The sequence below is a fragment of the Nesoenas mayeri genome (genome assembly GCF_963082525.1).
Source record: "Nesoenas mayeri genome assembly, chromosome: 4".
NCBI classification, from domain to species: Eukaryota; Metazoa; Chordata; class Aves; order Columbiformes; family Columbidae; genus Nesoenas; species Nesoenas mayeri.
Window position 1 is genome coordinate 33061515 of NC_137540.1, and position 72089 is coordinate 33133603.

At 38.4% G+C, this 72089-nt stretch overlaps 3 protein-coding genes across 3 annotated transcripts in view; 1 reads left to right on the forward strand and 2 right to left on the reverse strand.

Moving 5' to 3' along the window:
- The window catches only part of ASIC5 (acid sensing ion channel subunit family member 5), a gene marked incomplete at both ends in the record, with an annotated part of 14279 nt that extends 5251 nt beyond the window's left edge, over window positions 1-9028 (reverse strand). Inside the window, 6 exons of the mRNA XM_080343362.1 lie at window positions 388-535; window positions 1094-1243; window positions 3288-3407; window positions 4151-4382; window positions 6231-6537; window positions 8989-9028. Of these exons, the coding sequence (XP_080199488.1) occupies window positions 388-535; window positions 1094-1243; window positions 3288-3407; window positions 4151-4382; window positions 6231-6537; window positions 8989-9028 (997 nt within the window). The remainder of the gene's footprint in view (window positions 1-387; window positions 536-1093; window positions 1244-3287; window positions 3408-4150; window positions 4383-6230; window positions 6538-8988) is intronic.
- Window positions 9029-20850: 11822 nt separating this feature from the next.
- Window positions 20851-32638, forward strand: TDO2 (tryptophan 2,3-dioxygenase; the record flags this gene model as incomplete). Its single annotated transcript, XM_080344035.1, has 12 exons — window positions 20851-20885; window positions 21250-21355; window positions 22428-22518; window positions 23372-23442; window positions 25410-25537; window positions 27255-27441; window positions 28689-28796; window positions 29712-29823; window positions 29940-29997; window positions 30524-30603; window positions 31215-31305; window positions 32485-32638. 12 exons carry the CDS (start codon window positions 20851-20853, stop codon window positions 32636-32638), a joined length of 1221 nt encoding a protein of 406 aa, XP_080200161.1.
- A 2009-nt stretch (window positions 32639-34647) lies between these two features.
- Window positions 34648-43989, reverse strand: CTSO (cathepsin O; the record flags this gene model as incomplete). Its single annotated transcript, XM_080344223.1, is given in 9 exon segments — window positions 34648-35229; window positions 36566-36658; window positions 37096-37259; window positions 38476-38597; window positions 40105-40272; window positions 41449-41582; window positions 42652-42757; window positions 43716-43913; window positions 43915-43989. Coding segments are annotated over 9 exon segments (1095 nt in total). The 3' UTR covers window positions 34648-35194.
- Window positions 43990-72089: the final 28100 nt, after the last annotated feature.

Consider the following 72089-nt stretch of genomic DNA (forward strand, 5'->3'; position numbering starts at 1 on the left):
CTGTTTTCAAGTAATCAGTCCTGTCATGGCTGCTAAACACCTGCAAAGTAGGTTTTCTGTGGTACATGTGAAAATCTCTGACTACTTGTGTATTTAGTTCCAGCTCTTTAGGAATTCAGGTTGAAGAGTACAGACTTGTCTCACAACCCTAAGGCATCATTTTTTCTTGCAAGTTTTTTGGTCTGTATCCTAAGAATAGTCAATGACCCAGATGCTAGATCTAGAGCTGACCTGATATTTTGCTTTTTTCTATGAACTGAAAAAAGAAAAAAAGACTAGTTTTAATGAATCCCAGCTGTAGATACCCCTCAAGCATATGCCCCATCTCCTTTGCTGTCTCCTATTAAGATCATCAGCATATGGTAGAATTATATTTCTGAGAAATACCTGGAAGAATGAATGGCAAACAGCCACACCAGTCCTGTATGTACCGAGCTTTGCATTCCCGCAAACATCCATTAGTACTGTAAGTCTTGTGGTACTGAAGCTTTATATCAGGGTTGCACTCTCCCCATGGGTATTCTTGAATAATTGACTGTAGGGTAACAGTAACAGAAGATATATTTTTTTTTTTGCCTCTGTTTAAATTTAGATATTATTTTCTCACATTTTAAAGTGCTGAAGGAAGGCTGTTGAAGACATGAGCAGTAACGTTGTGATTTAATTGGAGGCAATTGCTGTCCATGCTTTTAGCATTGTAAAATCATCTCCCCCTGTCACAGCAAAAGCAGGATCTGATCAGACAGACTAGTGTAGAAGGGTAGTCCGCTCCACTTGGATTACGCTAGGAATCTGAGATAACCGTAATGGTAACAGAATGTGTTGATGGGGAGATGCCATGGTGTACATGTGTCATTATATGTCAGAGAGACTGTAAGATGTTAGTAAAGAAAGGCTGAGTTTAATAGGTACAGATTGTGAGGACCAATGACATCCCCTCCAAAAATAGCCGAAATTTTGTTTGTGGCTGGAGGAAATGTTATTTTTAGGAGTCACTTTGGCATGATAAATACTTTAATTTCCAAAATGTGTAATTCACTGTCTCACTTCAGAATAGAATTAGAGACAATAAAGACCAATTATTTCCACTTACCTTCAGCTGTCGGATTGCAACCTGTGCATGCATGCCAACTGGTGTTAATAAACCTAAACCATCAAAGCGTGGACGCTCTTTGGGTGAATGGATAACAAAAATCATACCAGCATCAGTATAACCAAGATCAGGTTCATCAGTGAATTGTTCCTGATAGAAAAGCAATTATTTAAAATTATTTTGGCTTTGCTTACCATCTGAAGCTTTAGGTATATTTAAAATGGTACTATACTTTTTGTATTTGGTCTCGTATCTCTGCTCACAGTTTTGGCACTTTACAGAAAAGTATAGAAGCAGACTGACTTGAATTTATTTTGTTGATTGCCTCTGTGAGTTTTCCTTCCAGTTACTATAAACTTTCAGGTTTTTTATTCCCTCTGGCATCTCCCAATTTCAAACAAAAAAGACATAAATGAACATTTACTCATAACCTTGATACTTGTGCCTTTTATATGAAACTACTCATCACATTTTGGCAAACTTTCCATTACTTTTCCAGAACCTGTCACTCCTGCCTCATAATTCCTAGAGAACAAAAGTGAATGTCTAAGTTATTTATCAATCTAGATTTTAGTTTTGCCTGAATGGTCAGGTAGTGAGGTGGACAGTGAACTGGCTGAAGGAAAGAAACCAGAGAGTTGTGGTCAGTGGGGCAGAGTCTAGTTGGAGGCCTTTATCTAGTGGAGTGCCTCAAGGATTGGTACTGGGGCCAGTACTATTCAATATATTCATCAATGACTTGGATGAGGGAATAGAGTGCACTGTCAGCAAGTTTGCTGATGACACCAAGCTGGGAGGAGTGGCTGACACGCCAGAAGGCTGTGCTGCCATCCAGCGAGACCTGGACAGGCTGGAGAGCTGGGCGGGGAAAAATGTAATGAAATATAACAACAAGGGCAAGTGTAGAGTCCTGCATCTGGGCAAGAACAAGCTCAGGTACCAGTATAAGTTGGAGAATGACCTATTAGAGAGCAGTGTAGGGGAAAAGGACCTGGGGGTCCTGGTGGACAGCAGGATGACCATGAGCCAGCACTGTGCCCCCATGGCCAGAAGGCCAATGGCATCCTGGGGTGTATTAGAAGGGTGCGGTTAGTAGGTCAAAAGAGGTTCTCCTTCCCCTCTACTCTGCCCTGGTGAGACCACATCTGGAATATTGTGTCCAGTTCTGGGCCCCTCAGTTCAAGAAGGACAGGGAACTGCTGGAGAGAGTCCAGTGCAGAGCCACAAAGACGCTTAAGGGAGTGGAGCATCTCCCTTATGAGGAAAGGCTGAGGGAGCTGGGTCTCTTTAGCTTGGAGAAGAGGAGACTGAGGGGTGACCTCATTAATGTTTATAAATATGTAAAGAGTGAGTGTCATGACGATGGAGCCAGGCTCTTCTCGGTGACAAGCAATGATAAGACAAGGGGCAATGGGTACAGACTGGAACACAGGAGGTTCCACTTAAATGTGAGAATAAACTTCTTCTCAGTGAGGGTGACAGAGCACTGGAACAGGCTGCCCAGGGGGGCTGTGGAGTCTCCTTCTCTGGAGACATTCAAAACCTGCCTGGACACCTTCCAGTGTAGCCTCATCTAGGTGTTCCTGCTCTGGCAGGAGGATTGGACTAGATGATCTTCTGAAGTCCCTTCCAATCCCTAACATCCTGTGATTTTGTGATCTCACAAGGTGATATTCCCTGAGCTTTCTGGGTTTTGTTGGTCAAAGACAATTCTAATAAGGTCAGAGACTACAGTGCAAAGACCAGATCTTAACTGGCATTGAGAACTTAGGGCTGCTGCTGCTGCAACTGAAATTCAATATTGCTTAGAAATTGACACCATATGAACTTCTCTAATGGGCCTTTTATTAAAATGAAATTATGTTATCCCAAAGTGCTTGTATAAAATTAAATTACTACTTTGACATGTTTCAGTTTTAGGTGAACTGTACATATATTACATATGTATGCCCCTCACAACTTTCAAAATCATTTAGCTGGGAACAGAGTCAATAATAATTCTGACTTTTAAAATCTGTATTAGAACTTTCCTTTAAAATACCCTCTCATAAATAATCTTGATACAGAATTTTGTACATGAAATTCTGAAGGTCTGTCTAAAACCAACCAACAAACCAAGCCCAAACCAAAACAACTCTGCTCATTTATAAGTTATTACATGATTTGTTGTTTATAATCATTAGGATAGCTGTACCTGTTGGACATCAAAAAGCAAACGCAAACCTCTTCCAGACAAACTCACTCTTCGTGCCGAAATATCATTATGATTAAAAGTAAAGCAGTTTCCATATTCAGTGAAAACATGTTCAAAATCCTTCAATAAAGGAAAATAGGGAAGAGTAAAATGAAAGAAAGATCACTTGAAGTTTTCGTAGTGAATTACAGTGCAAGAGATGGACTACTGTAGTTGTGTAGGTTGTGTTTGTTTGTTTTTTTGGGGGGGTCTTGTGTGTGTGTGTTGGGTTTTTTCTTTTCCAAAGGTAGTGCTACGTATTACCATCAGAAAAGTGGTAATTGGTGAAAATATTCAAAAATATTTCATCCTTTTCTGTAGAAAATAAAGCTTAAAGGATACATTTCACATTGTTTATTAATATCTATGAGTGTCTCATTATTTAAAATTCCTGTGGACTCTGCATACAGTTACCCTGGCTCTCTATATTCTTGATCTCAAGAACAAAACTACGCAGGCGTGTCACGCAAAAACCTCTGTCCAAAATGGCCTATAACGAAGGTCAGTTATAGAAGAGGTTGTTGGATACATCCTGCAGGTGTGCCAGCGTTCAGAGGCGGCTGTCTGTGCAAAAGTGGCACTAAGCAGAAAGCAATTTAGCCTGAAATCCCCTTGTGCAACTCAGGGAGTCCAGCAGGCTGTCTCTGCAGTCAATGGGAGAACTGGGGCCCTCAGAGTGCTTTAAAGCAGAGCTGTTTTCTCCATTGGCTGACTCTAAAGGGAAAACAGGGGGATTGCTGCAAAGCTAGATGTCTCAAGTTGAGTGGTAAGACTACATCCCCTTTCCCTCTATGCTACTGTTTTAGTAAAATGAACATGTTTACCTGTGGGTTACATGGCTTTCCAAAGAAATCACATTCTAACAATGTGCTGCTGTTCAGATAAAACCCATTTTTTCTTGTAAACTCTTTGATGCTGAAGTTCTTGTTCCCAAGAAGAAAATCATGTAGCTCTTGAGAATATTTCTCTTCCACATGAGCTTTGTGTTGAGCTCCAGACACAATGTTCCAAATTAAAAAAATTACTTTGAGGTTGCTTACTGCATGAGCTTGAAATCTGTCAATGGGGAGGAGAAAGAATTGCTTAGAACTCTGCAGAGTTATAGGACTGGTCTCAAGGCTGGTCTCACCAAATCTGTGACGTGATTTGTTGTCTGATCACAAGCTGCAAGTGATTTTTGCTCACCACATTGCACTTTGATCTCTACAACACGAATAAACAATATAGTCTCAATTTCTAGGAAGGTGTTTCCCATATCTGAAAACAGAAAATAGACACCTTCCCATGGCTATTCTGGACAGTCATATTGGAAACATTTCCGTTTTGTGGTCGTTTATTAAAAAACAAAGAAAAACAACAACGAAAGAGAGTAGATTATCCATCTGCATAAACCACCAGATTTGTAGAACTGATGACAAGCTGAACAGGTTACATGTGGGAAGCTACCTGGGAGGAGCTGTTCCTTTCAAAAAAGCTGTCTTCCATCATTTAGAAAATCGATTTCTAGGTGCATCTGCAGTAATCTCTTATACCTGCTTTACTAATGCAGTATGCCCCAGTGCAGAGATAATCTAGCTTCCCATGAGCTCTGTGCGTGGTTACACAGTGGTATAAACCAAGGAGGATCCTTACTCCTAGAATCCACTTGAAAAATCTCAAAAACATGATGAGGCATTGGAGGTCCTTTCCTGAAGTACAGCAGGAAAGGACTTAAGTCCTTTATTGAAGTAAGAGTTTGCAGAACAGTTGTAAATATAAAAAGAGAATAAATACAAATGAACCTATGCTACCATGTTCTTTAGAATTGCCATTTTATGTGATCCTATTTTTAAAAACCTATCAATGCATTTGTATAATAGATCTTAATGCTCCAGCTTAGGGAAGATTAGTAGGAATAACTCTTCATGACTGAATTTGAGTCAAAAAATAAAGACAAAGGTAGATTTGTGCCTCTTTGTCCTGCCAACAGAAAAAGCCAGTTACTAAAAACAGGAGGGAAGGATAAGCAACAGATGGATGTGGCAGCAAACTATCACTTGGACAACCACCCTGCTTGGTAGCTGACTACTTACAATGTGCTGCTGCTATAGTTACAAGAAGTGAGGCATTTTTATAATAGACAGCCCACTGTAACTAGAAGGGACTTCCATCTGCAGTGCACGTTGTGCACTATAACCCAGGACAGATTTATGCAGGGTGATGGGAAGGACGCACAGCAAGGCAAAGCAGCTCCAGATATGTGAGACTTGGACTTCTGGCTGATTCTGCCAGCAAAAGGTACAAGATAAGAAAACAATTCTTGAGGAAACAATGTGGGTAAACTTTCTGTATTTCTAAACCTGTTCCTAAATCGTATATTTACCCTAGAAATCAGGCATAGGTTTGTTACATAATTTTCAAAGCGGCTGCATCTGAATTTTGGCCATTATATTCAAATGTAGAAATCTGTAATGAAGTTCCTGCTTAGATACGTTGACTTCCAAAGAAACCAAACGCTTCTCTCCTGTAAATCCCACTGTCATCAGCTGGAACCATAAAGGCTGAGCACCTCTGAAAAAGAAAGTATCTGCTTTGCCTAAGACTTCCACATTTGTATGAGGTTTCTATTGTAATATCTCTATTCACAAATCTTTTGTTTTTAACTTGGATGTGACTGATAACTGTACCTTAGTTAAGATGTAGAAGCAACACTCATACATGAAAGAACAAAAAACAACAACCTCCCTTCCTTGATTCTCATATTTTTGTCTTCCTTTAAATATCATGTGGTGGTGTGGAACACATGCTCCTCAAAGACATATTTTCCTTATTTCATGTGATTTGTTCAAGCAAGTTGTGGAACCTGACTGCTTTCAGATAAAGAGGTGTTGCCTCTCAAGAGCAAACAACAAACATAACTTTTACCTGTTCAAGTTGCAAAAAGTCACAGCAGGGAATTTGACATTTTCCACATACTGAACTACCACTGTAGTAGTGGTTGGCCAGCTGAAGTAGTACATGAAACGACTGCAGATTTGCCAAATGACAATGGTAAGGCAGCCTGTGACTACTAACAGCCATAGCACTTTGCGAGTCTTGCTCCGTGTTTGAACAATATTGTGCACTCCATGAAATGAAGTGGATGAGGCAAACTCCTGATGATACTTCCTTCTGTCTTCCAAATGTGGCAGCAGTTTCTCTGTCAAGCACAATCGCATCTTTTCCAACATTCCTTAATATGGAGCAAAGTGAAAACACGATTTTAAAACTAGCATTTAAATGGCATTTAAGTAAACCATGTAATTTTGATATTGGAAAGTAGTTGTAAAATTCCTCTTTGTTTGTAAATTCTCCCTTTAAGTAGTGAACTTGCTTCTGAGGATAAAAGATCTGTGTGCTAAGAGATGACCTCAGTGCTGCCTGACAACAGAGTATATCTTGTAATATTTTAAGCACACAAATTTTTAAGCACATTATTATAAAAAGTAGTTCCTCTTCTGTGGAAGAGATTAGATTTTTATATGCTTCAGTGATCTGAACCCATGGGTTTCTGTGAACCTCCTGTAAAAAGTGAAGCATCTGATTTTTACCATAACATCCCATTAAAGGCCAGGTCCTTCATACTTGCTCTGAGAAATAAAGTAAAAAGGGAATGATATGAAAGGGATTTTCACTCTTTCACTATTTAAAGTTTCCATGTACAACTTGAAAGGTTACAGGTTCAAAAGGAAATCTGCTCTTTTTTCTTTGTTTTTTTTTTTTTTTTTTTTAAAAAGGTTTGTACTTGTCTGGTTTTTGTGACTTTGAAACAATAATGTTTTTAGTTGTCGCCTACCCCATTTTTTTCTACAAACTGATGTAAAAAAAAAAAAAAACCAACAAATCAAACCATTTTAAATTCTATATTTAAGAGCTATAACAGCAATCAATACCTGGAAATGTAGTAATTTTCTTACGTTCTTTGCTGAATGATCTTTTGATCACATTTGAACAGAATGTTCTCTCTCAAAACATTCAAATGAGAGAAACTTACTAAGACCTTTCCTGAATCTAGTCCTAATTGGACCAGTTTCTTTGCAAAATGCTTCATTTACATATTATCTGCTACTTTATTCTGTAATTAAGAATGTCTGTAAGAACAGTAAATGAAATAAAGTTTGTGAGACAATAATAAATAGTATCTGAAAATATATTATTTAGATCAATGCTTAACAGCAATTAAATGCTTCCCTAATTCATTTTTTTTTTTAACAAAAAATAGATGTAATAGTTCGGCCTGCATAGTAGGAAGAGAATTTATCCTTTATAAGACTGATTTACTTGAGGCTATTACAGTTTGGCAAAGGAATGAAGGGAGGTAAGAGTGATCTGCCAAAGCAATCGTGACCACAACAGTGCTCTAGGACATTGCTTTGAACTCTACACAGTTTCTTGACTGTGATAATGAAATCCCAGGTGGCATTGCATTTCAAAATGTTTCTGAAGGGCAACAGTTTTCTTTATGTTGTTCTCTAAAGCTCTATGTAAGAACTTCGGTCAATACTGGTATAATTTACTGTGACCTCTTTTTATCATCAATACAATTAAAGTATTTTTGTCAAAGATGTGAATAAACTTGGTATTTATAGAAGATGCAGAGGATGGATAAGTAAAAAAGCAAAGAGGTAACTGAATGAGAGGAATCCAGGACCAGGAACAGTTTGGAGCCAAATATAGAACATGCATGAAAGAACTAGTAAGGCAGCTCATATATTCAGGATGGGCTGCAAATTGTTCAGCTTGGGAAACTGATTACTGGAGGAACCCTGAGAACCATCATGGTTAGTCAGATAAGTCTGATTTTCCAGTCAGTGTTGTTAAAGAAGAAATGACTTCCTTGAGTGTATAACCAAGGATATATGGCCAGGGACATACTATTAAAAGCTTATATCAAAAAACTCAGAAATTCACAGGATCTTTAACGTTAACACTGTAAATTGAATTTAAAGGGGTTTTTAAAATTTAGTCAGCAAATAATTGATCACAATCTATAACTACTTGTAAAGGGAACTGGTAGATAATAATAATAGGCTCTTTGATCTAGTGGAGAAAAAGATTTAACAGGATACACTGGAAAGAAGAGGAAGCCAAGTTTTTGCATAGCAAAAATAAGGTAGGTACAACGTATTTATTTTTATAGTCCCAGTGTTTAATTGTGATTGGATTTTCATTAATAGACATATTAAGAAAGAGTGGCTTTTTAAAAGTTAGCTCATCTTCAGCTGTAGCTCTTAACTGGAAGTTCTTTCAGGAAGGTTAAACGTGGTCTGTGTGCAAGGGTTAGTTAGTTTAGATAGAATTGTGATTTCCTCTTTGCCTTAAACTAAAAATCATTAAAGTATGGTATCATTCAGAGAGGTAATTGCCTGGTTAGAACTATGGTAGCTTTATTTTAAACACATAAAGAACCAACAGCTAGAAACTTTTACTCACTTCTTAACTAACTGTACAGGTGTTTTTCTAAAAGCTTTTTTCATATCTCCTTTCTTCTTTATATCTTGCAAATGTACACTACTGCTATTTTTGGACAAAGTTACAAGAAAAAGGAGACATTTTCTCATTTTGATTGTCAGTCCTGAAGAAAAAAACTATGAAAATGTAACAAAACTCTTAGTAAAGCACTCTAAGATGTCTAGTCACATACCTTTGGCATCTGATCGAATGAATCTCCCAAGCTGGTCCATGAGGCTGTGCTTATTTCTGTAAGGAAGGAAAGGATGACAAGCTGCCTTATCACTGTGATCACTACTAGGTAATGGCTTTTATAGAAAACTAAATGGGAGGTGATACTCAATCACACATAACACTGGGCAATTTACCTGCCAGGGTTGCTATGTTTTGCCTTTGAATAACATGGTCTGCAAAGTAAAAGAGAAGATTATTTTTATGACAGGATCAGATGTATTTATATACATTTCAAGTACATATTATACTAATAATGTTTTGGGTTTTGCATCACCTTGCAATAAGAAATTCTAGAAAATTCAGAGCTGGGATATGGTTGAATAATGCTTTAGGAAACAATACTTTAAAAAAACCCTTCACATTTCGTCTCTGATCTGCAGGGGATGGGGAATGGCTGCTGCTTCTTTCATTCATTCTCTCAGTAATGATCCAGCTGACTGCCCACATTGTTCTTGCATTATCAGGTGTCTTAGCTTGGCCCCTCAGTGCCTCACTGTTTAGATTTTTGCTAGCTGTTTTCTGGCCATATTATTCAAGCTGTGAGCCGCAAGGTAGAGCACGGAGCGCCATGTACTCATTCCCATGTGACAAGCAGAAGATTTCTGTACTCAGCTTCTTGGAAATCCCAGCTCCGTTTGCCACTTTTGCCTCACTGCTGAGGCTCTCTGCCAGGTCAAGCTTTGCGCAGCACTTGCATCCACTCAAGCAGCAAAGTGCTTAACAGTAAACTGGTTTTCAACATTTGTATGTAACTAATCCATATCTAATGCGCTGCCAAGCAGTTATTTGCAGATCCATTGAGTCTTATTATTGCAAACCACTCATGGAACCCAGACGACGCCTCTTGCTTGAGTTGCTTGAGTTCTTAAACCAAACTATGTTAGTCTTTTATATTGCTATGTGCATACAGTTAAAAAGTACAAGATTTTAAGTTGCTCTCTACAGAGCAAATATGATTCATCTTACTTGGGTTAAAAAAACAAAACAAACAAAAAAACCTGTGAGTTGGTGCCTCACAAAGAGCCTTTATGCTTATGCAATATTTTGGACAAACGTGACTTGTGTTCTCCAGTTGTGTTTTACAAAATAAAATAATTTTTAAAATATTATTTCTTTTATGGTTATTTTACACTAATTCTTAAGCAAACAGTAGGGGGCGAAGGCCAGCCATCTTGTATTCATCTTTCCCAAATGGCTTGCACAAATAGCTTTCAGATTATAAATTGGTTACCAGGAGATTGGTTTGTCTGCTTACTCCTTGCAGTCTGTATCTCATTATCTAAACAGCACATTTCCTAAAGCTTAATGCAGTAAAGGTAAGGAAAACCAACCAATGACAGAGGTGGTCATGGATTTTTGTATTCATACATATTGCAAATTTTGTACTCAAAATGTTATTTGAAGTCAGTCCTCAGTGCTATTCGGTTCTTATCTTATGGTGCTAAATTAAAAAAAAATGCTGCAGCCAGCATAACTACATGGCTATTTGCCGAAACAAATAGGTAATATGTTTCTGGTTAAGTTACTTCTTTATAGCCTCATGGCAGCAAAATGTCTTGTAGAAATTCTTATGGGCTACTGAGAGAAAATCACAGAATGATAGACTAGTTTGGGTTGGAAGGGACCTTCAAAGGTTGTCTAGTCCAACCCCCCTGCAATGAGCAGGGACATCTTCAACTATGGTAAAGTGTTTCTTTCCAACTTGTTTCATTGCATGAGGCTCTTTAAGTCCCTTATCAACATTAATACTTCTTATAATGTTTTGCTAGCTCTATTTTTTTGATAGAAGCATCTCAACTATTATCTCCTTTTAAGACAGAGCAAGTAATGCATTTGCTAATATAGCAGACTGAAAATACTTATATTTAATTCATACAAAAATATTAGCAAAAATGGAATAACTGAGCAGAAATAGAAGAAGTGACCACCATCTGTACTGTTATAATGCGTTGTCATTGCTGTTTCATGGCAAATGCTGGGATATGAGGAAAATTGGTAACTAATTGTATATACAACCATCTGTCTTGCTCTTTCCTTCAAAGTAGGTACATCAGTGGATTCGGTAAGGCAGGGGGGGTCACTGCAGAAGAAGGGGCTCAAGGAGTCTGAGGACTCATTTGGTCTCTGACTGCATTGAGGCAGAATCAGCTATGACTGGAAAAATTTTGAGCTCTCATCAATGTTTTCTAGTGCTCTACAGATACTAGAAATTTATTTATTTTTTGTTTTCTGATATCTGTATTATCTTGCCATTATTTAAATAAGGTTACTCCTTTTCCCATCCCATTGTATATAGAAAATTGTTTATTATTATTCCCTTTGAATCACAGAATCACAGAATGGTTGGAGTTGGAAGGGACCTCTGGAGATCATCTAGTCCAACCCACCTGCTAAAGCAGGTTCACTCAGAGCAGATCACACAGGAAGTTGTCCAGGCAGGTTTGGAATGTCTCCAGAGAAGGAGACTCCACAGCCTCTCTGGGCAGCCTGTTCCAGTGCTCTGTCACCCTCAAAGTAAAAAAGCTTTTCCTCATATTCAGCTGAAACTTCCCATGCTTTAGTCTGTGCCCTTTGCCCCTCATTCTGTTGGTGGGCACCACTGAGTGTGGTCCCATCCTCTTGACATCTGCCTTTGAGATATTTATAAACATTGATGACATCCCCTCTCAGCCTTCTCTTCTCCAGGCTGAACAGACCCAGCTCTCTCAGTCTCTCCTCATAAGAAAGGTGCTGCAGACCCCATTCATCTTTATAGCCCACTGCTGGACTCCCTCCAGTAATTCCTTTTCTTTCTTAAACTGTGGAGCCCAGAACTGGATGCAATATTCCAGATGCGGCCTCCACAGGGCAGAGTAGAGGGGGAGGATAATGTCCCTTGACCTGCTGGTCACTCTCTTCTAGGATGCATTAAGAATGAGTTTCCATTTAAAATTTCCAGCATAAAATTTTCTCTTTTCACAGTTTTTGCCTTTTGTTGCTTAACATGTTATTTTTTTTAATAACTGAAACATCCAGACAATTTCTAAAGAATTTCTTATTCATTAATTTGGTTATCACAACTGAAGTTCAAAAGAGCTATTCTTTGCATCACTGAAACTGCATATTACTTGTTTCGGTGCATTAAAATAATTTTGAATTTTGCCCTCATCTGACATCATGTGACTATACCTTCCAGTCTGTTTTTATTCATTGATTTAAGAGGTATGCAACGTATTCCGTTATCCAAACCATTAATGATAATATTGAATAGCATCAGATTAGCAGATTGTTATCAGTGTTTGTCCAGCCCTTTGCATTTGCTAGCCAGCTGTGCCATGGAGCAAACAGCAGCACGAGTACAGCCACGTGGAGGCATTGGAGTAGCTTATGGGTCCAGATGAACCTGACTGGTAACCAGAATTCAGGTCTTTAGGAGGGGAAAAAACAACAGCCTTCCTAAAGAATTGCACCTTGCCACGTGTGGCTGCAAGGCCTTAAAAGAGCATAGGTTTGCCTTGGGACAACTCTGTGGCATGCATTCAAGATATGTTGTTTTTCCCAAGTTTAGAGTTTGGTTTATACCGATACATTTCACTGATGAAAGGAAGAGGTTTTGGCAATAACGGTGAAAGAACATTTTCTCCATACTTGGGAAATAATTAGCAGACAGAACATGAGGAATGTAAATTGTTCCTCTGGGACAATTCAGAGAACAGGCTGCTTCACTGTCAGAGTACAACTTGTGGGCAACCCATGTAAGCACGATCAGCATGAGTGCTGTATATGTACAAAATACAGGTGTAGGAGGAACTGGTGATAATCTAAGAGTTCCCTTTCAAGCACAGTTTTGAGACAGGAGATTTGGTACCAGCATTAACAAAGTCAGATACTGTCTGATGTGAAAGAAATTCCGCTGCATTCCTCTGAGACACAAATGATAAGCAGTGGGGAAATTGTGCTGGGATATGTGAAACATAAATGGAAGTTAAAGGTATGCATGGAAGCAGGGGCTGGCCACTTGGGAAGAATATAAGGCTGCTGTTAGAGGATGTAGGAAGGCAGCTAGGATAGCCAAGGCCTCCTTAGAATTACAGCTGGCGAGAGGGGTCAAGGACAGCAAAAAGAACTTTTTCAAATACATAGCAGATAAAACTAATACCAGAGGCAATGGAAGCCCACTGGGGAATGGGGTGGGTGCCCTGGTGGCAGAAGATACAGAGAAGGCAGAATTACTGAATGCCTTCTTTGTCTCTGTCTACTCTGCCGGAGGCTGTTCTGGGGAGCCCTGTACCCCTGAGACCCCGGATGAAGCCAGGTCAATGGAGGAGTTTGCTTTAGTCGATGAGGACTGGGTTAGGGAGCAATTAAATAGTCTAGACATCCATAAATCCATGGGTCCAGATGGGATGCATCTGCGGGTGCTGAGGGAGCTGGCTGAAGTCATTGCTGGACTGCTCTCCATCATCTTTGCCAAGTCTTGGGAAACGGGAGAGGTGCCGGAGGATTGGAGGAAAGCAAATGTCACTCCAGTCTTCAAAAAGGGCAAGAAGGAGGACCCGGGTAATTGCAGACCAGTCAGCCTCACCTCTGTCCCTGGGAAAGTAATGGAACAGCTTATCCTTGGTGCCATCTCAAGGCATATCAAGGATAAGAGAGTTATTAGGGGCAGTCAGCATGGCTTTACCAAGGATAAGTCATGCTTGACCAACCTCATAGCCTTTTATGAGAATGTAACAAGGTGGATGGATGATGGCAGAGCGGTGGATGTGGTCTACCTTGACTTCAGTAAAGCCTTTGACACAGTCTCCCACAGCATCCTCACAGCTAAGTTGAGGAGGTGTGGTCTAGACAATAGAGTAGTGAGGTGGGTTGCAAACTGGCTTAAGGAGAGAAGCCAGAGAGTGGTAGTCAATGGTGTGGAGTCTAGTTGGAGGCCAGTATCTAGTGGAGTGCCTCAGGGGTCAGTACTGGGGCCAGTATTATTCGATATATTCATTAACGATTTGGACGAGGGAATAGAGTGCAGTATCAGCAAGTTTGCTGATGACACTAAGCTGGGAGGAGTGGCTGACACGCCAGAAGGCTGTGCTGCCATCCAGCAAGACCTGGACAGGCTGGAGAGTTGGGCGGGAAATAACCTAATGAAATTTAACAAGGGAAAGTGTAGAGTCCTGCATCTGGGCAAGAACAACCCCAGGTTCCAGTATCGGTTGGGAAATTACATATTAGAGAGAAGTGTAGGGGAAAGGGACCTGGGGGTCCTGGTGGACAACAGGATGACCATGAGCCAGCACTGTGCCCCCATGGCCAGGAAGGCCAATGGCATCCTGGGGTGTATTAGAAGGGGGGTGGTTAGTAGATCGAGAGAGGTTCTCCTTCCCCTCTACTCTACCCTGGTGAGACCCCATCTAGAATATTGTGTCCAGTTCTGGGCCCCTCAGTTCACGAAGGACAGGGAACTGCTGGAGAGAGTCCAGCGTAGGGCAACTAAGATGATTAAGGGAGTGGAGCACCTCCCTTATGAAGAAAGGCTGAGGGAGCTGGGTCTCTTTAATTTGGAGAAGAGGAGACTAAGGTGGGACCTTATCAATATTTATAAATATATAAAGGGTGAGTGCCATGAGGATGGAGCCAAGCTCTTCTCGTTGGCAAACAATGATAGGACAAGGGGCAATGGGATCAAGCTGGAACACAAGAGGTTCCACTTAAATTTGAGAAGAAACTTCTTCTCAGTGAGGGTGACAGAGCACTGGAACAGGCTGCCCAGGGAGGTTGTGCAGTCTCTTTCTCTGGAGACATTCAAAACCCGCCTGGACATGTTCCTGTGTGACCTCACCTAGGCGTTCCTGCTCCATCAGGTGGATTGGACTAGATGATCTTTTGAGGTCCCTTCCAATCCCAAACATACTGTGATACTGTGATCTGTGAAGTGACGACACAGTTCTTTGTGTTGAAGAGGTAGAACAAATACAATATTAAAAAAAAAAAAACACCAAAAAAAACACCAAAAAAAATTCCTTGCAGCACTATCACTTCTCTTTGTTTGTAGTTTACAAGACCTTGAGCTCTGTTCCTCCCCCACATACAAATGTCTGATTGGATTATTAATATTGCATCAACTTTAAGCTTACTTGGTTTAGCTTTGAGTCACTACATTTTATTTTTCTTAAAACCAACTGTTAATTTCAAATGCTACTCAAATAGCAAGTCCAGTTTTGAAAAATCACAAAACAGTAATTTGAAAATAGGGCATGTTTTGGTACCAAATTTATCTTGTCCTCTTCGCCTTTCTTTCATGTGTCTTTATTCCCCTCTCTGTCTCTTGTTATATTATTAAGTTGGCTGGGGAAGTGATTTTTGTTCAGTGCTTGTATAGCAGCCAGTGCAGTTAGGTTCTGGCTTATGCCCCAGGGTGCTTCACCTGTGCAATTTGAGTTGCACCTTGTCAACCTAGACCTACCAGTAGCTGCTGTGCTGCATTTCACTATTATGGTTGTGTTTGTTATCCAAGAGACAAATTCTTTCATCACTATAATTTTGTGGGACTAACAATGCTCACATCTATACATTAAAAATATATTTGCCTTTTGAATGCTTCATCTCAAAAAGGGCACAACACAATCTATACAAGTGCAGAGAAGGATGACTGGTACTATAAAGGTATAGTACAGCTATTTCTCATAAGCCTATAAGCCATGACTTAGTACCAAACGGAAATTAAAACCACTTGATTACTTGTCAGGAAGATTGAAACTAGCACAGGGAAATATTCTTTAATGTGATATACACTTCAGTTATGGATGTCATTGCTGCAGGCTGTGGCTTCACATAAGGAGGGTTATGAAGTGCAAGGACACAGGCATCTTAGGAAGTCCTGGACTATCAACATCGGAAAGTTAGATGGATATACTGGGGAAATTATCTCACTGTAAGCTTGCTTCTTAGTTTTGTTTGGTTTTGTTTTAATATTTGATTGTTTGTTTTCTTCTAATTTGCTCTTCCCAAGGCACTCGCTAATTTCTTGTAGAAACTATTCAGCATGGTATGACCTACTTGGATCTTTTGTCCAACTCACTGCAGCCACCATTACATAGGTAGAAGCTATCTCTGCTGGATAACTCCTGGTCTGTAATTCTGAGACAACAGCATTGGGAAGCTTAAAGTGCCACTTGTTTGTAGCCAGGTCTCCAAGCTCTTTGTTCAAGTTAATGAACACTGGAAAAACAAATTGTTCTGTGATGATTTTGTAATCAAAATGAGAGTTTGAGCAGAAAAAATGGGTGACGCTGTCCAAACTATTTGTGTGTGCATTTTTTTTTCTCCGTAAGTGGTTTCATGTAAGATAACTTGAGAGCTGGCTTGGGTGAATAGGTTACTTCTAATTTAGTAGGAGAGAAGACCCTTGTTGGATTCATGACAATACATAGGAGGTCATTCTTACCTGTCCTCATCAGATGGATGTTTTAGACATGGGGCCCCACACAATAAGAACATGCAGATTCTTGACTCCAGCTGTATCTACAAAATATACTGCAGGACATCTCTGCCTTACATCAAACCTCTCCTTGGCCAAGCTGGAGGGATGCTCCCTTTTTGCCTTTACAGCAAGTAAGTTCAGTTTGCCTGTGCTCTGCAACCTTGTTTCAGCCGAGATGAGTAAAGCTACCCCAGCCTCCCCATGTCAACAACTGGGGAAGGGAAGTGGGGAGGGAAACAAAGTAAGGGGCTGAGGGTGGACTGACACTTTCCCATGCTTGCTCATGAAGGCCATGATGGTTCACCTGAAGGCCACAAAGTGCAGTTATGGGAAGCTGTAGATTTTTTTTTTCTGCTGTGTTTAACTGTTTGTCTTGTATTCAGCCCAGTCACAAAACATACCATTCTCACTCTCTGCTAAAGGTTAGAGTCCTCTGATGTGTTTCTGGGGTGAACAGGGATCTCTCTGTCTTGACTTTCATGTGTTAAAAGTGAATAAATAAATAACTACATAAAAGGTCAAGGGCACGCACACACTTTTGGTTTTCATAGCCTTGCTCGGTCATCCACAGCATGAACAGCAAGTTGTGTGTATGGTTACATCTTCTTTGTGGTTATGAGTGTTCAGCACAAAAAAGGGAAATGAGGCGCATTTTGAGAGAAAAGCAGTACCATCAATTAAAATAAAGGTTACGTTTTGCTTCCAGATATATTCACATGGATGCGCTTTTTCATCAAACTCATTTATGATTCTGCTAGTATAAAGAGATGGCAAAGTAGCTGTAAAATCTCTGTCAGGGTATGAAGGCCACTCAAACCATTTAAAGAAAATTCAGATACCTACAGTAAACCCTAAATTTGAGCAGCATGGCAGAAGCACATGTATTTCTAAGGGTGTCTGCAACCAAGCTGGAGTCGAAGGCTCTGAGTTGAGCCAAACCTGAGTGCTCTTTTAATCTGTGCTGTTATCTACACTGCCAACAGACAATTTCATCATCAGGTAGTACAAATCACTTTTTAAAAAAAAAAATAAAAAATTTAGCACCAGGTTCATTACACATTTGTGAAGCCTTACTGGGATCACCTGAATGTAGCCAGTAAGATGAATGAATGACAGCTCTGCATTGTCTGTGGTTTTATTTACTTATTAAGACCTATTTCTCCACTGATCTTGGATAGTTTGAGATCTGTTGTAGTTGGAATGGCTAGAGACCAGAACTCAGCTAGCATGAGATTAAATTTCCTTAAATGAATGTTTGCAAGGATAATATTATCCATGATATTATCCAGCTTTTTGGTAAATGGTTGGTCTACAGACCTTGGCCTGGCTAGATATGCAATGCAGGTAGGAGTTACCAACTTTAAGTCCAATACTACTTTTTGCTTCTCTCTATAAAACATGAATACAGTGGTCTCTGTTTGCTTGTTTTTGAGACAGGGCAGGGAAGAGGTCAGGCTTTTACTCAAGAAGTTGACATGAAGCTACTTCCAACATTTCTAGATTTCAAAGTGAATTGTGGACTGTTAAATTACTGAAGCATCAGATCAGACTCATTGAATTTATGTACATTTTAGACAGAACATTTATTTAATTTGGGATTAGCTATAAGAGATAGAAAAGAGAGAGTAAATTATTTCTGGTTTGTGTGCAAAATCAGAGACTTCGTGTACTTTGCCTGGTAAACATGGGTTTGCATTTAATGTGAAGAATATAGTCTGTACTATTCTCTCTATAAAGCATATACAAAATATAGAGGATGTATTCTAGATGCTAATAACATTTGAAAACAAATTTACTAAGTAGTTTTTTTCTTAAAAACATTTTTTTTTTCTCATAAAAATATATAACTTTAGCTTACTATCTTCATTCTGCATTGTATATGAAAGTAACAGCTTACTTATTTTTAATTATCCCTGCCAGGAAAAGGAATTGTTAAATTGTTGAGGCTTTTCTAGGATTTGAGTGAATATTGTGATAGCAGTATTTCATGTATTGAGAGCACCACAAAAAATATTTTTGTTTCTTATTTTAAATCAAAGTACAACATACAAAAATGTTTAGAGGAATATATTTTTCACTCAAGTGTAGGCCTGAAACAAACTGCTTGTGTTTCTTTTTTCCAATGTCTTTGCAGTTTTCTGATGATTTGGAGAATTATATTTTTGAATCCTCTCATGGATATCATAGAGTTCTTTGTTGATAGTGAAATACAAAAGAAACTGACGCAAAGGCAGATATTGATGATAAAGAACATAGGGGTGCTTGGGAAAGTCCTCTCAGCAGGAGAGTCCTGGGGATAGCTAAGCTTTCTGAACACACTAGTACAAGAGGGTTTAAGAGGAGAAAATGAACATGGTCATCAAGCAAGAGCAAGGAGAAGTGGCCATGTTTAATTCAGATTGCCATGTTTCATAAGTGTTACTAGGCTGGTGTTTTTTTAGGACAAAGGTGCTTTGGGACCAGTCAGCTCTGAGGCCATTAGAGAGTTTTAACATGTTGGAAATACTGGAAATAATTTTCTAAATCATGGTAGTCTTGCTGATTTATTTGGTTGACTGAACCTTGTCAGTCACTGAATCAGGTGAGAAGTTTGTATAGTGCTTGGTTCAGATAGCATCCTCAGCTAGGTTTTGAGACAGTTTGGTAACCCTGAATTGATTAATGGTAGTATTACTTCCCAAACAGGGAGCTGATGTTTTGTTAAGCACAGAGTTGAAAAGGACTCTGAGACTTCAAAGTCCTTCACCTACTGAGTAGGTAATACAAAGCCTGCAAGCCAGAGACCATTGCTGTGGAATTTTATTACACTCTATGTCCCACAGAAGAAATTGAAACTGCACAAGGAAACAGACAGTTAACTTATTTAGTGGGGTTAAGAGTTCGATGTTTTTCAACTGTCCTTCTTTTTATTTGATTTTTCACTCTTTCTTCACTTGTACTGTGAAAAAAGGTAACAGAAAGTTTGTTTTCACTGTGGAGTCTCAGTCCAGATGCTTCAAGTGAAGGTGTAGAAATTACAAGATAAGCCTTCCTTATCCATGCCTTTGAGATCTGTGGATGCGAGAGGAGATTACTATGTTTGTAACCAAGCTGTTTGAGTGCAAATTGGATAGTGAAAAGCAATTTTCAACATTCAATTTCTGAGGTATATGCCAGTGCACTCTTTGCTTTCATCTCTTATTGCCAACATCCTGAGCAGATATGTATCTGTGTGTGGTGAGTGGATTATTTTACTCTGTCAGGCTTTACATCGTAAAGGAGGAACACCTTGACCTTGCTGATAGGTTCCCCTAGTGAAGTCCTACTTTTCTTGTGGCTCAGTTTAGTTTTAAGCTTATATTTGTACAGCCTGACATACAGCATGTGGCTTAGCAGAGTGTACATCCCATCCCCCATGAAGTACAATTGACATTTTTATGAGCCAAATACTCTTAAGTGGCTGGAACAGCCAAAACCACCACACAGACACCATTAAACAGTGGAAGCCTTGCAGACAGCAAATGGTTTGGGGTCACAGGGGCCCTGGATCTTTGTTTGCAGTAAAACTGAGCTTTAACTTCTTTTGTTTTTTCAGAAAATGCTGGCAGGCAGGAAAGAAGCGCTCACTGGTTAAATGTTACTTCATTGTGTGTTAGGCTGATGATTAAACAGAATTGGGTAACATTTGTCAACAAACGAGAGTGAAACTTCTGCGTGAGGAAATCAAATTAAGGAATTTTCATGAATTAAACCTCTGGAAAAATAGCATGAGATGTACCTGATTCTTTTTATTTTTTTTTTACTTAATATTTGTGCATTTTTTTGAAAGTATGTCTATTACTTGAGATCCATTACAAACATTATTCAATCTTTCATATAAATATGTTTTCCTTCCCTTTCCTCTTCCATATGTTTCACTTCTTAAACTTAAAAGTATCTTTTGATACAGAGGGCTGCAAGTTACAAACCTGCTTTAACAATTCCTGAATTTATTAAATATTGCCTTTTTCTCACACACAGACCTCTCATTTACTTACCCCTTACATCAGTGTTGATCCCCAAAGAAGCAACTGATGGAAATCTTGCAGTAAAAACTACAAAAAGTGTTTTTCATAGGACAAAGCAAATATGCCAGCCATTCCTGTTTTGACTGACCAAAAAAAAAAATCCTGGAGAGCAAACACAACATGAAATTATTGACCTTTGTGCTGCGATAGTTTCTGTAATTACCGAATAGCGGGGATGGGCTGAGGGCTAAGGAGGAGAATTTGGGGGCTGGCCTAGGCCGTGAGCTAAGGTTACATATAGAGTGGCTGCAGTGGATTTGGGAACAGTAACAGAGTATATTCCCTGGTGCACAGCTTGGCGAGTTTGGATCCTGGAATCATGAGCGGGTGCCCCTTCGCAGGGAACAACTACCTGTGAGTTCCTCATCCCTGTGTTTTGCTTCATAACGTCAGTTCAAATGATATTTTGTTAATGTAAAATATGTAAGCTCAGAAATGAATTAATGATTATCGACAGACAGTTGTAGTGATTGCTGAAGAAAAAGGGATTGTACTTGTCAAGCACTTGTTATCTGATGAATTAGATGTAATGCTACCAGCTGTTACAGTGACAAGAGATATTTCAGGTGTACTGTTTTTGTCAAAAGCCTGCTTCAGTGGTTCATCTTCTCAAAACAAAGTATTGTTTCAATTTTAGATGCATCTGTTAGTAAAAAGGCAGGTATATTCATCATTATTTAATTGAATAGTTTCTATATTTACCTAATTATTTTCTTAGATTTAATTTTAACAAGCTATCTTTGGAAGATGAAAAAGAAGACAAATCACAAGAAGGGATAAATAAAGCCAGCAAAGGTGGACTTGTCTATGGAGATTACCTACAGGTAAGTTCAAGGATTTCATGTGTACTGCCCTGGTTACTCTTAAGACTTGAGCCAGGACCTTTGACTGACTCTTCTGGCAGTCACTAAGACAGGTGCTGGTCTCCTCTGGAAGGGTCGGAGGTGGACTGTGGGATGACTTCTCAAACTGCAGGCAAGCTGGCTATTTTGGGAGTTTCACAGGGAATTAATTTGTATTGGTATACCTAAACTGTGAAGTGGTGCACCAGAAAAGTCTTTCTTTGGCCTGACAGTCACCACTTGGCAATTATTCCATGTCAGTAAGGCCGTGTGCAACTTCCCCGAATTATTGCATGGAAGCCCAGGCTGGAAAAATACATTGCAGAAATTGAGAGTGCAAAAATAATGAATAAAAAAGCCCACAACAACTAAAAAGAATTTTTAAATAAGTAAAAATAAACTGGCAGAAGTAAGAAAAGAATCAGACATTTCCTTTTTTTTTTTTTTGTTTTGTTTTTGTGACAGCAGGAACAGAAATGAGTGGAATTACTCTGTACTTGTGAACAGAAGTCTAATTTGTTGATGTATTAGATGGAATCTTGCACGTATTTCTTTTAAAGCAAGAATGATGAGATTGTGAATTTGACTCAGTAAAAAAATTAGTAATGCCAGAACTGAAATAACTAGTACAGCCTAAAATCAGAGCTCTTGTGCAGATATGTTATTGCATGATTACAGAGAGTTTAACTATCGGATCTCTGTTTTCCCTAAACAATGGCAGCATTCATATAAGATATGGAAAAATGTGCTGGATATTTTGCTTCCTCTCTCTCTCTATTTTTTTTTTTTTAAATGATTAAAAATACTTTAAAAATTATTTTCTGAGCTTTACTAGTTGAAATAGTTATACCAACTTAGGCAAGATTTTTTAAAAATTAAAAAGAAGTTTGACACCTGAGACCATTTAGCCTAACTTCTCATACAACCTGGAATACGAGGCCTATATATAGATATGTTTAATATTATCCTTAAATATTAGTTCTACACAGTAGGAATATCATTACTAATAGCAGAATTAAGAGCTTTACAGAACAGTCTTATCTTTATTTTTAAGCTAAACAAAATATTGAATGCTCAAGAACTTCAGAGTGAGAAGAAAGGAAAAAAAATCCATGATGAGCACCTTTTCATTGTGACGCATCAAAGTAAGTGGTTGGGAGGAGTTCAGTGGTGGTTGACCAGTGCTTTTGCCACAGGGTGTTATTTAATGCTGAAATGTGCAATACACAATTTGTTTTCATTTTAGACACAATCACTACAATTGCTCTGTCTTTATTTGTGTTAATATTCACATATATATCCCTATATAATTTGTAAGGTTGTAATCAGCTCTGTGCCTAAGAAGCCATAAATATAACTTTTGGATTTGGCAAGACGAAATTTGGGTAGTTCTGTTTCTAGAGAAATTAAGGTAGTGAAATTCATCCCCATCTGACTAATAAAGGCCGCTATAAAGTTTACTGTAGGCAAATTTTGTGTGTTGGCTTCTGCCTTCTCTCAAACTTCAGTCCAGTTTTAACCACCTAGAGAGTCCCTAGAAGCCTGCATACTTATTAGGTGCTCCCTAACTGCTAATATCCACGTGTTTTGCAGGCACTGACCCCGTGATTTTTTCCTGTTATTGATAGAAACATGTAGATGACATTAACGTAAGCAGTTCTGGAGTTAGCTTTTACTGGAGTATCAGATCTAGATTTTCTATTTTTCCCCTCTTGTAATGAACATTCTGTATGTTAAATACCTGATGTGTTATAACATGCTTTAAAAAAAAAATCTGTTAACGTTCTTGATGCTAGATTATTTCATATAACAGTTTACATAATGTACAGCACACTGCAACAGGCAATACGTTTGTGTATCAGCCTCTTTGTGTACACCAGCAGTGTAAACGTAGACTATTCATTTCAAATCAAAATGAAAGAATTTTACTTCTTCAGTGCTATGAAAAAAAACAAAGTAATGTTGAAGTTAACGTTAACAATGCCTTTCTTGTTGTAGCTTATGAACTTTGGTTTAAGCAGATTCTGTGGGAAATGGACTCTGTGCGAGTGATCTTTCAAAATGGCCACGTAAGTTAAGAACAAATATTAATTTTGGGAAAATTCAGCCCTCTCTTTCTCTTGGCTCCTGCCTTCCAGCCTGATATATTTGGGATTACTAAAGCAACACATGCTCTTTTATAAAAACAGCATGAAAAAACCCCAATTAAATTTGGCTGAATGGCAGACATTTGATCCGCAAAATCTCTTTCCCTCCTGAAGTCTGCCTTTTGCATAGATCACTCTCCAAGACCAATTCCATTGGCCAAAATGCTCTCATGTTCTCCTACTAGTACTGGATGAGTGCTGAAACCTAACTTGGGAGTATTCTACTTCAGAATAAGCATGCTCAGAGGCAAAACTGAAAACCAGAGGGCTAGCAGGTATTTTTATGTTGAAATGTCACTTCTCCCTTTGTTCGAATTTTTGAAGTCTGCAGACTATATTCTTCCATCCAATATCTGCTATATGAAAGGAAGACTTATATCAGTAATTATGAAATCCAACAGAAGAGCAATAATAAATGACAGTGTACAATAGTATGAGAATTTCTGAAAATTACAACAGGGATATTTTGAACATCTCTGAACACTTAAAGCTAAATATGTCTCATAACAACAGATAACAAAGGAAAACTCCTGACCTGATATGACATGGAGGTTGGTCTCTTCTCCCAAATAACAAGTGATAGGATGAGAGGAAATGGCCTCAAGTTGCACCAGGGGAGGTTTAGATTGGATATTAGGAGAAAATTCCTCACTGCAAGGGTTATCAGGCGCTGGAACAGGCTGCCCAGGGAAGTGGTGGAGTCACCATCACTGGAGGTATTTAAAAGACATATAGATGAGGTTCTTAGGGACATGGCTTAGTGCCAGAGTTAGGTTATGGTTGGACTCAGTGAGCATGAGGGTCTCTTCCAACCAAAATGATTCTATGACATCCACAGAATAAGGCTGACTGCATGTAATTTGAGAAATACCTTGAATAACATCATCAGTATGTGTATATGAAGAAAATTTGAAACTAGACCAGACTGAAAGAAGGAACATTTTTATCATAATGCCGAATTAAGATGTTATTTGTCCTCCACATTAATGATTTCGTTGACTTTTTAGTTGAACATTGTATCAAATTATAACCGATCAAAATCAGTTAAGCAGAATAACTTTTCATTATTTATTTTTGTGAAAAATGAAACTTTGCTTATAATCAGAATATAAAATGTCAATGTTAAGGTTAAGTAGACAGCCAGATGATTAAGGAAACGGTTATAATCTGTCATTTTTGTAGTTTGGCACTTCCCGCTTGTGCGCCCCAGTCTTAGAGGGGAATTTGATCCCATTAAAGCTGTAGGCAAAGTGTTCAGCTTATCCAGAAGAGAACTTCTGTGTTTTCTATTTAATATTTTTTTCGTCCTGCCAGATGTAGTCATCTCTGTTTGCTAATGCACATATCTAATTAACATCTTTTTAGACATGCTTTCCTGATGTATCTCTTAGATTATTTTGCTTCTGAACTTTTAAGTACTTTCCACACCTGCCTTATGACTTGTTCCTTCACAATAATAGAAATTGTCATATAAGTGATTATAATAGACAGCATAATATATTACGTCATCTATCTTTGAAAATCATATTGCAGTAATTGGACATGATAATAATATAAAGTATTTTGATCTAGAATTTGATTTCTTGTGGTGACTTCTATTTCACTCAGAAATGTAGAGAAGAAAAAAAAATCCTATATATTTAGCCTAGTTGTAATATATCATCAGTCAGATAAAAAGAGATTTCAGTGTTTGAAAATTATAGGTTTGTTTTCCAGCTAAAAACAGGACTCTCTGTTCAATATGAGATTCTGCTGCTGCTGTGGATGTCATGTTGTGAAAGGACTTGGGAGCTATAGTGATGTACAACAGTTAAGAGACCTGAGATGAAGAGGCAGAATATACAGAGAACAGCATTCTGTCTGGTTACGATCTTTATTTTTTTCTACAGGTAAGAGATGAGAGGAACATGCTGAAGGTTATTACTCGAATGAACAGAATTTCAATGATTCTGAAATTACTTGTGGAACAGTTCTCCGTTTTGGAAACTATGACTGCATTGGACTTCTTTGATTTCAGGTAAATACTTACTACTCCTCCACAGTAATCCATGAGCTGTTCATTCCTATCCTTAGAACTGATTGCCAATTTCGCATGTGCCCAGGCAGCATGTAATACCTGCACCATCCAGCAAGGTGAGAGCACACCCTTGAGAGGCAACTGTGACTTTAGAGCGCAAGGGTCAATTCAGAAGTTGAGCCTGAGTGTGAGTCCAGCATCTTCTGCAAAGAAATAATACAAGTTAATTGTTGATGTTTGTGTGGTGCTACTGACTGGCTTTAAACTAAAAAGTTGAAACAATAGAAACAGCTCACAGTTCTGTTAACAATTTATTTGAAACAGCACTGTGCAGTTGCAGCTGAGTTCCATGACAAATCATAGGAGTGCTTGAGTGAGAGAAATGCACTCTCTGTAGATTGTCAAATGGGTATTTCAGCTGTCTTGGATTGCAGTGTTTCCTTGCTTCATGTTTTCAGTGAGTCTGCAGTGCTGGAGGCTTCAAGTGGCTAAAGGAACCATTGCTGTCTCTTTCTCCCTGATAACTTCTGCTCTCCATTACCTGCCCAATGTGTCACTGGGCCAGTGGGTGGTAGCTCTTCTGCCCAGACTTTCTTTGGTATCCCCTGGCTTGCCTCACTCCTCCATGGTCCTTCCACTCTACTACCTTGTCTGACAGCTTCATCTCATCTGCCTTCCTGTTCTTGTTCTGCTTGTGCCCCTACCCATCTGGCTCATTAGCTCAGTGTGATCCAGCCTCCCATCCTCTCCTGCATTTTTTAGCATCCGTTCCTTTCTGTCTTTTAATGATACGTAACTAAAAAACACATGAAACTACAATTTTGCTTCTCTTGGGAGTTTGAAACATCTGTATCATCTAGCATTATACTACAGCAGAGGAAATCCATGGGCTAATCCTCTGTTTTGATGCATCCTTGCTTCTGCTTTTCAACAACATACTGTCATTTGATAAACATAAGAACAGATCAGTGATCTGTTTCTGCCATAGAATGTCCTGAGTTGGAAGGGACCCACATGGATCATCAAGTCCAACTGCTGTCCCTGCATGTGACAACCCCACAGTTCACACCATGTGTCTGAGGGAGTTGTCCAGTCTCTTCTTGAACACCGTCAGGCTTGGGGTCTGCCAGTACCACTACCTAGCAATGTGGGATTTCAGATTACTTTTACTAATATTTTTTTTTTCAGCATGGTCACATGATTTAACTCTGAAAGGATCCCATTACTGAGTTCCTCAAACAAAACCCACTAAATGTTTTTCTGAACATTATTGTATGCATAGAAATTATTCTGCATAACAAGCCTATTTAAAATGCACTCATTTGCACTTTTATGATGTGGAAATTTTTGTAATAGCTATTTTGGAGTGAAGCTGCTTATTCTGTCTGGGAAGGAAATGATATGCACTAACGTTTTTTCTTGTTTGTCACACACATAATGCTGCTATTTTAAAACACAGTACAAACACAAGTGTGTGTGTGTATATCTGTGCAGGCATGAACAATATATAGCTAGAAAATGAGAATATTTTATACATACATTGTAGCTGCATTAAAATAGCTTCTTTTTTTCTTAATTGCAACCATATAAACAATGCTCAGATATCTAGCTGATATCTTCAAATGTGAAATATCTATATTTTTTGAGAGCCATAGAATCCCATAATTGTGAAATAATATTCTACATTTTTGTATCTTATTTTCTTCTGTTCCCAAAGATACTACCTAAGCCCAGCGTCAGGTTTCCAGAGCCTGCAGTTTCGCTTGCTAGAGAACAAAATTGGTGTTCCCCAAAGTCTGAGAGTTCCCTATAACAGAAGGCATTATCGTGATAACTTCAAGGGACAGGATTACGAACTACTGCTTAAATCAGAGCAAGAACCTACGCTACTGCAACTTGTGGAGGTAACAATGTCTGTCTTAGACCTTGCTTTGTTTTCCCCTGTTTCCCAAGAATGTCCTTCTTTGGTGTCAGTGACCAATTCTTCTTCCTTGAGAGAATCAGGAGTGCTGGCAATTTCCTAGTCAGTTGTGTTTTGGATTTTTACCAAATTTTGAATGAAAGAGAGTTAGTCATTAGTAAACACAGCATTTCCTCTTGTCTGGAAAGTCCATTAAACTAGTAAATTGCACTGTGGAAATAGGAGCTAAGAATACAAATGTATTGTTTCATTTGCAGTGTTTTTCATGACGCTGAACCCTTTTTAGAAGAAAACTAAAAATATTTCCACTGTTAGTGATGGCTACTAGGGAATTCAAAAACAAAAGGAAAAATGACAATGCAAAATGGAAAGGAGAAAAGATGTTTAAAACAAATGTTTCATTATCACTTACCTTGACTGAATGACTTCATTTTAGAGTTATGAATGAGTCAGTAATTTGTCTAACTCCCTTGTCATTTTCATACACAAAATTAACATAACTTTCTGGAGAATAATGCAGTATAAACCTCAATAAAAGCATCCATTCTTATTAGTCCTATCCATTTGCCTGATGACACCTGATGCAGAATATATAAGAAATTTCTCTAGCTTTTCTTCATTGATTAAGACTTCATGCTCTTCTATCTTTCAGATGAGGAGCTAAATTAAGTGATCTCTAAAGGGAGTTGGACCATAAAGATTCCTAATTTTTTTCCTTCCTAATTTCAGTCTCATTATTAAAAGGAAATCAAAGAGAACGCTTTGCTATCTGCCAAATAAATCTGTGTCTTGTATCATCACATACTGTGGTGTAAATTAATGACAGACTGCTTGACCAGTATTCAGCCTGTCTGACATGATAAAAACTAGTTGCATAGATGCTTCTATATCTTCTTCCTGAGATGTATCTTTACAATTATCCTATATACCTGGAATAAGACTGTTTTTCTGTATCTACGAGGGAGTTGGTTTTAAAGATACTGCTAGAATGGACCAGCTTTTGTCTTCCAACACTGATTATTTAATCTGCAACCTGTGGGTGTGTTTGCACAGCACCGTTATGCAGGTAGAAATCTTCTATGTGGATGTGCTTCCTCCAGCAATAAAAAGCTCTATGGGATATTAAACCAGAAAAATTGTACCTGTATAATTTAGGTTGCTATAACATGTAATTCTAGGGTAACGTGCTTGCATTGTTAATGTTTGAACACATTGTTATTACTATTAAAGGCATGGCTGGAAAGAACTCCAGGACTCGAGGCAGAAGGATTTGATTTCTGGGGACAATTTGAAGTGAATGTTTTAAAAGGTCTAGAAGAGGAATTTGCCTTGGTGCAGGTATATAGTGTACTCTTCATCTACCCATAAGCGAAGACAGATGGCAAAATGACATCCTGACATAAATTTGACCTTTGGCGCACTCAGTTTCCCACTCAATCTTCAGCAGCCTCTATCTGCAAGGAAATATAAGCTTGTAATTTGACACCTTAGACAGTTTAAAACATGATACATGGGTGATTTTGATTGTGAAACTAAAGAGATGGTAGCAATGGAAGGGTTGAAATAAATTTTAACTTCACCTTTAGTTGATACTTGTATCTACAGTTCACAGTAAACACAAAGTTTGGGCCCCTGAGCTGTGAGTATGGAGTGTCACTATAAACAGCCCATTCCTGTTTAACAGTATGTGACATTTTGTTGCTACGTGATCATTTTACAATCAATTACACTGGCAAATGAGTACAAGAAAATCCCTGAGTATTGTAAGGCTTGTAGCTTTAACTACATTTTTAATGGAAAAAACCACCACAGGAATTAAATTGATTTCCTGAGAATATCTGTTCAGAAAGTTGTAAACTCATCTAAACTCTTTTATTTACAACTTTCTTACCCATAGCTGTGCAAGGATACCTTCTTTTTGCCTTGGAAAAAAAAAACAGATTTCAAACAAGGGAAGACTAAGTGCTTTTAAGGCCTCTAGACCAAAAGAAAAGTGATAAGCTGCCAGTTTGTTTGAACATTCATTCATCTGAATTGTGTTGACAACTATTTAATTGTACATTTTGTGTTAATTGTGTTTTTAAAGGACAGTGACTCAGTGACTCATCAATCCTTTTTGAAAATACAGTTCTTACATTTAAGATGTAAACTTATAGTATTTATGATGAAAATAGAAGTTACGTCATGGATCATTCAAGCGCTTTAGTTTGCCCTGTTGAATTCTAAAAGAAATTTTTGTTTTAAATATCAAAGGCCAAACCAGAATCAGAAGAAAAAGATGACTTATTATCTGAATTCCAGAAACAGAAAGATGTATTGCTTTCATTATTTGATGAAAAACGCCATGAACACCTGCTTAGTAAAGGTAGATTTTATTAATATATGTCAATATGCACTTTTTATTTTTTATACTTATGATCATATAATAGCATTAAATTTGCAGGAGAATCAGTAACAAATAAGGACACCTGTATTTTGCAGGAGACAGACGACTGTCTTACAAAGCACTGAAGGGTGCCTTGATGATCTACTTCTACAGGTAATGTTAGAAATTATATCTTTAATGATTACTGACAGGAGGAGCAGTGAAGGTTAAGGACAGCAACACAGGTTTATTTAGGTTGGAAGGGGCCTTGGAAAGTAATCTAATCCAATCCTCCATGAAAACCCAGATTAGTTAGATTCAGCTTGAAGGTCAGATCGGGCTGCTCAGGGCTACATCCAGTTGAGTTTTGAATATTTTCAAGGATGGAGGTTACGTGGCTTCTGCAGGCAGCTGGTTTGTGTCTGACCAGATGCTGCTCCTCAGACTGAAACCAGCCAGTGCCTGGTTCACACTGTTCTACAAAGTGTCCTAGAAAGATTTAGAGTATTTTTCCAAGTATGAGGGAAAAGGCAGAGATCGAGACTTACATGGCAGGAGCATGTGTTAGGATATCTAATGACACTTAATACTATTTAAGGGAAAATATATATTAAGTCATTGTTATGCATTGGTGAAGCAATACTTTGAAAAATACAGCATTTCATAAGAGATCTCACTGTCTTCTCTTTCATTTTTCAAGGGAGGAGCCTCGCTTTCAGGTTCCCTTTCAGCTTCTTACCTCCCTTATGGATATCGATGTGCTCATGACCAAATGGAGATGTAAGTTTCCCTTTTGGACTGTGACATTTTCTCTTTCAGATGCAACTGAACCGTTCTGTTTCACCCTCTTTTAGACAAGTTGTACCCAGAGTTTTAAGACTGAGCTTCTGAGATCATCCTTTATGAATGACTTTTTTGTGTTTGTACTTCAACCAGGAGGAAAGATGAGCAGGTTCTTCTGTGATCATTACATACATAGCTATAGCTACACTTCTATGACATGCTTTAAGTTAGGTTAACAATGTCATTTCAGGGACAGGTCTATATTTGTTCGATGTTTGCCAAAACATCATCATGACTGCTCTTCATATGCAAACATTCCTTCTGCTTCTTCCATATCTAGAGATCCATAAATGAATGTATTAATTCTGTATTAGCAGAGCATAATCGTGTATAATAATTAGTGTATTCATTCTGTATTAACAATAATTTTATATTAGTTGACTGAAGAGTGGCATAATTAACTCCTGCATTGCTGAAGACCTACTAGTTCTGTATCTCTGTAAAGATCTCTGTACGATCTTTAATATTTCAGTGATACACCTTGATGTTACCCTTTGGTTATAACTTAACACTGAACATATGCCCTGTCCTTTTTTTGCATTGCTAAGATAACCACGTCTGCATGGTGCACAGAATGATTGGCAGCAAGGCTGGCACCGGAGGCTCCTCAGGCTACCAATATTTGCGCTCAACAGTGAGGTAAAATTAATACGTTGCCTTCAATTAATGCAGTTTGTAGATACTCTTAATGCCAGGAGACAGATTTCAGGCAGCTCACTGGAGGCTGGAGGGCTGTTGTTTCTCTTTTGGGACTCCAGAATTTCCTCCTGGCTGTTGTACTTTTACTTACCAGGTTGACATATATAAATACCAAGCCTTTTGGGGCAAAAAGAACTCCTTCTGATCACTGATGCAAAGTGCCAGTTATAGTTCTCAGTCAAAGGATCTAGGCATGACTGTATCAGCAATAATATTAATCCTGCATTGTTTTGTTTGTGTGCAGGCTAGTCCAAAATAATAAGGTGATACAGGCTGGATACAGTCCCTTCTACTGTCCAAGTGATGACACTTTCTTTGTTCCTTAGCATGACCTCTAACTGTACAACCTAAGCTACTTCAATTTAGGATTTAATATATTCTCGAAGCTGGTAGTAATTAACACTGTCAAGCTGTGCAGGGCAACAATCAGAAACATGTTTCCTTCTGTTGGATGAAGCAGAAAAGGAACTTAAAAGGGATGGTTGGGGCTTGAGCACAGAACACTCTGAATGGGTAGAACTTTTTTTATATAGAGTTTGAGGATTCAGCTCGTTAGACAATTCAAGCCTTTTAGCTGCAGCTATGTCCTGACAGCTTCTTTGAGGTTTATTTTTCAAAGAGAAACTGTATGTAGCTGGTGACTGCCATGTATGACTATGGGCAACAATTCCCATCACAAACATCATAATAGAGGGTGGAAGAGAAAGCAGACAGATTGAATTTGAAGACTAAAAAGTTCAATGTTGGTGGTTTTTGTTTGTTTTTTTGTTTGTTTTTTTCCAGCAAGGCTTCTCATTCTTCCTTAATTTCAAGTTAACATTCTTCCTAAATTATGCTTTGTATCTACCACAACAATGGAGGTCAGGAGATCGTAGCCTACATACTCTGCATTTTCAGAAGAAAGATGTGACTACGACAACCTTATTTCCTTTTTACATCTGAACTGCTAAAGCCTAGAAACAGTTAGGATTGGATTTTTGCTCTGGAGTATTCAGGAGGAGAGCTAGTGCAGAAACCTTATTAAAGAAATAAAAGAGATGGAATGATTCCTGAGGATTTTGAAATTATGTCCTTCTATGCTGTTATCACAGTATTAATTGTTCTGATTGTCTCTTCCAGTGACAGATACAAGGTGTTTGTGGATTTGTTCAATCTTTCAACATTTCTAGTGCCCAGACACTGGATACCAAAGATGAATCCAACCATTCACAAATTCCTTTACACAGCAGAATACTGTGACAGCTCCTATTTCAGCAGTGACGACTCTGACTAGCCTGCCTTTCTAGACTGGTTGCTGCAAAGAACTTCAGGACTTTCACCTTGAGTGGTGCTGCCCCTCAAATACAACAGCTGCTCTCATGGAGGGTGGGTGTGTAAATATGTATGTATGTATGACAGCTATGTGAATAGAATGATTGGCTTATAGAAGAAACTGAATTGTAGAAAAAATCATCTGTATTGAGTTAGCCTACCCTAAGACTAAAATGATACCCTAATTCAACTCAATGACCGAATTAACTCTCAGTTGGCTTCTTAAAAGCTACACCTAGAGAAGATTGCTCAGAATTATCATTAACAGGTCTTATTTGTACATATTTTTATATTTGTTTGTGTAATGGCAACTTCTAGTTGAAGATGTAATTAGTCTCATCGTTTTCAGAAGAATATTAGTTTCTGAACTCCAGTGGAATTTCAAAATGAATTTTGGGTTTAGAGTTTAGAAAGTTAGATTTGAAAAAGTCCTGAATCCATAGAAACCAAAGCTTGAACTTTTACATACATCAAGAATCATGTTGCTATGTTACATGTGAATGTAAATCCCTTCTGTAGAAATACTTACTGTTAAGAACAGCAGATATAAATAAGTACTTACTTCGCACTTAAATAAAGCAGCATTAAAGCTCATCGTTTGTTAAGTCTTCTTCTAAAGCAAGCATAAAGTCCAAACAACAATACAACAGGCATTTAAAGTGTTTTTTATTAAAAATTTCATTGAAATAAGGATAAAATGGATATATGATAAAAGCAAGGCAAATTTGGCCATAGAATATTGATAAAGCTGTGTTGTCTTCTTATTGATGGACTCTCGTCTTTTTAAATGCTTCCCTTGGAAATACACTGTAGGCCTTAATTTCTGGTGAGCTGTTCTTTATCTTAGCACTTTATGTACTAATACTTAGTAGTACCACCTCAAAACCACTGGTGGAACTTTGGTTTTTGATACTACTATAACAACATTACTCTCAACAATGTCAATTAGGACCTTTGGCTATTGTTTTCCAGTTGCGGAGGAGTGCTATTGTTGTTTGTAAACTGCTAAGGGAAGGCCATACTACAGAAGACTGTAAGACTACAGAAGACTTCCCCTCTTGTTAATCTGAAGCCAGTAAATTCAGTAAGTAGCAGAACGTGAAATAGCGAGAACATAGCACTCGGTCTTCCTTTAATTTAAAATATTAACACTTAGAAGCAGAAGGACTAAAATTATAATACTTACAATAGACTATTATGATTGCATTTGTCATAAAAAGATAATAATGCAGTGATCTATTGACACGGTACAGTAACTGAATGCAAAAACTACAGAATTGCTTCAATACTTTTCATAGTAGTGCTTTAGAAAGGATACAGGTAAAGCATTCAAGATGAAAGACTCAAAGCATTTTGGAATTACACGTTTGGTTGTGAATCCTAGTTACATTTGCCTGTAAATGCAATTTTACAGGTCAACAGGGCCTTTTGATTGCCAGCAAGTCCCACCTATATTAATTCAATTAATGTACGGAAATTTAACATCCACTCTATTTGGAGTATTGTATAACTGCTGATTTTCTAAAGGTGCTCAATATATATTAACAAATTCCACCCTCACCATTTTTTTCTATAATAAATAAGGTTTTTAATTTCTGCTTTGCACTGGCTTCACTTAATTATGAAGTAGAGAAGAGAGGAGGCATGGACCTGACACAGCTCTCAAAGCACGGAAAGGTTGATTTGCAAACACATACATCCTCCCAGGACAAAGGATGTTAAACCACTAGAACTGCCTCAGTTTGTCTCAAATACAGTTACTTCTTTTCTATCCATCTAACAAATATTCCAGGCACTCTGCAAAACACACTCCCAGCTCTGAAGAGCTCTGAAGTTGTATTTACCCGATGAAGGTCTGAAGACTGAAACTGAAGGACTGCGGCACTTCAGAGACAGTGGATGCTCAGGAAACAACTTTGACTCTCCATTTCCCTCTTCTACTATTCTAGCTGTAGAGAAAAAGTAGGATTTCACAAAAAGGAGGCAAAATGTGTTTGTCAGAGGTGCTAGAAAAGCCAAGAGAGGCATCAAAGCAAAACAGAGAGAATATATTCTTCCACCTGCCCTTCCTTCCTAGCCAATAAAAGCAGACCTAATCATGGTTCTTCTTATATTCAAAGCATTTTGATTATATTGTCATACTATTGATTATTTCATCCAATTCCTTATTTTTCATCACTCCTTTCCTTTTCCTTTTTTTTTTTTTTTCAATGGAGTAGTATTCAACACTTGGATAGACTTCACATTCACAGTTTTAGTCCATCTTTGTAACATCTTTTTGTGTACTCTGCAGTTGATTCAGAGTCTTCTGATTCCATGAGAGCGTTGATATGCAACACACATTCCAAATAAAACCACATTTAAAAACTCCCACCAACTCATTCCTGTACTGCTTAAAAGCAGGAATTGCCCTTACAGTCCTTTCTTATTTTAGAAAATGTTGCTTTGAAGTAAATCTTCACATAAAGTGCGTGTCAAACTATTATCCAAATGTTAATCAGTCTTGGGCCAGTAAGTGTCAAACAAATACCGATGAAACTGTATCTGCTATACCTACAAATCAAAAAGAAAAAAATAATTAATAAATACTGGAAGTGGACACCTGCCAGAAGTAAGTTCCTAGAATTCACATTCATACAATGGCCTCTCTCCTCCATGCTATGACAGCAGGTGAACTGCTGGGGGTGGGGTATGGAATCAGATGCAACCTTTCTATTTCTTTATTGCCTCACACCATTTTACCTGTGCTTTACAATCCTGCCTGCCCTGCTTTCATGTTCAAAACTTTAGATCCTTTTTGAAGATACAGCACTGGTCCAATCTGGTGCTGAAAAGCAACCTAAACCTTAATATACTCTTACCTTTTAATCATATTCCTTAGCAATGGATAGATGACATGAAGCTATGCACCTCTGAAAGCTCAGCAAGAGACTAGTAGTCACAAATCCCATTACAAGACGCATTTTGGCACACAGACAGACACAGGGCAAGCTGGGCTTTTATTCATGCTCAGTTCTTTTTGCACTGGTGCGCTCATTGCAGCACTAAAAGCGAAGTCTGACTACAGCCTGTGTTTACTTATCAAAGGGCGACGGCTCTTATACCCTTAAAAGTGTTGTCAGAGCACATCTAAATCAGAAGACATCTGTGGGGGAAACAGCAACTACTGGCCTTTCCTGGATTCTTCTTGTGGGACACACTACAGAAAATGTGAAAGATCCTGCTTTATTGAGAGAATGGATTTTGAAAATAACACAGCTGTTCTTCCAGGCTACTTCTACAATTAATTTACTTTAATTATCACTACTTCTAAATTTCTCTTCCCAAACAGTTTGTTTAGATGACAATGAGAACAAAAACTTCAGCAACATGGGAAAGCTGTGATTGGAGAGAGAGCTAGCACTGAAAGTATATACCTGTATCCCACAAGAAAAGTCACAAGCAGGGTACACAATTCCCAAGCATGGCCCAATCCACTTTCCACCTTCGTTTGCTAAATTGAGCCCAGAGATAATTGCAACCAACAGAAAAGGACAGCAGCTGTTTACCTACACTTGAGTATAGCGATGGTACTAATCTAGAACCGTGACATATAACCGTATACTTTACAGTGCCATTACCTCCACATGGTGAGGTACAAGAGCACTTTATTTGTTATGCCTTATATGGCTCTACCTTTGCATGGTGTTTTTCAGTTATTCAACTATATGTTCTGGTGAACTAGCAACTGCTTTATGTATTTTTCCACCTGGACTCATCTAGCCTCTTTCAAAACATTGCAATGATTCACATTTCCTCTCTGAGGATCCCATTATATTGCTTTACTTATATGGAGGAACAGATCCCAGCATATGGGCTTTAACACTTTAATTATTTTTGTCAGACTCACCACAGACGTTGTTCCCTATCTTAACACGAACATAGCCATCTATTCCCCACGTAGGTCCCCAAGAGTTCTGTACAATCCAGTAAGGGATACTACCTGGAAGAGACATTTTCATAAACAACAGACAACATGAAATGTGGGAATCATAAAAAACTTCTAACACTCTACTCAGGTATTACCATTTTAATATCTCATAGTTTCTGATGGTTTGATGATATAGTACAGTGAAGCCTACTGCTGTTCACGAAGAGAACAGAGCTAATAGTCCAGTGTTGAACAGACTGGATATATCCTCTGCTGGTGTAAAGCCGTATTTGTGGCTTTACAAGAGCATGAAGTCCCACAGAACTGAAGAAGCACAGACACAAAGAGTTTTCCTCCTGAGATCAGAGAGCACTTCCAGAACTGATGTGACACCAAACCAAACAGCTCTCAATAGAACATCCAGATCTGGATTTTAGTCACTTACCCCACAGGAAATAAGTTTCAAGTAAGAGAAAAAACATGTTAAAGTTCAGTTGATGGAAACATACCTGTTCTGTCAAAACCAGTGATGAGAACAGCATGATTTGCTCTTCCACTGGAGCAGTGATACTGTATGATCCCCCCAAGATAATCCTGCCAGCTGACGGCATCTACTGTTACAGCCAAAGGACCCCAGTTAATGAGCATCCTCATCATTTCTTCTTCCTGGCCGCTGCGAAAGGAGTCAGTGATAAGGCAAAGTGACTTATGTTAGCACACTAAAGCAACTGAAGAGGTGGTAATCTACTTGTTACGCATAATTTAAAGATCAAATAACTAAACTGTTTCTTCTAAGTTCTACACACCACATAACATACATCAATAAATATGTATTTTATATACTACAACACAGTAATACAAATATAGGACATGCAGACTATGGGAAATGTGTAGACCCAAATATACAATGCTATTAAAAAGAAGCAGGTTTCTGGGTCAAGTCAGAAGGCAATGGTGAGCACTATGCATCTTTTATCCATCACTCAATTAAAAACCAGCTTTGGACAAAACATTAGTCTGTATTATTTCCTATTAGTTCTTGCAACATGCAGAAGTACCTTTGATATCATACATAATAATGGACTAAAATATGTGTCTCAAACTTACCAAAACACAGGACATTACACTATCAGACACTACCATTAGCATCCTCATAGAGTTTTACTTATTTAATATATTGAAACAGGAAATCTTTATCATTGCATGGTATGTGTAATGACTAAACTTGGCAAATACAGACTAGCAAAGATGTAATTGATCTAAGTTACTTCTATCTGGCAGTAATTCAATTCCTACTCAAAATTAAATTTCTTGTCTTTAAGTTCAGCATATTGTACTGATAAAAATTAGGAACAAACTTTCTTCGTACAGAAATCTTAAAAACTATCAATTAGTATTCTTTACAAAATACATTTGACAACACTGTTTGCTAAGTCATGGACTGGAAGAGGATGTGGGTGGGTATGTAAATGGATGAATACTGAAGTAACTAAATAGTTTCTAAATTTTTTTACAAATTCCAGTTACTATTGGTAGGATTTACCTTTTCTGATACTTAAGCAATGTAATGTTCACCTAGCATATATTTAAAGTGGTAACTGACTCAATGTTCTACTCTAAACACAGCCAACGGAAAACATCTAATTTCAAAACACTGACTTAAGCTTTCTAATTTGAACAAGGTTAGTGGTGGCAGTGTTGAGTGGACTCACTGTGGCAAGTCATAACCTAAAAAAGTGTTATGTATTAATGCAGTGAACAGTTACAACACTGACGCAATCAACCTCATGACCTTTGGCTGATCAATGCACTATTAGCTCCTGCTCACGCCACAGTCAGCGAAAACAGAAGGAAAAGTACAGCAAATAAAAAGAATCAATAGCAGCTACCTGAAGTCATATGCAGCAAATCCTGTTATTGAAACTCCAAAATCTGAGTGACCAAAATAATGGCACAGTCCTGTCTGAGCTTTAAAAGCATATTCGGAATCTCTCACGAGTTTTACTTTTGTCTGCAAGAAGATAAATCAATGATAATTTAATGTATTTGACTTTAACACTATGCAGATCAAAGCACATTGAAAATGACCACAGAACTCACTTGAAATTCAGTGTGTTCTTGGTGAGACTAGATATAACAATTTCCTGTTGGGAAATAAGATATATACTATCTCTAGTTTCTTTTTTTTGCAGAGAAAGTTCCAGAAGGGATTCAGAAATCTTTAAATAATGAAAAAAATGTAAAAGGTATCTGTGGTTTAACTAGCCTCATAAGCAGTTTCATAGATTTCAAGACACAGGGGCTATGCATTCACTTAATGAATGACTACTCATTCTCTTCAAATGACATCCACACACAAAATTATCCCTTCCCTGGGACAGTTGAAGAACCACAAATATCCCTGGAACAGGTATATAAAACACTGAAATTCAGTCCAATTCTGCTATTAGCATCAAATCCTCATGCTAGTGTATAAAGTATTATAATGGCTGACACAGTTCAAAGTCCAGCAATAAAGCTATTGCGTCAACCTTTTATACTTTCCTTGTCTTCTGCAGAGCGGCTTGCTTGTGACAGTGTCTCCTCCAGTCTAATTCATTTGGAGTCCCTCTGTTCTCAAACAAGACAGGATTTTGCTTCAGAGGACTCCAGATGAATATCCTCTGTCTTTCTTGAAACGCAAACTTAAGCAAGTTATCTAGACTGTTACTAGCTGGGGTTATATGAATCTTTAAGGGTAGAATTACAGAGTTTTTTAAAAAGGACAATCAGCTTTTTTTCAAAACTTCAGAAAACTATGGAACTATTTTTATATTATTGCAACTCAAACTATTGTCCTAGATATTCAAAGATATTAAAATATGTTTCTGCTTCCATATATTATTAACACACATTTTGCATTTTTCATGAATGAAATGTGTTAGCTACAACTAAAGTAGAAATTATATCTGCATTTTCATTGCTTCAGGTGGCAAGCGAAACAAAGTCAATTTCATCCTGAGGTTCTTCATGCTCCTGCATGATTTTACAGGGTTTGCAACAAAAACCAGTGACATTTGAAGGCAGAAAAATCTCAACATCTCTCCCCAGATACTGGTGACTAAACTGGACACTCAAATCCACAAAACAACGCATGGATAAATGGATCTTTCTCCACTGGTACGGTATGTCTGCAGTTCCAATTGGAATCAGTGGAAATACTGTAGCTTTCAAGGAACATTATTTTCAATCCCTGCAGATTGATTTTTTACATTCACAAGAACATATAGAGACTGTAAAACTCCAATCAATTTTCAGTTCTGCTTGAAAAAACTGCCTCTTGATTCCAGACTAAGTACACATACATATATATACACACACAATGTATATGAATATATACATACATGTACACACATACATTAAAAAAAAATAAAATCAGATGAGCTGCACACTCATCTTCCCCACCACTTTTTCCCAGTAAAAAAAAATTTCAATATGAAAGTTAAGGAAGGGTTTAAGATTTATGAAAAGTTTCAAACCTGGTTCAGCCAGCTCAAAGCACTAACAGTGGATCCCCCATTGCAGCCATAATTATTGTATGAACAGTCAATAACCTGCTGCACACTGAGCTCTTCCAAATTATGTCCTTTAATTGCATAGGCAGACTCTATACCACCCACAACGCTGAAAGCCCAGCAGCCTCCACACTGGTACAAAGAGAAGGGAAACAGGAGAAAGAAAAAGTCAGCTTTGTTTCTGAAGCCCAACAGGAAGAGTCAAAAGGGTCTTCTAATGCTCTTACTTTACTACATCATCCTTGAACTTCATTTTTAAGGTAATAATACAGAAATTTATTCAGCGATTTAAAATATTGAACTCCTTTCCCTGCCTTGTACTGCTCTCTAAAAGCCAGAAATGCATTATAGGTGTCTTATTTTAAGGATTCCTTCCTGACTCATTTTTGCCTTTTTATATAGGCTTGAGGATGCTTTTTACTGTGAGATGATACCTGTTTTCTTAAAGAAGGATTTGAGGATGAAATTATTTTTTAACCACATTAGTAAGTTTTTGAAAAGGATGCACTTAAGGAGACAGTCTACAACTTCCTATAGTCTGAAGAGTTTTATAGAAACATATCTGATTACAGATTAAGCAACAGTAAACTGAAATTAAACATAACAGAAAAATTCTTAGACAGTAACAGAATCTGTACTCCAGTTCTAGGCTCTTTAAACTGTGGCATTTAAAATAGGAAGTGGAATTCATTCCTAGGCAAGGTCCAGGTTATACTATGTGAAGCGCAGAAAACCACTTGGGATTTAACAGCTTCTTTGTTTCTTACCAGTGGCCATAACAACCTTGAGATAAACTGTAATCATGTGGGGTCTGGTTCTCTTTCTATCATGAATGCATCCCCTGAGTTGTTTGATGACAAAGATATGGGTGTTGACCAGCCAAGAGCATTCAGTCATGAGAGAAAACAACAGCAAAGGATCTACAGTCATCCAGGTGAAATGGGGGGATGAGGTCAAGTACTGAACTTACCTCAGTCTCTTCATGAAAATATAAACTACACATGATGCAAAATATTTCCAGATTTAGTTAACTAGATCAAAAAATATATATTATACACAGTTTATACTTGCACAACTTCTAAATGCACAACTTTCACATCTCATGGTTTTAAGTTTAATCTCGCTTTGCATAAAATGCTCCATGACTTCGTATATGTTCAACTGTCCATACTTGTGCCAGCGCTCCAAGAAGCCTTGGTGCAGTGCTGATCCCTTCCAAAACCTCCACTGTGCTCTACAACATACCTGCTGGAACTGCCTCTGAGCAGTAGTGCTTGAGAACCATGAAAGGAAAACACCAGTACTTACTGTTTGCTGATTTCTCACTTCTGCAATTACTTTCTTGTCCCTCCAGTCAAACTTCTTTGGCAAAGGTTTTTCCTCTCCCTTTGGCACTTTTAAGTATCTGGGAAGTTTGTGAGGTATGCTTCTTAAGTAAATAGCTAAACACAGAATACAAACATCTATAAATTCACTAACTTAAAAAAAACCCCACAAACAACTGTTTTACTAGAAGTCATAGAGGTAACTTTGGTCTGTAGTTATGATCATGAGATTACATCTCATTCTCAAATCCACAGAAAATCTATGTATTTTAAAATTATAATTACACTCCAGAATGAATATAAATATTCCTACAGTTCTAGAAAGAACAAAAATATTCTATGAAGGGAATGTGGGTACAAAGCATGGAGATTTATTACTACTGATCAGTAACCACTCCAAAAAACAAGCTTGGGGTTGGTTTGTTTGGGGTTTTTTTTTGGTTGTTGTTGTTTTGTGTTTGTTTGTTTGGTTGGGTTTGTTTTTTGTTTCTGTTTTTGTTTTAGTTTTCAGAACACTTTACTTACTGGAAAAATATGACTTTATTTTAGTCAAGTAAAGAGGGAAAAAATAAGAGAGTTATGTAAAGAACCTGAAACACATGCAAATTGCTAGTTTTTCACTAAAATAAAGGTTGCTTAACCCCCAATGAATAGAATGTATAACAGCAGACTTGAACAGCAAGAAGGGAAAATTAGGTTAGGTACCAGACAAATTTTCTTGGTAAAAAAAAATTAAGTGTGTCATATTGCTCCTGCAAGTCATAGCTAATACTTTTCCAGCTTTGGACCTCTAGGCATTGTTTGGACTGCAGTCAATTTTGTTTTGAGGTAGAGAACAGAGACTTAAGAGCACTCAAGAACCTTGTGTATTTTCCAATTTCAGAACTGTTGCATCTGAAGAAGGCTTTAAGGCCCAGTCAGTAGAAAGAAGGAAATAAGGAAAGCAGGAAAGAGGAAAAGTCTGTATACTAAATCATATTCAGCCTCTGAGCATTTCAACCTCACAAACTAGAACAATCTAGAGAAGATTGTTGTAGCCTTCAGAAGTACTTACAGTTTGGTACCAGACATTGTAAACTAGCTGACTATCAGCACTGGAAGAATCTGTAAATATGAAAGACACAAGGTTCTGGGAAATAATAGGAAAAATAACAGAAAAGGCATTAGCAGCAGCCAGAAAACGTACCTTTGAACTCTTCAGGAAATAGGTGAGAAAACTGGTTTATTCCATAGAAAGCAGTCATATTATCTTTTGAAGATGAATTCAGTAATCTAATTCTTTTAGTGCTTTCCTGAAGGAAAGAAATATTGTGGACGTTATTAAGTTAGCAGCAGTGACAAATAATAAGAGCAGAAAAAGCAAAGGTTAGCAGCACAAAACATGAACTTAAATAAAAGACATCTCTTAATTTCTTCATCTCAGATTAATTGTGGATTCCTATCAAACCAACAAGAAAGGCATTAGACTAATTTCACCTCCAAGAAAGATACCAAAAGCATTTGTTAAGTACATAGTGGGTAAAAAAAATGAGACAGACAAAACAGGCAAGCTGAGTACAAACTGTGTCATTCATGTGATGTGCTTTGACAGCAAAACAAACCTTGTGGTTCAGAGATATGTAAAAATGACTTCCGATAAGAGTTAACTCAGTTTTACTTTATGTCCTTATAAAGCAAAAGAACAGTGTTCTAGCTTAAGGACACTAAAAAACTCACACGTTAAGCTATGAGGACTCGCGGCGCGGCCCCTCAGCCTCGGGCAGCCCCGCTGCCCGGCGAGCCCGACACTCGCCTGGCCCCTCAGGCTCCACCTCGGCACGGCGGGGACAGGGGTTCGCCGCCCTGCCCGATTGCTGCCTCTCGCCCCGCTTCCCCGGCAAGACTCTGACAGCAGCGCCGCGCAGCCGGGACGTGGGGCCGCCTCCCCACCGCGCCGGGCCGAGCATCGGGGACACGACTGGGGACACGACTGGGGACACGGCCTCGGCGCGAGGCTGACACCTGGCGTCAGAAACGGGGAAGAAGAGAAAAGCGACTGCACCCCAGGGCCGAGAAAACGAAACAGCGAAGGATGCCGGAGCGGGTTTCGGTACTCGGGGCCGAAGCCGCCCCACCTTCCTCCGCCTCTGTCCCTCCAGTCGCCGGCCAGCAGCGACACAGCGCCGCCCGCCACCTCTTCTCCTCCACTGGCGCCGCAGGGCCCGCTGTGCAGCGCGGGTGACGAGTGTAAGTGCGGGCAGGGGCACCTACCCGCAGGGCCGCCGCTGCTGCTGCTGCTGCTTCTCGGCCGCCTGCGTCCCACGGCGGGCGGCCCGGCCCGCCGCCCTCCTCCCCAAGCCGGGTGCCTGCAGGCGCCAGGAGGGTGGCGCTGCCCGCCCGCAGCAGGCAGCACAGAAGCACCAGCACCAACATCCCCGTCAATCGCCGACCAGCGACCGGCCGCGCCACAGCCGCGCAGCAGCGCGGACCCCGCTCCCTGGCGGGTCCCCAGCCACCTCCGCCCCTCCCCTGGCCGCCATGTCATGCCGGGGTGGGGCCGGGAGGCCGCACCCCCACGCTGCGGAGCTCTCTGCAGTCTCCCGCTCCCTCCTCCAGCGGGTCCGGGGTTGGTACCTCGCTGGGCTGCCACGCCGGGCGGGCCATGAAATGGTGGCGGCCCGCCCCAGGACCTGGGCGTGCTGCGGCCGGCCGCTGGGCTGGGGGCCTCTGCTTCCTCCAGGTGTCCTGCTGCCGGTTTTGGGGTGTCTTGGAGTGCCCGGCAGCGCTTGGGAAAAGCCCGTGTTTCAGGCAGTGTGTCTCGGTGCGGGAGATGCAAACAAGGGGACAGGAGGTGCTGAACGTTCAGTTGACTGCGAGGTTAAAAGTTAATGCCAGGCTTTCCCCGAGAGGAAGGGTTGTTGGTACCTACAAACTGGGCAGCGAGTAGGAAAGAGGAGGTGCAGCTGCTTCCTTCAGGCGGCAGAAACAGAGTTGTTGGGGTGTAGCACGGGGAGGCTTTGGTGGGTAGAGTAGAGCCTTCATGAGCTGCACAGCCAGTATCTGCAGCCTCTGGTGCCCAGTCTGGTTAAGTTATGCTGGGAGAAAATGTTTAGAAGAAAACTGTGCTCACATAGGTCATTTGTTGCCCTAAAGACTAGTCATGTGCTGATACTCGAGCAAGCAGGTTAGTGTTTGGCATCTAAAATTACCATTACGCAGGCCCAAGTTAATAATCCTTTTTGTTTATATCCTTAGTCAGGTGTTTTTACACACTTGATGTTTATAAGTAGAACATTTGTATATGTAAACCTCTTGTATGTTCACTTTTCTCTGTTGAGTTCCCCCCTGCCAACTTGTTTACCATAATGTGGAAGCCCAGGTGTCCCATCCCACAGCACCAGCAGCCAAGCTTGCAGTGCTGTGTTTGGGGAACACGAGGTTTTCCTCACACTGAAGTCTAAAGTTACTGGGTGTGAAGTTTTGCTGCCGTCGCTGTGTTTTGTAACAGCAAACTTTGTGTTGGAGCACGTGCTTCCTTAAAGGCGAGGTGCAAAATCATGCCAATGCAGGTCTTTTTTTTTTTTTTTTTTTTTTTTTTTGTGGCATGTAGCATTTTACCTGCTAATATGAGTTTGAAAGAGAAAATATACTTTATGAACCACAAGAAATCCATGTATTTTTCACTTTTAGTTAGGTAGGTACATGCAGAGCTGGCAAGTAAAAGACAAAGGATGAAACTACTGGCTGAGATAGGTGGAGGGTGGGTCAGAGCAGCCCCACAGGTGGGCTCTGGCAGGGTGAGCTGTGCCCCTCTCTGTCCTTTCAGCCCCTGTTCAAGTCCCTGGGCTTGCTGACTTCTGAGAACTGGCTATTTTGTAGTGTTTGGTAACTCCTGTTTGGGGAGGGAGGGTCAGGTGCCTTCAGCAGTTTGAGTGCTTGACTGATGTCTGGCATCTCCCCACTGGTGACTGGAGAAGGATTTAAATAACTTTTAGCAGCAGCACTACAGAGTCCTCTGCGTTACATAAGCATTTAAAACTTAACCTCTTTCTCCCTTCACGTAGAATGGCATCTTGCTCTTTTCTGTGACCAGATTGGCAAAAGTATTTTCATATTGGCAGTATCTATGCTTTCTTTTTTTTTTTTTAAAATGAGCAACTAAACAGCAATGGCTTTCTGGAGTGAGACTACAATACCAGAGGTGTTAGCTGTCAGGGGAAGAGAGAATTAAAAACAAGACTTTATTCATAAGATGACAATAGCTCCCTCCTGTCCACCCCACAGCAGTTGCCTTTATTTGCAGGACACTCCTCATGCAGGTAGATTTTCTTAATGATGGAAAGGAAAATTCATTATTCTGCACTATAGCCTGGAGTTCTACATATTTCTGTAGTGAAGAGAGAAGTTAACATGCTGATGTTACTGAGAGTTTGAGGCATTTTAAAGGCACTCATGGTGGGAGCTAGATTAACCGTAAAACAATCATGGCAGTTCAGGAACAGCCTGGCAGTATAAACAAAAGTTTATGATCTGATCCTACCAAATAGCTCATGTCCAGGGTTGAATAAATCTGTGGGTATCATGATCCAGCTCTAGTTTTGCCTTCCTTTACCTGTGGAACGGCCTTTGGAGGGTTGGGTGAACTGTCACTAGTTTTGGTACAAGAAGGCTATTTATGGCTTATAGCCAGAGTATGAAAAAGTTTGTTAGCAAAGCAGATGTTATTGGTTGTTCTCATATTTTATCACTGTAAACCCAGTGAGATGTTATTACAACTTATTGCAAACTCATATTGATATGATGAGGTCTGGGATCAGCATAGGGAGTGGACAGGATTCAGACAGTAACACACAAGGTGAACGGTGAAGCCTTTTTAAGGACAGTCTCAATCTCAGCAGCCTCAGTGTCCGTGTCAGGGTGAGACCATTGGGAGGAGTGCAGGACAGTGGCTGGTAGGAGTGTTGAAGGAGAGCTTGATACAGGAACCGTAGCTTTGGATGTGCTGATCACGAGAGTAAAAGAAGCTAACAGTCACACGATTTTATTCTGCATGGTAAAGTATAATGGAACAGGAAAGAAGTTGTTCTGACAGTCAGTGTAAACAGCAGAAAGATGCTGAGATTAGCTTTAATGAAAAGTAAGTTATAAAATAAGCCATTTCAGATTTTTGCATCATCAACTTTCAATAAATTGGCCTGCTAGCTTTGAAATCTATTGCTTGGAAATTATGATTATGTCAAGGTGAATACATTTCCATATTTTTAATTTATGATCATTATATTCTAAACCAGTCAGCTTTACTAGAAGAAAGAAATAAACTTTCAGGTATTTTTCAGTTAATTATTTCCATAGACAATGTCTTGTTCATAACAGACAAGCTGTTGTCTTCTTGGAGAAGCTATGTTATTTTGTATATAGACTTTAAGAGTTACTTTTCCTGTGGAACACGTGAGGGCAGCAAAGGACTTTTGGAAAGGTGGTTGCAAACCATGCAGTTTTAATTTTTATTTTAATTAAAAAATAAACCAAAGCCAAATAAACAAACAAAATCCTCTCCTATTTTAGGAAAATAGATATACCCCAGGTTGATTTCTGTTAAAAATTCTGTGCAGCAGAGCAAGAGGAAAAAGCGTGTTTCCTCTGGATTTGTCTTCACTGTGTGCTAATTGACACTGTGTGTCAATTCATCTTGTTCAAGAGGAGAAAGTGTTGGAAAAGTCTGTCTCCTCTGATGCCTGGCTCAGGGAGAACAGAAGTGTAATAAACAGCAAAAGGTAGGCGGCTGACAACTGAAGTGTTTCAGAATGCTCTATTTTTCCACTAAACCACCATGCTATTAAAGCATTTTGTACTTCTGCTTAGATGAACAAACCCCCACCAAAGTACATAAAGAGAGCTCTGTCTGTAGGCATGCAGTCCCTGCTCTGTTTTGAATTACTCCACTGTAAATCTAGCTTTGCTTCATTAAGATAAAAGAAAATACACTTGTATTAAGAAAATTTGTTCCTCATCAGGTGCAAAACACCCATTTGTAAAATTATTTGTAACTTACAGCAGTGCAATTAGTTGGTGGCTTTTAATTATATTACAGGGTCAGAGTGAGAGAGCAGATTAATATTTAGTAGACTAGTTGTTTTTTTTTACCCCCCAGTGATTTTTGCATGGCTGTTTGAAAAAGTTGAGTCTTGTTGGACAGCCTAGCTTCAGTGTCCTTTATCCTCTGTGTTTATAATTATCATAGCAAACAAGGGCAAAGTACAATACATTACTTCTGAGTTGAAGGTAAATCTTCCAAGTATGGGTACTGCTGCTGCTAAGGGCAGTAATGGGATTCATTAATGGATGTGTGGGGAGGAGAGGAAGAGGGATGCCTTTTGCTTTGATAGGCACCTGCATAGCAGCAGTTTAGACTTTTGCCTTTTGCATGCATATAAGATGTCTAACAAGTGGAAAATAATTCCCTTTGTGTAGTGCAGTCCTTGCTCTTGGAGAGAAATGCTCTGAATTTGGCAGCAGATGGAGCTGAGTGCCTTTTCTTAAAAAGACTTGGGAAAAATTATTTCAGGGTAAGTTTAAGGATTTGTTTATTTTAAGACCTTGCAGTAGTGGTGTTTGCTAATATAGTTGCACTGGTAACAGTTATTAAATGTAAGCAAAGCAAGTGACAATTGCAATTTTGGGATAAAATCTGTTCATATTCAAGCCAATGTGAGGGTCAGTTAGCAGCATTGCTGAGGCTAGTGTTCGGATATTGTCTTTTCTGAGCCCCAAGATAGACTTTGAAGTTTGTGAGAAGCAGTGAAAATTATAAATGGTAATAGTTGGGTTTGCAGGAATAACCAAGCTGTGCAAGGAGTTGCCTTAGCTAAATCGTGATAAATACTTGTGTATTATTTGTCACTTGTGTATTCTCCCAGGAAGCCTCTCCTGGTAGACCTATCTTCCTTTGCAAATAAAGAAATAACTGTAGGAACTGCTTCTCAAACCCAACTCTTCTGTATTTCAGCTGAATATCCTAGTAAGGAATATCCAGTAAGCTGAATATCCAGTAAGTCTCTAGCTCTTTTTTTTTTTTCTTCAGTCTTGTCAGTAGGGGGTGTGTTATGAATGAAGATGGCTGACAGTGGAATTAATAATTCAAATCAAATGGTGAATTGAAATTTGAAAATGCAGAAAGATGTGGTTAGGAGAAACACCTGTTCTGAGTGAGACTGAAGTAAGAAGTCTTGGCAGTTTTAGGGAGCTAAGAATTGGCTTTTAAGATGGTGACTGTGCCATTTCTGATTTTCTCTGTTTTCACTGAAAATCCCACTTGTCAGCATGTATAATAGCTTGTCATTAAGTATTCTCAGCTGAGAAAACTTCGCAGATCCAGATAATTCAAATCTTATTTTCCCATTGGCTTTTTTTTTTTTTTTTAATATTTAATGATCCACAGAAAGTGGGGTAAGTGGGCATCTTTTCAGGATGAAATTCAGGCAATATTGGGTGCAGCCTGGTAAAAGGGCACAAGCATTCATAAACATGTATTCACTTTAAATGTTCTTATTTCTTCCATCTTCTATTATAGGAGGTGGACAAAGTGCTCATAAGTGCAATTAATGCTGTTTTGCAGAATCTACTTGGCAAATTTCTGTAAATCCTCCAGTTAATTTGTTTATACATCCTTCATGAACTCATCAGTTACTTTGTTGGTAAAGGAAATTAGCAAGATGGTAGGAGGACTCGTCAAATTCCAACAGAAGGAGAAACAAAATTAGAGAAGAAAGTACCTTTCCTGGAGCCATATATTTCTATCCTACATAGATTTTTACACTCATTTTTAGAGGATCTGGTTACCGACTTTCTCCACTGGTGATTACAACTCAAAAATGCTGTTGAATCATCCCAACCTTATATTGTTTCTGTTTCATATATGACATCTTCTGTTTTTGTTTTACTGTGGTACTCAAAAGGACTGTTTTTCCAATTACATTGACATGAATCAGTTGTGACTAGTACTGCTATGCTTATAATACTATTGAAATTATGCCTTGTCCCTGTAGTGCTTTACATCCATAGATTTCCAGTGCTCTTTGTGGGAAGGTCAGCAATGTAAAATGAATGTCAAATTTGCACCTCAAGCATGAGGTCTGTGTCCATGACTAACCTGTGCACAGAAACGGGGGCTCTGTTTTGCATCAGTGGCTGACTTCAGGCTTGCTCGGATTTTGTTTATGTGCCACATGCTGTTAAGGTCTGGCATAAAGTAAAATCTTTCCAAGCAGATATACTATTATTGTGTGAAGTTCTGGTGGAAGGTTAGCTTTTTTTGGTTGTTGCTGCTTTGGGCTTTTTTCTAACAGCAGGCTTTTATGCAAGAGGAGTGACTGTCCTGTCTTCCCTACTGCTGCTTGTGTGAAATTCACCCCTGCGTTGTCACCATTTCTGTTCGTGCTGCCAAAGGTGCTGAGCTTTTCTTGTTTTGTAGCTCTTTAAGCTGGGTAGGACCCAGCTGCCTGTTGTGAGTGGGAGGATTAATATGCAGAAAAAGAGATTTAGGGAAAAGTGAGGAATAGGACCGTGCCCTTGGTTTTGTCTTTTGGAAGCACATAACCTACCATGATGATCATCTTTGTCAGTCAGCATCTACAGCCAGTATATCAGCGCTATGTCATTGTCCTGGTATTATAGCTCTCTGATCCCAAGTGGTGGTGCAAACACACCTGGGGAATTTCCATCTTTCTATTAATCCAGTTTCCCTATGGATGCAGTGTCAAACTAGAGGAGCAGTGCTTGAGCTTTTACATTTTTGATCCATTTTACTTCTGTTCATGTTAACCTTTACAATGCATTCTAATATCTGTTTGCTTGTAGGCTTTTTTTCTTTATTATGAAGCCTTCTACAGGCTTTGGTTAGGATGTGTATGTGAATTTATATATACGAACACATTCAGACAAGACAGTAAATATTAATCAATATTGCAGACTTTACAAATATTTAAATTAATATAGAATGCACTTAGAACATGCTGCTGCTAACAAAGAAGATATCCACTGGATATTTATAAACAATGTGTTGGAAAAGGTTCACTTGCTGAAGGGCAAGGAAATTAACTGGATGACAGATAAGGACCCTTGGCTTTTATTTGTCTGACTCAATGATTGTTTTTCCACTGGAATCCCTTCCTTATTCTGTGCTATTTGCTATTTAGTTGTGAGAACTGATTTTGCTGTTTGGAAAGAAGTGCAGTAGGAATGAATCATATATAGTTATTATGCTGATTAAAAATCTGGTGCCAAGGGAAAGGCAAAAATGCTTTCATTATGCAGAAAGGCAAAATGCTTTGGGGTTCATACAAGTTTCCTTTCACTGAAGTTAATAATCATTTTATGAATCAGAATTTGAGCATACTGGGAAGTCAGGGTGTCACAGGAAAAGATATTATGCCTATGTAAATTCAGTGTCAGTGAAGCAAAGTGATGCTGGGCTTATAGTTGTTTATACTTAATGTGATTTTTGGACTTAGAATCTTATTTTAACAGAATTTCAAAGAAATGTGGACAGCTTGATTAAGCTGATGCTTTTTTTCTTTTTTAGGATTGTAAACAAAAGTATGTTTCCACTATTATTCTGTGGTCTTAGTAGTGGTTTCAGATGGTGTAAACCAGGAGGAGCTCCATTTAAGTGTGTGGAATTACACTGATACAAAATTAATGCCATGGTGAGCACAGCTGAGCCTTGTATAGTTATCTTAGTTATGGACCTTGAACTTGCATCTACAGTTTGTCAAGGCAAAGGGAGAAATCTTGTTACAGCTTCTAGTTTTCTTACAAACCAGTACTGTCAGCCTCCTGTGTAAGACCATACATGGCAGTGCAAGTAGAGTTTCCCAGATGATTAAATTACATTGCTTTGAAAAATTTAGATGATGTCAGGAACAGTTGCACAAAGAAACAAAGTTCCATTAATTAGTCAAATATTTATTGTATTGGGGGGTAATTTAAAACATGACAGCTCAGTTCACCCTTTGTTAGCAAAACTCTAAACCTAGTTTTAAAAGGATATTGCCAAGTCTTTGGGTCTTAAGGTCTGGCTTGTTTTGGTTCATGAGGATACTACACTGCTCTTCTAATTTGCCCAGGAAGTGGGAACTTTATAGGTTGTATTTTTATGAAGTGTTTTCTTGATGATGAGGTTAGCATTCCCTGTTCTATACCGCATAGCTTCTCACATGTAGCTAAGCACAAAGGAGAACTGGAGAGGCAGTTTCTTTTGAAAATCCTGATAATGGCAAGTGTTACATCTTACCTTCTAAAGAGGAAAACTTTCTTGTATCTCAGCTTTTTCTTTGGGAGGCTGAAAGTTTACTCAGCTTGAAGCCCTTCATCCTAGAGATCAATGTAAAGGTCATTCTTTAAAAAGGACTCAAGAAGTACATTCTGCTTTTACAAAAAGCGTTTGATATTTTAATTTTTCTCATATAGTTTTTAAAGTGCATTTTAGTTATGAGGCTAGCCGTGTACACAGCATCCATAGTGCATTTGTTGCCATAGCTGAGTATCCAAACAGTATAAAAACACAATGTGGTAGAATTTGAGGGACAGTAATCCTTACTTAATACTACATGTAAAGTATTTAACATCTAATTTACCATCTATGTTTAAGTCTCAGTTAAAATGAACAACGTTACTGTAATATTGTTTTAAACAACTTTTGTTAAATAGGTAGAGGTAGTTCATAAGGGAACATATTCTCTGAAGAAATTAATATGTATTTAGAAGACATTCAAGCTAAAATTGTGTGAAAGCTGTATCTGTAGCTTTTTATACTTGGAGCGTGTCAGCCTCATCTAGATGTCTGTGTTAAGTTACCAGTATCACTGGGTTGTACTAGTGCTGGTGCAATGTAGCATCTTAACTATGTTGTTTTTTGTCTTTGTGTGGTCATTTTTGGGGAATGTAGGTGTGACATGCATGGACAGATGAGGGGGTGTGGCTGAGATTGGTACCTGCTCTGTGTTCTCTGACTAAGAGAAGCAACTAGTTCTGTGAGTTGTTCATGGTGTGCTGCCATTTGCTTTGGAGTGCTGGTATTTATTGACAGGCTACTATGTACAGATACATAGCATTTTTATTTTGAGGTTGAGATGCTTATCTGTCCTTTTAACTTGATCAGAATTTCTCTTTGGGATGGTTAAAGAAGTTGCAGTAACCTTGCTACCAGGCTAGAGCCAACACCAGGCATGCTGCTTCATTTCTTTGACCATGAACTTCAGCAGTTTCTGTGCTCGAAACACAGTTTGACTCACTGAGGTTTTCATGCTTAAGTATTTTGAGATGACTGAAAACTAAGTGAAATCAAATTATGTGTAGTTTGAGCTGAGAGGAATTGTGGATGTGTTTGGAGTATGTTTCTTAAACCAATGTACTTCAGTTTTGATAGTAAGAAGAGAGGAATTTATTTTTTTTTTCTTTTTTTTTTTTCCTAGTTAACATGAGCATTTGTTCCCAGCCAAAATGAATGCAGAGTATGAAGTGCAACCAAATTAGATTTTACATTTGTAGACTGCAGAAGGAAATGAGCACTAATGAGTGCTTAGGAGTTTGCTATTATGTACCTTTGTGGTCCAGTGTTGGGAAGAACTTACATTACCTGAAATGTGGTCCATATTTAAAGCACAGACTGGCTGGCCCAAGCAATTAAATAGCTGAAGTGTTATTTCCCTTAACAATTTATTGTAATTTGGAGCCAATGTTGTGGTGAACTGCATGCAATTAAAATGGAAAACTGACTACTGTGGCAAGAGGTGCTCACCGAAGCCCACGTTCAAGAGCTGGCAGGAGTTCGTTTTCCCCTGCAGACCTGCCTCATGACATCCTGTCCTTGCTGATTGTATGGGCCACCTGCCTTAAGCAGTGCTAGGGAGGGTTCAGTGCTGAGCCTGAACTCCCAGAGGACTTTCACTTTCTTCATAAAGATGGGTATAGTAGGTTGGAGCTTGCAACCACAGTGCCATAGCTATAACCGGTGGACTCCTCTTTCCCATGTGGTAGGTGGCAGAAGTGGAATGCTTATCAGCAAAACAAAGGCTGGGAGTGCGCTTTTCTTTAAGCCTGGTCTAATAGCTGTGGGAGAATTTTATTCAGAAATCCTAGAGTTTGGGTCTGTATAGATTTAATTTTGCTCCTTTGTTTGAGCTTTATGAAAGGGGGTTTAATAATTCTCGTTCTCCTGTTCTGAGCATGATTTTGCATAGTCAAAGTATCCTCTGGGTCCTGCCGCAGGGGTTGCCAGCTGGGCAGGGGTGGGGAGGTAATGCAGGGAAGCACAACCAGGGAAATGACTGCAAAGCCGTGATTTCCAGGTAGGCCTGGCCTGGGTGTTTCTCCAGTGCATTGCAGGAAAGGAAATGAACCCATTAGGGTGGGGTGATTTTATCCCTTTATAAGCATTAAAAATACTTTCTTGGTGGAGCCAAATGCATTGAAAAGAGAGAGATTTCTGCCTGTCCTGGCAGCACGTGGCCGCTCAGGAGTTCCAGGTGTACCCTGCAGCAGCTGCCTGTGTCCTTGGTGAGCAGCTGGTACAGCCGTCTCATGCTCAAAAGATATCAGGTTACATGGACATATTAATTGTTTAATTTGGATGTTGGGACAAATGGCTGATACTTTCTCATTTTCCTTATAGATTTTCCTTTTTGTCAGTGTTGACCATTTTAAGGATCACAAAGTTAAAACTTAACCTTAATGCCATCTCACTTGAAAGCCAGGTATGCATTATGCTAATTGCTAATTAGCAATTTCCTTGCTAATTACGAGAATATCCCATCAGTCTGTAATGTTTTGATCATCTTTTTTCCCAGTCATCTTAGAAAGGGAAGATTTTTTTTTTCCCAACCTCTGTTGCAAATCAAAATATGAAGACAAAGATCAGTAACTGGTCTGTTTGCCATAAATCTAAGCACAGATCTTTCCTAAAGTGTGGATATAGTGCATAACTAGAATAGCAAGAACTACTGGACCGTGAACACTTGATAAGTCACTGATAAGTTGCACATCCCTCTGGCTTGCCTGCTTAGCCTTCCTTAAATTCATTAAACTCTCAAGTGGCTTTTAGCCTCTGACTGCTTTTTTCTGGATTAATCCTGCAGTTATTGAATTACCACCTCTGGGGACTAGGAAAAGAGTCTAACAAGATGATAATCTAAAAATGCCTCCATTGCTTGCCAAGTGAAATACCCCTACAAATGCATCTGATTCATTGAAGCATCAAACTGCATATTGTTGAAGTAGTTTTCAGTAATTGTAAAGAAGAAAGATAAAGTGGTTTGAATACAGGCTTAGCCCTTACATACTGATTAGTCATCAGAGGTGACTCAAATTTGACTTCACAACTTCGTCCTTGCCAGTTCAATTTGATTCTTGTAATGATTCTGAAAACTGAAAATGTCAGGGCAACAGCTGTATCAATAGCCAAAATGTGGTACTAAATTTGATGCTTAGCGGCCTTCACTGAACAGTCTTCTGTACTAGTAAGAACAAAATCTTAATGATGAGTAGTCCCACTAAGCTGGGAAATAAATAATTGAAAAGGATGATTAATTTGTGATTTCTTTTCACTTTCATTTTAAATAAATTACTGTGGAGGCAATTAGGAAATTCTTCCCATGTAATAAGTTAACTTGATGAATTGTGGTGGTCCAGAAAAGACTTAGATTTATTTGGGGTAAGTACAGTCTATCAAATTAAAGTTAGTAATACATTTTTCTAACAGCCTTTCAATAAACAAGTTTCCCTGCAACTGGTTTTATAAACACTATTTGTAAATGATTTATCTTCACCTCACTCTTTGAGGATTTTGTCCAAGAATTAAGTGCAACTTTTAACTGATATTATTTCAGCAGGGAGAACAGTTCATATGTATGAGTGGGCTGCTTTTGGCTGGGATAGAGTTAATTTTCTTCACATTAGCTGCTATAGGGCCGTGTTCTGAATTTGTGCTGAAAACACCGTGATAACACAGGGATGTTTTTGTTACTGCAGAAATGCTTATACAGAGTCAAGGCCTTTGCTGCTGCTCACACCACTGCACCAGCAAGTAGACTGGGGTGCACAAGGGGTTGGGAGGGGACACAGCGGGAACAGCTGACCCCAAGTGACCGAAGGGATATTCCATAACATGATGTCATGCTCGGTATAAAAGCTGAGGGAAGAAGAAGGAAGGGTGGGATGTTTTGTCTTCTCAAGTCACTTCTACATATGATGGAGCCCGGCTGTCCTGGAGATGGCTGAACACCTGCCTGCCCATGGGAAGTGGTGAATGCATCCCTTGTTTTACTTTGCTTGTGTGCACAGCTTTTGCTTTACCTGTTAAACTGTCTTTATCTCAATCCACAAATTTTTTCACTTTTACTCCTCTGATTCTCTCCCCCATCCCACTGGAGAGTGGCTGCGTGGTGCTTAGTTGCTGGCTGGAGTTAAACCACAATGAGTCAGTGCATTATGAACAAAAGATGTTCTTTTGCTGAATAGTTTTAATCTGATTAAAATAGATTTAGTGAACTATTTATAATATTTCAGTTACCATGTTTGAAAGTTCTGTGAGCAATTTTACTTTTTTTGCACTACAGGTATATAGCAATAGTTACGTGATATGCTAAAATCCCATGGAGGGATATAAAGCATTATGATAGCTTCATTGTGTTAAAGAGTTAATTTACGGGAGAAATTAACAAAATTTTGTTGATGAGGGTTCACTTGAATATGACATTGGAGTGGGGACTGAATAATAACATTTGACCTTAAAGAGTTCCATATGTAGCTGTTTGAGTGGCACTTTGGAAATCATAATTTAAAGCCTGTGGAGACCCTGTATCTCTTACCACCAGTTTCTAGTCTTGAGGACTTCTACATCTTTTCTAAACAAAAAGACTAACTAGTGATTTACTATGGAATTATTTTACTATCAGTTAATGGAACTAAACCAAGAAGGATGAAAGGTCAGGTTCTCGTAAGAGGACTTGAACAGTATATTATTTCATCGACTGCCAGCTAATTCTCATTAACCAGTAGCTAATGAGGTGCTCAGCTAATAACATAGTATCTTGGGTATTATGAAGACATTCAAGTCCTGTAGTGAGCAAGAAAAGAAGTTCTCCGGGAAAGCAGATGGCACCGGAGGGAGCAATGCAGAGATGCTGTCATTCCCTGGGGATCCTCTCACTTCTGAGTGGTCCATGCCAGCTCATACTGGCTGCGAGATACTCCTTTCCCAATCTAGAAAGTAAACTATTGATAGATGATGTAATAATAAAATAATTAATAAAATTATGTATAGTAGTAGAAGAAAAGTGTGTTTTGAATGGAAAAAGCTTGCAGGTGCAGGAGTGGCATATATATGTATATAAGTAACACTGTACAGTCTAAAACACAAATGATAGTTTTTGATTATAGAATATATACCTACTTTATAGAAATAGCTAAAATTGCCTAAAGTTATAAGCTTGACTTACAGTAACTTCATATGAAGTGCATATTATTTAAAAAAATGTATTATATACAAAATAATATAATATATAAAAATATATTATTAAAAAGGCATTTTTGGACTTGAAAAACAGCAATTCAGATGTTTTAAGCAGTGTTTTACAAATAGTTTCACAGTTATTTGTGAGAGACAATATTTTAGTTAAAATGTATTCAGTGTATATTTCAACAGGTTTCATCTTTTTTGCTAAGAGATTCTGGGGGTGGGGGTGGCAGCGGCGAGGAGGAAATACCTATATTTTCCAGACTGCAGTTACCAAGATAGAGTGGGGCATACTCAGTCTAGTATAGTAGCCACTATTTTAATGTCAGAAGAACCCCCCGATGTAAAAGTATTTAGGAAGGTGCACAGCTTTTTCTTGCATTTTATTTTGATCTGTCAAATGCTGTAGATCTGTGGGGAGGATAATGAATGCTTAGAAATCTCTCAGTGCTGAATAGTCAAGCAATATGCTAAATGTGAGCAAAAAATTTTACTCTAAAAATCTGTACCTAGAATATGAAATTACAGTTAACTTCACTGAAATTAATAGGCATAGAAGTGATCTCAGCTTTTAAGATCCTCTTGTTTGGAAACTATCTGCAAGTATATCTCGCAGCAAGAGCCAAGCAGGCACTTTGTACATGACAGGGAGTTGGGTTCAAAATACATCAACAGGAGGTATTAAGCTGAATGAACTGCAGTAACAGTGGCATGTATTTGTCCTTAAATCTTCAAGGGTTAATTTGAACCTTAATCTTATATTACTTTTTTAAAACTGTCTAGTATGATGTATGCCCCACTCATGTAGCCGCAGGGATGAAAATGGTTATTCTGCTGTTGCAGAATACTGTATGCAGGAGAGGTGCTCATTAAATAGATTTCTGTGTAACCATTCTGCCAGTGAATCAGTTACATTCAAATATGACTTAATATCAGGGAATAATGGTATGATATCTTAATCTTATTTTCCAGTACTTTTTCTTCAATTATAATCCACTGCACCATGTAAGAATGCAGCAGGTTGAAGGGAGTTTCCAACGCGTGGCTGTGGAAATATCAATGAAAAGGTTTCATTGTTCTGCTGTTACATGTTAGCTTACCTGCAAGCAATTACCTAACTGGAGAGCTAAAGCAGGGGGAGCATGTGGATGTTATATTGTATTTTTCCACGTTTAACTCAAGGTTTGTGTTCAAAGTAGAATGCATTTTCAGGCTAGGAATAATTAAATGATAGAAGCACTTGTTTTGTGAAGGGTTTGCTGTACTCTAGCTGTTTAAGCAAGACTGAGCATCAAATTGTTACCCTTCCTGGCAGATAGGACTTGCCGTTTGATTAGAGGAATTTCACAGAAAAGATTAAAAAATGCTTGCACTGGCAATCAGCAGCTCTGGTTTGATTGCTTTTCAGTACTCTGTGGAGCAAAAACCTGCTTTTCTCTGTTTTAAAAGCCTTGCTTGGTCAACCAGAAAAACCCCAACCACCAAACTAAACCCTAAAGGCTTTTTATTTTTTATTCTAATCTTGTTGGGTTCTCCCTCTCCCCACTCCTGAGTCCTGCAGAAGTTGATTTTACCCACTTTCTGTGATCAGCGAGTGAGCTTTGTGGCAGTGTTTCTTACATTGTGTTATGCTTAATATCTGAATTTCAGATTTAACTAAAATGAACTTGTTCTTTCCTGTCCTAGGCCTATATTGTACCTACTGATGCGCCTACAAATATGTACAGATTAAGAAGAGACAGAAGATGCTGTTTCTGGTTTTACTTCCTCAATCTCACAGGTAAATATGATTTTTTTAAATCTAATTGTATAGCTTCTTAGTGTGCTATTTCCCAAGAGGTGTCAGTTGTGACTTCTACTTTTGTTGTTCCCCATGCTGCCTGCTGATGCACAGAGTTCTGGGTGGGCTGGAACTCTGAAGACTCTCCTGACTCAAGAGTCTGGAGTGTCACATCTCAGATGCTGTCCCATTATCCCTTTCCATATTCCTCTGTTTCACTTGATCTTGTTCTGCTATTATTCTGGTAAGGCTATGAATAGAGTTCCTAAGTTTATATGTCTCTCCATAAGGGCAACCGTCTAAGTCAGGCTGGCAGTACTGCGGTGTCTGCACCAATAAATGTTTTGCGTTATCTTTTCAGTGCCACAGTTCTTAAAATGGATTCTTTGTATTAAATCAACACCATAGAAATGAGAGCCTTAACCACTGTTGTAATCTCATTAACTCTCCTTTCTGTTGGAATAGAAGTATATATTTACATTGTTCTGAAATAAACAAGTCAACAGAAGGTGAAAGTAACAAGAAAACCATAGAGATTATTAGTATTTAACTTCATTGAAATGTGGTTATCTGTATAACTCTGTTAGCTAAAGCAGATATTGAAACAAAAACAGCTGGCATTTTATAGGTGCTTTATAACACATAAAATGGATGTAGTGTATGTTTGTAAAAATGATAGACGAGGAGATGGCTTGAAGCTGCGTCAAAGGAAGTTCAGATTGGCTATTAGGAAAAAGTTCTTCACTGAGAGAGTGGTCAAGTGCAGGAACAGACTCCCCAGGGGAGCTGTCATGGTCCCAAACCTGTTGGTTTTAAATAAGTGTTTGGACAATGCTCTTAGATATGTGGTTTAACTTTTAGGTTACCCCATGTGGATTCAGGAGTTGGACTGGACGATCCTTGTGGATCCCTTGCAGCTCAGGCTATTCTATGATTTTGTATGTGTATACAGTTGAATTTTCTTCTGAAACTCTCTTTTCAAATCCTTATGTATATGTCACCGAACTGTAATAAATTTCAGAGTATTCAATGCTAGGATTTTCTGCTTTTTGTGATTCTGTAACATATCATAATTAATGCAGAACTTACATTAACTTATACAATTATACATAAAATTACAATTAAGGAAGAGTGATGTGTTTTTCCTTTTTAAATGCATTAGCAGAAGAGGAGGCAAGAAGTAGGAGTCAGCACCATGTCACCATTTGGCTGTCTTTCAATAGCTGATGTGTCCGTAGCTTATTCTTGTGATTATTCCACAGTGCTATATTAGGTTCATTTTACTCAGTCTTTGTGGAATCTCAATTATGTTCACAAAATGTTGTGTTTTAGCACTAAAAATCAGTTTCAAGACTAATGGCTGGAATGCATGCAGATCAAGATCTTAGGAAACTCTCCTTGGGACACTGGAATGATTTATGTCTTTGCTAAGAATAGGAAACTTACGCTACTAAAATGGTAGTGTTTCACTCCCATTGCTTACAGGTGTATGGGAACAGGCAGGATGTAAGGGAGTAGAGAATTACAGTATCAAATACTTTGCAGCTTATTTTTATTTTCTAAAACAAAATTTCCAGTATATCATGTTATATATAATTCCAACTTCTGCCTGCAGGTACAATGATATTTATATTTAGGTAAGCAGTACAAAGCAAATGAAACAGATATGAGGCTCATAATGAAGTACTACTTCCAGCCCTTTCCACCACAGAATAATTTGACTTACTTTAGTGGTAAGACATTTAGTAGCATTAAATAAGTTACTCATCTGAGCCAAATGAAGAGTAAGAAATCTTACTTTCTATACATCCCATATCAAATGACCAGTAGAATGAAAAAAGGAAAAAAAAAAAAAAAGCAAGCTCCAAATGCTTATTTTAGCTCCTGGCTCTAAGGTGATGGTACCAGGTTTCTCAAGTTGGTGTAACCTTACAATGTTTGAAAGTTAACCCATAGCAATCTTCCCCTAGCTTCCTACCAGTGTGAAGAGAATCTAGGGGTTATGAGATGATGCACAGTAACCTTGTTTTCTGTCAGTACTGTCTTGGCCTGACTTGAAAATCCAGGTTTTTCTTTGGCTTATTAGAAGGTTCAGTGTGCCTTTTGTGCTTCCATTTTATGCTAGAATATACCAATAAACAGAACTAGTCTGGTTTGCTGTTACGAGATATGACAGTATGAAGTGCTCAAGCATGATATACTGGTGTAGCCCAAGTGCTTTTAAAAACATATGCGTTGAAGATGAATTTATTATCTACAGGAATCAAACTACAACAGTACAGTCTGGAGACTTGAAACATTTGCAGAAATCTGGATGTCCCCATAGATAAGCCAAACATCCAAACATGTGAAAGCGATGTATCCTCTTAGTAAAGAAAGCAAAGTACATACTGGGCTGGAATAACAAGGACACAAAGAGCAGGTTGGTGCAAGTGATTATTCCCCTCTATTTTGCACTTGTGAGACTGCATCTGAAATAGTGTGTTTGATTTTGGGCTACCAAGTACAAGAATTACGTTGGTATATTGGAGTGAGTCCAGAGAAAGGCTATTGGGATGTTAGAACATATTGTATACAAGGAGAGGCTGAGAGTGCTGGATTTGTTTCATCTGGAGAAGGCCAAGGGAAGATCATATTGCTGTTCTGAACTGTCTGATGGGTAGTTACAGAGAAGATGAAGGCAGACTCTTCTGGTGGGTACACAGTCATAGGACAAGAGGCGTCAGAGAGAAGTTGCAATGAGGTAAATCCAGCTAAATAGTAGGAAAACTGTTTTACATTGAGGGTGGTCAGACATTAGAACTGGTTACCCAGGGAGATTGTGTCATCTCCATCTTTGAAGATACTCAAAACTCAAGAAGAGAATTTTTGCTAATCGTACATCCTTAAACTTGGTGATCTCCTGAGAGCTTTTCAGTCTGTATTAATCTATGATTCTAATTTTGTAGTCTGACAGAAGTGGTAGAAAGTTTTACTCAAAGATGCTATTCTGCAAGAGGTTTGCCTTGGGGGGATATTTCAGAGCAATGGGAGGTACCGATTCCTACTTCATTTAAATGTGGCCTTTTTTTATCAGAGTATGCTAGAATGAAAACATGTTCAGTCAGTATTGCCCTAGCCAACAGTTCTGTTTTCTCCAGATAGGCATGAGACAGAAAATTACTTACTAACCTTGGATATATTCAGAAGGAGTGCTGCATATCTCTGTGTATTCCTTCAAACTTCAGCTTCCATCAGAAAGTATGTGGGTTCATTTGCCCTTGTGATACACCTTTGAGATGGCAAATATATATACATATCTATCTATCTATATATATATATATACACAGTTTCCAGATGAATTGGAATCAGTCCACTTATATTTTTGAGGCATTTCACTGTCATGTAATTTTATAGCAGTCAGGTTGTGCATCCACTGACATTTCACATATGTAGTATGAGTTCTGTATTTCATATATGTGATCTCAAATTAAAAAGTTATGTCTTCTGGCACACACGAAGTGTGATTTTCCTGTTAGTGTAGCATGCAGACAGGAAGCCTTTCCCTTCCTTGGCATAACAGAAGATCTGTTCTTGTCTGTTGTCAGCCCCTGTCTATGAATTGGATAACATACTTGTTCTTGCTGGCAGTTATTCCTTAGAACTCCTAGCATTATCTGTATAAGAAAATAAAGGGGTTTTTTCCCCCAACCCGGGGACATATATGTGTACTGTTGTCATCAACCTATGTTCTGGTAGTACAACAGACCAACTGGATTTTATGTGTTTAATGTGTTGCATTAAAATTTTGTATCAAACAAGTTGTTCTGTTCGTGTTTATTTTTGTGGTAATAAGGTATTAATAACACTTAAGAAAATAATAGTTTTGTAAACCTATCTCCATTTTCTGGCTAAAAATGTGAGGTTTGAATTAGAATACATGGGTTGTCATTTTCAGACTGGCAAGCACAGAAGTAAATCACGCTTCTTGTGACCTTATTCAGTGGTGAACTGAGAGATGCGTAACACAAGTAGGCTGACGGCAAAACCTGTCATGTAACTGTGCTTCAGTTCATCAGAAGCTTCTTCCCCTGTGTTCACTGCTGCTCCTCACAGGAAAGGACTTCTGTGCTGGTGCCTTTCTTGGTGAAGACTGCAGTCTCAGTGAAAAAGTTACCAGATTCCAATGTTACAAAGTGATGAATTTTTTGCATATAAATCAACTTCATGCTTTCTAATGCTCATCTCAATAATAATAGTACATTTCAACAATTACCATATTACTTAAATAGTTGTTTAAAGCTAGACATTAAATACTCTGGATTGTTTATTCAGCTTTCATATGCACATCTTGGATTTCAGTTACTTTTTTTTTACATCAGTTGAAATCAGGGCAGGGAATAGCTAAAAGACAGGTGGGTGTTACTGCTTTTTTTTTTTTTTTTTTTCTTTCCCCTAATTATTTGCTTACATGATTTTCTGAAGAGAATTGAAGGGAGTGGTATTCATCATAGAGATTGAAGTCGTGTCCACATCATTTCTACTTGTGATAGGAAATCTAATAAAGATGAGAAAAACTAAATGAGAAAAGGGACAAAATTAATTAACTTACTGTAGCATAGTAATTAAACCTGTGTTAGTGAACAGGTTATCACAGTGTCATCTGATGTAATGAACAATTTGTCTGGTAACCAAGATGAATACTAATTCTGTATTCATTTTGTCCTTGTTCATGTTGCACAGGAAAAGAGAAGCTATTGTAATTAAGAGGGAGCTCTTCATCTGGAGCTGTTCAGAGGGCAGTAGAGCTGTTATATATCAAGTGTATATCCATCTAGGGATTCCACATCCCGCATTTTATTTGTTTGTTTGCTTGCATGTTTTCACTAATAGCCCAGTTTATACTTACTTGGTACAGGTTGCAGCCTGTGTGCCTGATTACGTATCTGTGTAGCTAACAGATAACTCCTGGTTTAACAAGGGAAGGCAAATAATTTGTTTATATATCTAGGACTGAAATACTCATAAAATTCTCAGTATCCTTGTTTCTAAACTGTCAGGAATCTATAACGTTTTCATTCACTTGCATTTTATAAAATATTTTTTGTGGAGACTTAACTGAGAATTTGTTGTTTCCTAGAACTTCAGTCTCTTTTGTTGCAAAGCAAATTGGTAAAATGAGCTCTTTTTGCCAAATCATGCCCCCACCTCTGTCGATTTATTTGGAAATGCACAATTTTTCAAAGTATACCTGAATTTAATTTATGATGTTGTGGAAAGGTATGGAGAACTTTATGTTGTTATGCTACAATTTTTGCAAATATATATACTAGAGAAGAATTTGGCTTTCAAGAGTAATTTATGTGAAAGGAGTATAAAGAAATTAAGTTGCTTATGGCTAATAAGTATAGATGCCATAATATATTTCACATATTAGCAATTTCTTTTATTTTAGTATTTTCTACGATATTCATCAAACACAAGAGGGGAAGCTTTAGATCACAGGTTCGCAGTCTTAGGCCAAGTTTTGTAACTTTTCACATATCTGCACTTATTTGGTCTCAGTTGTTCATTAATAATTCTGCTAAATTCTAACAGTTTCATAGTGTGTAAAGCACTATACACTTTGGGGTTATTCATACTGTCTGCACTAGACAATTTTCCTCAGCTTTGTTAATCAGTTGCTGGGTATGATGACTTTACAGTGTTGATTCGTTAAGTTGCAGAGAGCAGGTGGTATAAATGCTTCATGGTTTCTTGAGACATTTATCTAATTTTTCAGATTCTAAACTGTATCATCATCCATGCTCTTTAAACTGAAATGAGAATGTTAGATGAGAATGAACAGAAATGTCACAATCTGTCTTTATTCAAAATTCCCAAATGTAAGAAGAAACACAAGGAGTGTAATTATGAAAACACTGTATTTGAGTGTGCCTAGGTGTAGTGGGTTGACCCCAGCCAGCAACTAAGCACCTGCCCAGCTGCTGGTTTAGCCTCCCCACATAGTGGGGTGCGGGAGAAAATCAGAAGAGCAAAAGCTGAGAACTGGGTCAATATGAAGCAGCAAAGCTGCGTGTGTAAGCAGAGCAAAATAGGGAATTTATTCACTGTGCATCACTGGGAGGCAGAAGTCCAGCCACTTCCTGGTGAGCCGGGCACACATAATGGTTACTTGGGAAAATAAGAGCCATAACCACAACCCCCTTCCTCCTCCTTCCCCTGAGCTTTTGTTGCTGAGCACAATGTCATATGACAGGGAACGTCCCTTTGGTCAGTTTGGGTCTGCTGTCACAACCATGTCCCCTCCAAATTTCTTTTGCACATCTGGCCTACTTGCTGAGCCACACAGAGTGAAAAAGGAAACCACAATGCTGTGCAAGCCAAACCACTAGTGTGTTATCAAAACTTGTTTAGTTATAGGTCCAAAATACACCACCATACAGACTGTACAGGATTAACTCCATCCCAGCTGTGTAGCTTATAAATATGACATCTGCCTAGAACTCTTCCTCCTTGCTGAAAATGTGTTAGATTATAGGGAGGGAACTGCAATAAGCACGTTTTTTTTTAAAAAAGGATAGTCATGAACTCTTTTCAGCTTTGTTGTTTGCTTCTCTCACATAAAAATCCATGTTAGTTGTCAATGTTTAATTTTCATGCTTTGTAGACATGCAATTCACATTGTGTTGGCCTTTCAGAGTACTGGAACAGGCTGCCCAGTGAGGCTGTGGAGTCTCCTTCTCTAGAGACATTCAAAACCCACTTGGACACATTCCTCTGTGATCTACTCAAGGTGAACCTGCTTCAGCAGGTGGGTTGGACTAGATGATCTCCAGAGGTCCCTTCCAACCCCAATCATTCTACATTTCCATTAATTTCACTTGTGATTATGTGTAATATTATATTGCTTTGCATAGAATTTCTCAAAACAACATGTGCTGTGCATTAAAATTGGAGGTTAAAACAAAGTTATTAATAAATATTTTCCTAGAACTAACCCACTGAAGAATTCCTGGCTTTGCGTAAGTGCTAACATCAAAGGAGGAAAAGGGAGAAAATGATGGATCAAATGCTGTGCTTCTGTGCATGAAGTTTTGTTTTTACCTGAATATCCACTTTATGGTAGAATGAAGTTTTACTTGGTTTGAATGAGCTGGAAAATTCAAGGATGTTTATAGCTCTGGCTTTGGACTCTTTCTCTGCCAGTTGTTCTGAAGTCCTGGCAGGAGGTTGCTGTGCATGACTTCTGTTGATACGCAGTCACCTTTCATGCCTGCAGATATTTTGTGTTCTCAAAAAAGGGGCTAAGTCAGATGGTTTTAGAAATCCTTGGAAAAAAAAAAGTCATATCGGTGATGTAAAGGCCATAATGCAGAGAATAGTCTCTTGGCCCCACATGGTTTTAGTCTCTCTCATCTCCCACAAACTTTCCTACATCACTAAGCCATTGTGTGGCTCCAGCAGTGTTTTGCCAGCTGTTTATAGCATGAATGTACGGGGGAAAAATCATTCTGTTAATCTATAACTTTGACTGTACAAGAGGTCTAGAAGTAAAGCACAGAGTACAAGTGGTCCAGAATTGTTGACTTTAATATTAATATTTTTCCTGGTTTTTATTTGCTGAATTTCTCTCTGCTGCAGTTTTCTGTCTCTGTGAACAGGTTGTAATTCAAGACTAATTCATTGTGTCCCTCTCCAGATTGCTGAATGCAAACCAACAAACAAAGAAACCTAAACCAGCTAAAATGTCTCATTTTGCTAAAAGTGCCCCATCAAAAGTAATGCAGTATTTGTCCAAGATCAATGTAAAAATTTAAATTATGATTCCCTGAGATGATGAAAACTAATGCTAAAACCATCCAAATGACTTACCGTGCAACAGCATATTTTGCTACTTTGGTAGTAGATTATGTTTAGCATTATAAAACCATAAAATAACAATAAATATAAAGACCTCCATCCACTGCTAACCATTCTGAAAAGACTTGTTGCATCACAAATAGGATGACGAAGCAGCACAGTGTGATATTAAGAGGAATGCAAATGTTTTATTTTTGGTTATGGCTTATGCTGTCTTTGGCTTCAATTCAGTGGAATGTTTAAATCTACCTTTCTTCATGCAGCTCTTCATGCAGGTGTTGACACCTAGGGATGGCTTGCAGAATCTGGGCCTGTGTTTGAAAGAAGACTCTTCTGTGGGATTGGGTTGTAGTAAACTGATGTTTAATCCTTTTTCCTATGTCATGGTAAGAAAAAAACCCTATTTTTAAAGGCTTGAATTTTGAGCATTGGAAGGAAATTCTGTACTACATACCATGTAGTCTATTTGACAATCTCTATTACTGTTGTTAAAACATTTGCATTCCTCTTTTTTTTAAAATCTACCTCTTCTCTTTCCCTTGTGCAGTTACAGTATCTCTCTTGGGTTTCTCTCTTAACATTATCATCAGGGCTGTAGGGTAGGGCTTTATCAGGCCAGACAAATAAAATGTACTGTTGCACAGTGTCACATAGAGATGAAGTGTCATTAAGCATGGCTGGATGCCTTTTTCTCAGGAGAGAAGATTAACGAAATGAACCTTATCTGAAAGATGTTGGTTAGGCTGTTCATTTAATTTTTCAGAAAGTGCTTAGATGATGATAGTTTGAGAAACCGGGGAGAACCTTTATAGCTTTTAACAAATGGTTGGAGAACAAGCTGATTTTTCTATTGTTTTTAGCAACTTTAACCTTTTTGATTTTTAGATAAACATTGTCCTTTTAGTAAAGGACAACATGTCCGGCACACATGGAATTCAATTTAAATCGTATTTCCTTTAATCTATGATTTAAAAAAAAATATTATTGTAGACAGAAACCTTAAAAAAATCACAAAAACACTGAGAGCCTGTCTTCCTGAATTTTACTTATGAAATACTATAGTATGTCCTATTTTGAGTTCCATTAAATCAAGTAAGTGTAGAGGATGAATAAGCTGTTGCCCTGGGTGGAGAATTGGGCCTCACTAACTCACAGCATATGCTCATTTGTCTGTATAGCTATTGATAAATATATGTGTGATGTAAATATAATGATTACTTTATTTCCTATTTAATTTCCAACAATAATTTTTTTTATATTTTTCTTCTGTTTTTAGAAAAAATTTGAAACTACTATCTCATTATAAGGCTGCTAGAGCTGTGTGCTGGTGAAATTATATGTATTAGTCTTCCCACTCTTTGTTCATTGTAGAACATAAAGGACACATATCAGGTGCCCATGCTTAATTGAGCCTTCAGTATTTGGGCAATGCAATTATTTGCATACTTGAATATATTTTGCACCTTCTTTGATTACTAACTAATCAGTGCATACAGATGGCAATCAGATTTCCGATCTGAATACACAAATAGTACGTTGTCAATGCAAACAAGGGCTGTGAAGCTGCAGATTGGGAGCACTACTCAGTTGGAATTAAAAATTATTAATACATCTGCTGTGATTAGGAAAGTGGAGGAAGGGAGGTTTCTTTTGTTAGTACTTTGTAAGGACTTGCTAATTTATTAATATGTGGAAGAAGTATTGGTGAGAAAGTACAAATTGGCCGAGGACTGACTCCAACTCTGTATCCCTATTTTTTATTTTTAAACCTTATCTGCAAGAGTAATAAAAGTCTTAGCACTTACTGAGGAGCAAATGAATGGAAGGAGTGGTTTCAGAGTACTTTCAAAGTGCGTTTCCCCTTGATCAGTCTTTCACCTTCTCTGTGAAAAGGAAAAGTTTCTGTGCTCACTACGTGAAGGTGCCCACGTGGTCTTGTGTATTCCATAAAAGATGATTGAGGTTATAACACTGTAATTGATTCTCGCTTCCTAATTGCCATAAGTTTTGTTAGCACTTAAACAATCTATATGGATGGATCTGAAGTCCAATTATTTCAGTTGCCTTTTTCCTGACTCTCTCCTAATTTTTATTCTGTGTTAATAGGGGAACTGACAAATTGCAATTGAACAGCACACCACTTTTTCCAAAGAGTACTCCATTGTGCTGGATGTTGTTATACATGTTCAGCCTTTTAAAATAATTAGGAAGCTGAAAGCTTTTTTTATTTCCAAATTTGAGTATGTAGAACAGCTGTAGAACTGTGTAATGTATACACATTCAAAATTGTGAGATTTTTGAGAAAATGCACTGATCTTGATTCTTTGTAATTTAAGTTATTAGTGACACCTTGATTGCAGGTTTAGTTGATTTGGTTATAAGAGCTGAAGAGTCCAGCTTATTGCTCTGATTAAAATGTTCAAAGTAAAATCCTGTGAGTCTGGAATTGCACAGTCAGGAATATCTAGAAAAATATCCAAACAATTTTGTACGATCTTAAGAATAAACTTTAGAACCTTATGAAGAAATCTGTTAACTTTCATGTTGGTAGAAAGGCCAAGCTCTTTGTTTTTATGCACTGTAACTCATTTCTTTATTTGGGGAAAATTGCCTTTGTTCCAGATAGTTAGGCATCTTTGAAACACTAAGGGATTATAGACTTTGGAGGCATTAAAGAGGGGGATTTAAGTACAATGGAGGTGAGGTCCAACAGCACTTTGTGTGAGAACACCATGGATCAGTGGATGTTTTATAATCCAGATACCTTGTCCAGCCCATTACAATACTGATTTGAAGGGGCAGAGGAAGCTCGAGTCAATCCTCCAGTGGAATGAAGCTGAACTTTTAGATTGCTTTTACTGTCAATATTTCTTCAAACCTTTCTATATTTTGTGAAACGTTGTATTCTTGCCATGTATTTCAACAGCTTTTCAGATAGAGATGCATTAGGCTGCTTTACTTACTAGTCATGCAAGTAGCATTTTTTTAAAAAGTTTCTAAATGGTGAGCCTAAAAATAGTTACTTCTAGAGTTGCTTTTATTTTTTTCCTGCCATCTTGTTGTTCAGTGGTCCATAGCCACTTCAGCCTTGGAAGTGATTTCTTTCTATGAGTGTTGTCAGCTATAAAATTCATGCTATTGACCTATCAGCAGAGTTCTCCCTGAAAATAATTAAGCTTCAGAACTGTATTCTTACAAGGAACTTGACCTCTAACTTACTTGACCTTCGATTGACTCCCCCACCTGCTTTGCACTTAACAGAAATTTCTGTGATAGTAACATCTTTAAGGATGCAATTTCCTTTTGCTCTGAAATATTAGCTACCTTGGGAAGAGCTTTGCTATGAGCATATTCATATGTGCAAAAAGCCACTGTTCAAGGAAAAGCACTGATGTTGCTTGTTGTATTAGGGTATTCATTAGGAATGCTGCAGTGCTAAAATGAAATGGTCTCTGTGTCGGGTGAATCTACTTGCATATCTCATATGATTAGTGAGGTTGTAATCCAGCATTGTTGTCCTGCCCAGCATTTTAATACTTGTGTACTTTGCTGTAAAGGTTCCTTTGATGCACAAACTGTATTTTTGTTATCCTTTATGTTGCAAAACAAGCTGCTACTGATTTGTAACTGAAAGTACTGCATAGCTGTTTCATTACTACAAGTTTACTCAGCAGCAACCTATAACACAAGATTGTTTTTCTTGTAAAAATTGTAAGATAAATGGGTTTTATACGGTATCTTATTTAATTTACCTTCCTATTAAATGGAGCAATCAAGTAGAATAAGGCAGCTTTTCAAATTAATGAGATTTTCTTTCCTCAGGATAGACATTTGTTTTAAATAAGACATTCATCATGTAGTTAAAGCACTGATTAAGAATATTCTTTGATTTGGTTTCCTTTGTCTAAATATGATCTAGGAGAGAGGCAATGATAAAAGAGATTGATAAAGCTATTTACTATAAAGAAATTAATACTGCTGGTATCTTGTATATCCTTTGCTATTCATCGTCTGTGCTCCATTTTACTTGTTGTACCTAAACTTTCCAGCTCTGAGATAGATTGGTTTAAAATTTTGCTCTTTGGTGACTCATGTACTATGAACTAGTCAAATTCATTTAAAATATTCACTTCTGTATCTTCAAACAGAGGTGTAAGTGCTGGGGCTTTCAAAAGGGCTTTCTTGCTCCTGTTAACTTTGCTGAGGTGACCACGTTGTACACCACCTGGGTAAGTGCACTCGTACTCAGCAGTGCTTGTACAGGGCACTGAATCTTCCCACAGTTTAAACTCAGTGTTGGTTTTTGGGTGGGGAGAAGCACCTGCTGCATCTGAACCTCCTGCTGCCTGGAGCACAACTCAGCAGAGCAAGGACCTGCTTTTCCACAGCCCATGAAGTAGGAGGCTTCAAGTTTGGAGATGTGAAACTTGAAAGTTATGGTGACACTGCAGAAAATGATATCTAGAAATAAAAATAGTTACAGATGTTAGCTGTTAGATGATCAAGAAAAAGAGTCGGATACTGGTATCATGTTTTTATACCTGACTGTTTGAATTCCTTTTTGTAACTCAAGTTTGAGCATGTAGGAAATAGGGGAAGTGCAGCGAGTCACAACTACAGCACGTGAAGCTCATTGTGAGCATCCTGCAATGAGCTGTGACTGGTCACTAATTCTACACTGTCCAGCTCTCAGCCTTCTCTAATTGATGCTAGGGTACCATTTACATTTTCAGAGTTGAGGCTTTTTATATTTGCCCTTTTACTTTCTCACTTACAAGGAAACCACCCTATTTCTTATTTGCTTGAATAAAATAAAAAGTGTAATAATACACCCTTTTCTGAGGGCAGGAGCAAACTAGAAATTTGTAAATTATCTCCCTTCCCCTGTTCCCACTTCCACAGACACACTTCAGAACTGAAGCTATGTAAAATAAAGCCTTAAAATATAACAAATAGTGCCCATATGAAATCTCACAAAGACACTGCAGGGTGAGAAGATTTTAATGTGATTGTAGACATATGTTATTTTTCCATGGCTGAGCAGCCCAGAACTGTAAAATATTTATCTCTTAAGCATTTATCAGCTAAAAAGGGGAGGAGGGCGAAATCTTTCTAGTAGCTTTTCAGACTGTAATTGTATTTCAGAAGTATAATTCTTAAATGGAATTCTTGTGCAAGTCTTAAGCTCAACATTTTAAAATCTAAATGTAAACTAACACTTCATAGATGTAAATTGTGAAGGGGTTTTTTGTTACTTTCTTCTTTTCTTGGCTTTGAAATTTTACCTCAAGGTCAGGTTAGAAAAAGGCTGTACATGGACAGGAGTAAGTTACTGGAATTCGGTGTAAATTTAAAACAGACAGTCCCATGGTAATTAAATGGTGTTTACAGACAGGGTTACTAATATCACTTTGTAAAAGCTTCTGATAAAAAGAATGTGCCACTCCAATGCTGCAGACCAAAGGAGGATATAGACCAGAAATTTGTCTGAAAGAGAAAACAGCTCCTTGGT